This window comes from Schistocerca piceifrons, chromosome 2 (genome assembly GCF_021461385.2).
Source record: "Schistocerca piceifrons isolate TAMUIC-IGC-003096 chromosome 2, iqSchPice1.1, whole genome shotgun sequence".
NCBI lineage: Eukaryota > Metazoa > Arthropoda > Insecta > Orthoptera > Acrididae > Schistocerca > Schistocerca piceifrons.
In genome coordinates, this window is record NC_060139.1 from 318,694,520 (window position 1) to 318,766,608 (window position 72,089).

Genomic DNA, 72,089 nt, shown 5'->3' on the forward strand with positions numbered 1-72,089 from the left:
TGTCACAGTCGCCCATGCTGGATTCGGTCTCCGGACATTGCGGGTGTTTGAGCTCCCGTTCGAGGTGCCTCAAGATGTGGTCATTGCCGCTTTCCAACCATATGGCACCGTCTTGGGTCACGTCGCGGAGAAGTGGCAAACATTTAGGACTTACCCCGTATTAAATGGCGTCCGGCATATAAAAATTGAGCTGACGAAACATGTCCCATCGTACCTGCTGATTGGCGGTGTGAGGGCCATCGTCATGTACGATGGACATCCACGAACGTGCGCAGGATGTGGCCAAGAGGGACATGTACGTTCCGAATGCTTACACCGCCGTTTAATATAGACGCCGTTACGTGAAGAGACCCAGGCTTCGACGGTCACGTCCTCACCCATCACCTACGCCAAGGCTGCACAGGACCCCGTCGTACCAATCTCGATTGTGCCAGCAGCATCGTCAACGCCACCCGCCGCAGCACAACGCGCCGACGACACAAGCACGGCGTCGCCTCCAGTGCTCGCTTCAGGACCGTCCGGGTTGCAGACCGAAACCGATGTTCCTGTTGGAACCATGGACGTCGACCTCGGTGTCGTGCCGACGTCTGCCTTTGTCCAGACGGGTTCGGCGTCCGACGACGGGCGACCACATTCTGATTCAGAAAGCCACATCAGAAAACAACGGTCGCCTCGCAAACAGAGGAAACGACAACGAACGCCTTCCGATGACGCCCTTTCTCAGACGGCCCCGCGAGATGTCGACCTGATGTCTGACGGTGATCTCCCACATTGCGTCCAGTCACGCGATGTGGCAGCAACAGGCGCCCCACCTGTGACGCCTACTCTCCCAGCCAGGGACGTGCCCTCGCCGTTGTCAACGAATGATGACGGCGGTCCCCCTGCCACTCATGTTGCGGGATCCACAACACCCGTTCCGGAAGTATGTGACCGTCACTTGTCCACGTCGTCAGCTTCCTGGGCCGATGACGTTGAAGAAGAAGTGGAACAGACTGCCAGCGTGTCTGCACAGGAGTCCACCTCGACGACACTGGGGCTGGCGCCCCGCCAGTAATTATCACCACTGCGGCACCACCGGCGGGTCTTCACCTGCCGGCTACTTCTACCGCACGTTCTGCAAATACTGAGGATGGCCGTACACAGCCATATCGTATCGCCACGATGAATCTTGCCACCATTCGTGCCCCCCCTCAACTGGCCATGTTCAGAGACACTATTTACTCTGCGGATGTGGATATATCACTCTTACAAGAGGTGTTTGTGGCTGACTTCCTAGTTCCCACCGGATACAACGCCCATGTTTCCCCCGCATCCGACACCGGTAGCGGCGTCGCCATCCTGCTACGCGACGGACTCCCTGCAGAGGACGTCGTCTACCTCCCCACTGCGCGAGGTATGGCGCTCACACTGTTCGGCGTGCGTATTATTAATATCTACGCTCCGTCCGGCACCGGCCCCCGTCATGACCGACAAACTTTTTTTGCCGAAAGCGTCACACCCCTCTTCACCGGTCCGCAGGACGATTTGGTACTCGGTAGGGATTTTAACTCGACACAAGAACCCGCCGACCAACTCCAGCGACATTCCCCTTGTGCATCTCTCTCAGTGGTCATCGACCGTCTACGACTTGTTGACACATGGAAGAAGCTCCACGGAATTCATCCGGGCTATACATTCTACACCTCTCACTCGTCAAGCCGCATAGATCGCATCTACGTTACCCGCTCCCTTGCTGATGGCACACGTCATGCGGAAGTCTGGCCCTTGGCCTTTTCAGACCATGACGCGTACCTCTGTGACGTCACTCTCGCCCGACAGCAAGTGTGGCATAGTCGTGGTCTGTGGAAACTCAATGTGGCTCACCTGACCTCCTCAGACTGTCGCCGTATGGTCGAAGAAGCTTGGGCACGCTGCCACCATCGTCGCGAAGCCTATGACTCCACCTTATCATGATGGCTCTCCTGTGCAAAGCCGACCCTCAGGAAGACTCTGATGAGTTATGGGAAGGAATTAAAGGCGTGGCAAACTCATACCCTGCACTTCTACTACACCATTCTACGTGACTGTACGACGATGCCTTTCTCGCCAGCCCGGCAGTCGATGGTCCATCGCACGAAGGCGCAGATATCCTTGATCATGCGGCGTAACTTGGAAGGCACTGTAGTCCGTTCTCGAGCTTCTAATCGCATCCCTCAAGAACGTCCGTCGATGTTCCACGTCCTTCAGGAAAGACAACGACGACGACGAGCTCTGATCCAAGTCCTCACTGATGTGGAAGGGCGCAGGCACGACACCCAACAAAGCATCGGTCGTGCTCTCCATGCTCATTTTGCCGGGCTCTACGCAGCCGTACCGCATTCTGCAGCACTGGTCACAGAAGTCGCTCAGCTTACTACGAACACTCTTCCGGAGGATGCAGTGCATGACCTCCAAGACGACGTAACCACAGATGAAGTGGTAGATGCTATCAAGGCGGGTTCCGATAACAGATCTCCTGGACCTGACGGTATACCCATCGAATTTTATAAAAGTTTTCACTATTTGTTGGCTTCCACGTGGACGGCAATCGCACAAGAACTGATGTCACCGATGGCAGTGGTCCCGAGCACCTTTCTACACTCCTGGAAATGGAAAAAAGAACACATTGACACCGGTGTGTCAGACCCACCATACTTGCTCCGGACACTGCGAGAGGGCTGTACAAGCAATGATCACACGCACGGCACAGCGGACACACCAGGAACCGCGGTGTTGGCCGTCGAATGGCGCTAGCTGCGCAGCATTTGTGCACCGCCGCCGTCAGTGTCAGCCAGTTTGCCGTGGCATACGGAGCTCCATCGCAGTCTTTAACACTGGTAGCATGCCGCGACAGCGTGGACGTGAACCGTATGTGCAGTTGACGGACTTTGAGCGAGGGCGTATAGTGGGCATGCGGGAGGCCGGGTGGACGTACCGCCGAATTGCTCAACACGTGGGGCGTGAGGTCTCCACAGTACATCGATGCTGTCGCCAGTGGTCGGCGGAAGGCGCACGTGCCCGTCGACCTGGGACCGGACCGCAGCGACGCACGGATGCACGCCAAGACCGTAGGATCCTACGCAGTGCCGTAGGGGACCGCACCGCCACTTCCCAGCAAATTAGGGACACTGTTGCTCCTGGGGTATCGGCGAGGACCATTCGCAACCGTCTCCATGAAGCTGGGCTACGGTCCCGCACACCGTTAGGCCGTCTTCCGCTCACGCCCCAACATCGTGCAGCCCGCCTCCAGTGGTGTCGTGACAGGCGTGAATGGAGGGACGAATGGAGACGTGTCGTCTTCAGCGATGAGAGTCGCTTCTGCCTTGGTGCCAATGATGGTCGTATGCGTGTTTGGCGCCGTGCAGGTGAGCGCCACAATCAGGACTGCATACGACCGAGGCACACAGGGCCAACACCCGGCATCATGGTGTGGGGAGCGATCTCCTACACTGGCCGTACACCACTGGTGATCGTCGAGGGGACACTGAACAGTGCACGGTACATCCAAACCGTCATCGAACCCATCGTTCTACCATTCCTAGACCGGCAAGGGAACTTGCTGTTCCAACAGGACAATGCACGTCCGCATGTATCCCGTGCCACCCAACGTGCTCTAGAAGGTGTAAGTCAACTACCCTGGCCAGCAAGATCTCCGGATCTGTCCCCCATTGAGCATGTTTGGGACTGGATGAAGCGTCGTCTCACGCGGTCTGCACGTCCAGCACGAACGCTGGTCCAACTGAGGCGCCAGGTGGAAATGGCATGGCAAGCTGTTCCACAGGACTACATCCAGCATCTCTACGATTGTCTCCATGGGAGAATAGCATCCTGCATTGCTGCGAAAGGTGGATATACACTGTACTAGTGCCGACATTGTGCATGCTCTGTTGCCTGTGTCTATGTGCCTGTGGTTCTGTCAGTGTGATCATGTGATGTATCTGACCCCAGGAATGTGTCAATAAAGTTTCCCCTTCCTGGGACAATGAATTCACGGTGTTCTTATTTCAATTTCCAGGAGTGTAGAAGGCATTATAAATATCCGTACATAAACCGCGCGGGTTATCGAGGATCCAGGACTATCGACCAATTACTTTGCTCAACAGCGACATGAAAATATTCAGACGGCTACTGGCATCGCGACTCAAGAAGGTCGCCCGCTACGTCACATCCTGCGACCAGACTTCCCTAGGAGGCGACAACAACACCCGTACGGCCCTTTGGCGTTACAGAGACATGATAGCATTAGCGCATTATCAGCGTCTCCCTGGCGCCTTGGCTTCACTGGACTTCAGCCAGGCTTTCGACCGTGTTGACCACTTCTATTTACGGACAGTTTTTCAGCATATGGGTTTTCCTGGCGGTATTGTCACAGTGGTTATGCGCCTGTTGAGTAGTGCAACCTCTAAAATCATGTACAATGGTCGCCTTACACCGTCCCTGGTCATCGCACGATCTGTACGACAAGGCTGCCCTCTTTCCACGATTTTGTATGCTTTCGCCTTGGAACCCCTGCTCCAGGGCATGCGCCAACGTTTGGAAGGCATGGCTGTGCAATGCCACCGTTTTTGTTGTACAGCCTACGCAGACGACATAGTACTATATCTGTGCAGTGAAGATGAAGTACGAGCAGCACTGACATTGGTGGCGACTTACGGGGAGCTGCCTCAATGTGTCAAAATCCAAGGTCCTGCTCATTGGTGAGGGCTTGCCGGAGAGATGCGCTGCTCCCCTTAGTGTTGCCGCCACCATACGGTGTCTTGGACTTGATTTCACAGCAGACCTGCGCCGCTCAGCGACTATCAATGGTAGACGCTTGCTACAGACAATCAGAGCAAATCTCGCAGATCACCTGCTACGAGCTCTCGACGTTATCCAACGCGCGCAATACGTGAATATGTATCATGCTTCCCGTATACCACACGTGGCTCAAGTACTACCAGTCCCAAATCTCCTGGCGCGACGACTGTTGGTGGCTTTCGGCTCCTTCGTCAGCTCGGGGATGTTATTCAAGGTGCAGTATGAATCGCTTGCACTGCCACGAGATCGTGGCGGGGTGGGACTCATCCACGTGCCGACTCGTGTCAAGGCACTATACGTCAGCTCCCAACTAAAACTTTGGCATCGTTGCCCGCAGAGCCTTACTAGCCTCCTGCTTCACAACTTTGCACCGGCCTCCTTGTCCGCCCCAGTATTGGTATCGACCATTCCAACCCCCTTTTATTACATCCAACGATTTTTCCTGGAGTTCAGTTATATCTACCGGTCCTTACCACTTACACGTTTGTACCTCACGAAAACAGTCTCCGAATTGTTACAACAGTGCCGCCCGTCCAACCCCGTCGAACGTAAGTATCCACAGTACGTGTGGCGACACATATAGAAGGCGATCCATGCGCGTTTTCTTGAATCAGACGTTCAATCAGTGTGGTACATCACCGTGAATGGCAAACAAGTTAACCGAGATCGTCTGCACCGCATCCATCTCGCCGATTCATCCCTCTGCACCCACTGTGGAGTGGATGACACGGATGTCCACCGGTTCCACTGTGGCACAGCGTTCGACGTCTGGACACTTGCGCGGCGAATTTTGGCGTTTCTTACTCGCCAGACACCGGCTCAGATCGACGTCCACATGCTTTTGTACCCCGATAAGAATTTCTACCCCTCCGCCAAAACTCACTCTGTGACTTGGATCTGTGGCCACACGATCCGCTATCTTTTTACTTCTGGCGACAAGTCTACGCTAGGATATTGGACTTATCTCAACGGACGACACTGCGTCCTGATACGCAACCCACGCTATAAACAATATTTTTCCAATTTCTTACGGAGCACTTTCGATGACCCACCTAGTAGCTGGAACGTCCAAGCCCTGAGAAGCTGAAAACTGTATAAACCGAACCGAAATGAATAGATCTGCTACCCAGAACCTACGCCTACGCCATGACAAGACACGTTTGGACGAGCTGGCATGCTGTAGGCGGATACACTTCAGGAGCTCCTGTAAGAACTGGACTTTAACTACAAGTCGCACGACGACGTTAATTATAAAAAAAATAAAAAAATTAAAAAAAAGATGGTAGAGCACTTGCCCGCGAAAGGCAAAGGTCCCGAGTTCGAGTCTCGGTCGGGCGCACAGTTTTAATCTGCCAGGAACTTTCATACCAGCGCACACTCCGCTGCAGAGTGAAAATCTCATTCTGGAAACATCCCCCAGGCTGTGGCTAAGCCATGTCTCCGCAATATCCTTTCTTCTAGGAGTGCTAGTTCTGCAAGGTTCGCAGGAGAGCTTCTGTAAAGTTTGGAAGGTAGGAGACGAGGTACTGGCAGAAGTAAAGCGGTGAGTATCGGGCGTGAGTCGTGCTTCGGTATCTCAGATAGTAGAGCACTTGCCCGCGAAAGGCAAAGGTCCCGAGTTCGAGTCTCGGTCGAGCACACAGTTTTAATCTGCCAGGAAGTTTCATACCAGCGCACACCCCGCTGCAGAGTGAAAATCTCATTCTGGAAACATCCCCCAGGCTGTGGCTAAGCCATGTCTCCGCAATATCCTTTCTTTCAGGAGTGCTAGTTCTGCAACGTTCGCAGGAGAGCTTCTGTAAAGTTTGGAAGGTAGGAGACGAGGTACTGGCAGAAGTAAAGCTGTGAATACCGGGCGTGAGTCGTGCTTCGGTATCTCAGATGGTAGAGCACTTGCCCGCGAAAGGCAAAGGTCCCGAGTTCGAGTCTCGGTCGGGCACACAGTTTTAATCTGCCATGAAGTTTCATATCAGCGCACACTCCTCTGCAGAGTGAAAATCTCATTCTGGAAACTTCCCCCAGGCTGTGGCTAAGCCATGTGTCCGCAACATCCTTTCTTTCAGGAGTGCTAGTTCTGCAAGGTTCGCAGGAGAGCTTCCGTAAAGTTTGGAAGGTAGGAAACGAGGTACTGGCAGAAGTAAAGCTGTGGGTACCGGGCGTGAGTCGTGCTTCGGTATCTCAGATGGCAGAGCACTTGCCCGCGAAAGGCAAAGGTCCCGAGTTCGAGTCTCGGTGGGGCACGCAGTTTTAATCTGCCAGGAAGTTTCATTCCTGCCAAGTCTTTCTGCAGTGTCGCTTGAGGAACATCCAGCCTTTCGTATCGGTATTACAAGATCTCATTCTAACAGTGAGTTGTTGGTAATGACGTCTTCACGACGTAAAGGCAGTCTTGACTTACATTGACTCACTACGCCTAATCTCAAAGGTAACGACAGTTACAGCGTGTATTTAAGGCAAACCTGATTTTCATTCTCATAGAAATACACATAGCAACTTTCGTTTGCGTCGCCAAATTCCTTCTTGGTGATGCGATTCTTTTCCATCAGTGTATAAGCTTCCATAAATAACGTAGTTAACCTTTAATTACGTTTAATTGTCCTAGTAAGCTCACATGTCTCATCGTTAAATAATCTCTGGGTAAATTAACAACGAACTGACTCAGCGAGCAAATGAACGACGTAATTCAGGAAGTGAAACAAAGTCCTAGCCGTTTAACATCAGAACGGAGCACGTTCCACTTCGTGTTTTACGGCGCCCATTCCGAAAGTTGGAGAACGCGGCAATTTCTGATGAGCACACAGAATCGGTAGCTAGCGGCGGATAGAGCCATTGTTCCAGCACAAGACTGCAATCTGCGGTATCGCAAACCACCGTCTTCTCCTCAGGGCCGGTGCTTATCTCCTCCGGAACCCGCGTTCCCAGTCAGACTCGCGCTTTGACGCTACGTAATGCTGCTTGCTTCTGGTACGTGCCTCTTGTTACTTTTTATAATCCTTTGTTCGAGCACAACGTTATATTCCCCGAGGGCACCACAACTCCTGCGGAATGTAACTGGCATCGAGAGAGGAATGCGGTTGCGTGGTATATGGCAGTCAGAAGCTGACCATCTCGTGTTGCCCGAAGTTACGGATTTTTTGATGAATTGACGTCTAACGGTTTTTCAACAAACAGTCGAGGTAAGGAACAATGCAGTTCAAAGCTGTACTAGCTGTTAATCGACTCTGACTGTTAAAGTTTATAAACTGGTTTTTCAGAGACTGCTACGTTTCCCAATTCATTGTCAACTTATATAAATTATTTAACACCACCTGAAAAATCCGGCATTGGTCGTGTATTCATTTTCTCAATTTTCTATTAGAAACGGAAACAAAAAATGAACGGTGTTTGAAGTGTAACATCGAAAAAATTTTATTTCCCACGTACTCGTGAAGACACCTTTGAAATCATGAAACAGTCGTACAAAGAAATACATACAACGCGATTTTGTAAACGCTTCTATGGCAATGCCTCCTCATAGCGCTTGAGTCGCCTATTGTTTTCGCCTACAGCTGTTCGTGCTTCGCCGTTATAAGTCGTCAAAGCGCTGCCAGGCGACAAGGATTTCCTTAAGGTAGCTCTACTGTAGGAGTATCTTGGTGGTAAACGAAAAATGTATTAAAACTTCATACATGATGCGGCATTTCTTTCACGCATCTCAGTGTTTATGACGTCATACGTCTTGCACAACGTGTCGTACAACGATAGATTTCTGTAGGTACATCCAACGGCATTTGTGGATACTGTCTGCGAAATATGTTGTGAATAGAGTCAGTAACAAAGAAGACCCACCAGGATAGCCGAGAGCGCCAACGCGCTGCTTCCTGGACACGGGTAGGCGCGCTGGTTCTGGAGCGAATCCGCCCGGCGGATTAACGACGACGGCCGGTGTGCCGGCCAGCCTGGATGTGGTTTTTAGGCGGTTTTCCACATCCTACTAGGTGAATATCGGGCTGGTCCCCACGTCCCACCTCAGTTACACGACTCGCAGACATTTGAAACACGTTCACACTATTTCATGATTTACACTAGTCGCAGACAGCTGGGGTACACTGATTTCGTCCCAGGAGGGTATGGGGTGGCGGCAGGAAGGGCATCCAGCCACCCCTTCAAATTAATCTTGCCAATTTCGTTTCTTAACCCTGCCGACCCAGCGGGATAATGGCAGTAGCAAAAGAAGAAGAAGAAGAAGAAGAAGAGTCAGTAACAAAGAAGTAATAAATTTAAACGTCATGCATGATGTAGCAGTTTCCCATGAATCTCATTGTTTATGGCGTCATATCTCCTAAAGTAGGTGGTTCTTACACACACAGCGTTTGTTGCCTGACAGTAAGGGATATGTGCACTATGTTTAATGGAAATCGCTCTAGTGGTTTAGGAGGAGATGTGGAAGACACATACACACACACTCACACTAATCCATTTTTATAATATGTATGGACTGCAATATGTTTCGAGATGTAACCTTATCTTCAGGCAAAAAATATCGTTTAACGTGAATTCACTTAAAATTTTCTCTCTTGCCGCTTGTTGTCAGCTGTTCTGTCCATCTGAAATGGCTGTTTTTTCTAGATGTATTCAACTTCATCTGTTGCTATAAAACAATGGACAGCAGACTCCAGACAGTCACAGCATTGGATAAAGTGAATCCCCAACAAGAAGACAGCCATTTCAGATGAACAGAACAGACTGCAGCACATACCGAAAGAGGAAAATTCTATGCGTATTCATATCAAACGTCTTTGTTTGGTCGTTTTTTGGCTGATTGATATTGCATCCTAAAACATGTTGCAATGCTGAATAATTAAATCAAGTTAACAGAAAATGTAAGTGGCCTCTTGTTACGTGTTGGTATTTCAGAATCACAGACACTCATCTTGGTATGCTGGAGTTCCTGTAGGTACCAACACATATGGCAAGAGTATATTTTCTCGCTCCCACAAGCGGCGGCGCCACATTCTCACAGCAGACAGCGACACACCCCAGCGGGCGGAAGACACCTCCACTCCCCTCACCCGGTCCCATCCCCATCACGTCACGTGGCGTGATTTCCAGAGCGGGATAATGCTGCCCACACTTACACAGTACGCCAGTGTCGCTTTCCGTCCACATGCTTACAACATACGTGCCCGTTGCCCTCTGAGAGCTTGGAGGACTACGTTCGGTATTTGGCTCTGGCTGGATTTCTCATAGCACTACGGCAAACTTAGACTTCCTTCACAGACCTGCAGTACTCCACAGTGTTCATTCTTTGCGTAACAGCAGCAGGCCAGACAGAAGACTGCGCTACGCACCGAACTCTCAGGGTTTACCGAACTTGTAACTAGTGTTATTGTTCAAGTAAAGGGAACAGAAGCACTGTGCCTACAGGAGTGCTTCGTACATCTGTAGCTTGTCTACCAGTACCTCTACCTTCTTACCATATGTTGCAGGAACACACTCCTGCACCATGCTCTATGCTGGACGCTCCTAACATGCATCGCAACGTAGGAAAAAAGCTGGTTAACGTACACAGCAGTAGTCGAACCAAATTTAGTATAAACGTTGACTTTATTCGAAGCCGCAATGGGCTCTATAAACAGTGCAGATCTAAGAAAAAAAATTCGATGATTTTTTTTCCTTTTTTTTAATGGTGCCATTCCAGAAAGAACTAAAGCGGCCCCTAGATGGCCAGTGGGAGTGAATTGAGACGTTGTGCAATAATACTGAAAATGTCAAGAACAATGGAAATTTGTTATGCTGCCTGGAAATATTGGGCCGTCCGTGACCAGTGCTGACAATACCCTTAAAAACCTTTCGAATGCTACAACAGACCAAGGAAGTTAGGTTTGTTGTTGTTGTGATCAAAATCATTTCTAAATGAGACGGAAAAGCATTAATATTAGAGTACATCAAAATGTACGAGGGGTATTCAATAAGTGATCCAAAACATTTTTCTTCTCTGCTAATTTCGGTTGCAAGAAATGCAAAATTTGCTGTGGGACATCGTGGAATATTACCGTTTCAGCCCCTATACCGAGCGAGGTGGCGCAGTGGTTAGCACACTGGACTCGCATTCGGAAGGACGACGGTTCAATCCCGCGTCCGGCCATCCTGATTTAGGTTTTCCGTGATTTCCCTAAATCGTTCCAAACAAATGCCGGTGTGGTTCCTTTGAAAGGGCACGACCGACTTCCTTCCCCGTTCTTCCCTAATCCGATGAGACCGATGACCTCGCTGTTTGGTCTCTTCTCCCAAACAATCCAATCCAATCCAATCAGCCCCTATAGTTTCATGAAGTTCCGATAAAATTACTTTGGAATACTCAACGTTTAATTTCAATCTGTCTGAAAACTGAAGACAATCGTCATCATCTGGGCGATGGCAACACAGATGTGTTCAGGTTTGGCATGTAAGTACTGCCGTCTGTAAGTATGATTAAGGGGAATGGGACACGGTGTCTGTCTTTCAGTGTTAGCCCATTTATCGCCGAGTTCACTTGTGTGCAATGACTATTAAGTGAGACGTTTTTTGATGCCATCTTGGGGCCAGAAAAGCAAATTTGATTTCAAACTGCAAAACCACGCTGTTAGTCGAGACCAGTAACAAACTCGCCAATGTTATTATAGGCAGCCAATCATCGCAGCCGGGAATATTGCCAGCTGCATCGCAGTGCGGCACGCAACATCTAGACAAACAGGTGGCCACCAAATACGGCTCCTGTATGTGTCTCCATCCCTCTATTAATATGGCAAACCGGAATGGTGCTTGGTTCAACAACTGTTCAAATAACCCACGTTAACCAGGTTTTTGATGTCATAAAAAAATTTACTGAGCAGCCTTGTCCGTATTTCTGAGCTCCGCAATAATGGCAGAAGTATTCAAGTCACAGAACAACACTTATGTTCTCTCCAGATTCCAATTACGATTCTTCTTCAGTTTTATTTGCAAAACTGTTGGTACCTACAGCAACTAATTTGCTGAGTTGTAATTGGATTATGTGAATTGAATCATCACGCTCGCGATTAAGAGTAACAGTCCACAGTCCTAATTAATTCCTCCGCTCCAGGTACAGTTTGCTGGGGACAGGCGAGTCGGAAGCACACATGCATGCCTCCTACCAGACAAGCGATGCTATACCCTACTAAGCTTTATAAAATGAATCCTTATGTTGCATATTTATTATTACTGTCGTTTTTTCTTATATTCCTTTTTGCTGAGATTTCATAATTCAGTGTGTTACTATCCAGTTTTGATTCCTTAAAAGTTCAGGACCCTTTAATCGTGTATGCTAGGGATTTCCTTAAAAGTTCAGGACCCTTTAATCGTGTATGCTAGGGCCTAGACACATAAGTTAATTTTTTTTCCTTATTTTAAATAGTTTGCTTCAGAGCTTGTCACAGTTTAAACGAGGGCACTACTTATAACGTACCCCAGAACTTCGCAGCCCTCAGTAACATCAGACTGTCGAAATTGAGATTATTATGGTGCATCGCCTTTCGTAAATAGGATATAGTTTTCGAGTCGTAGATGATGAGTATATTCACAATCTATTTCATTTTTCTTTCTTCATCAATTTAGTTACGTTTTACAACTGACTCTAATTCGATTTCTTTCAAGGCCCCCCCCCCCCCCCACAAACACACCCTTCCCTCTGCCAAAATTTGTTAAAAGCACTAGCTTGTAAGTGTTTACCGCAAGTATTTTCTTAGTCTCAGGAACATTAAACGACTTTTTTGTCCATTAGTCCCAATTTTGCAGTGCCCTGTATATCCTTTGTTGGAGAGAATGCATTCAAGTTCTTGAGTCAACACTATACTGGGTTTGCGTTAACGAACAGCAGTGTGGCGTTACGTCATTACATATTCTTATCTAGATCATTTTATTTTAATTACTTGTATAGTTGATTGATATTATCTTTTCGATGTCTAAATATTCAATAGCACTATTGAAAATACTAACGTAAACACATGTCAGGGACCATTAAAATCTATTTGTGAATAACTAATGCAAATTAGTCCTCTCAACGTGAAGGTTAATTTGAACACTGTAATGCAGTCCTTAACTAGGCGTGTTGCTACTGAAGTTAGGATGCCTTTTTCTTCCTCTGACCTAGGAACTGATGTAACCATCGAGTTATACGGAGACCTACTTTCAACGCGCACTAAAAATCACGAAGCACATTCACATTTTTCACATTAATAAATCATTGTGACAGATGATAGAAGTGTAAAAAATCCTTGGAATGACTGGAGATTAAACCACGAACCTTTGTAGTGCGACATCCACTTTTCCATGAAACTACACGGACTCATATTATTTACTGTATAATGTGTGTGTGTGTGTGTGGTTCTTTTGTAGTTGGTACAGACTTCACAACATTACCTATTTTTCATTTATGTATCGTCTAATATTATACTTTCGTTTTTTTCCTTAAATATTTCTCCTTTGGGCCTGATACGTCTATATAAAGACTTCAGATGTTTTAATATCAGTTCACGAAGCAGTCACAAGTATAGGTACAAAAATTTTCAACAGCTTCAAATGATGTGAAGTATCTTGTTTGTTATTTTCAACACTCACCTTTTGCTGTGATGCTTCTTCCGCAACTGACCACATAGCTTTTATGTTATCTAGTTATGTAAAGAACTTCTGTTGTCTCGGTGTAACGTATGCCGTCAATGTGCTTGATGCGTTCTGCAGTGATTCTTAGTAGTGTTTATGGTGAAATTATAGAACAGGATTGTGGCTCTCTTTTCATTTAAGATGCAGCTTCGATTTCAATCCAGTTGATACTCTCATATGGTTCAAATGGCTCTGAGCACTATGGGACTTAACAGCTATGGTCATGAGTCCCCTAGAACTTAGAACTACTTAAACCTAACTAACCTAAGGACAGCACACAACACCCAGCCATCACGAGGCAGAGAAAATCCCTGACCCCGCCGGGAATCGAACCCGGGAACCCGGGCGTGGGAAGCGAGAACGCTACCGCAAGACCACGAGATGCGGGCGATACTCTCATATCTTTAACTATCCATATGGGTTGCTTATTAGTACTGATTTATGCTTGCTGTTTGTTAATGGGAAACGAGTATCAAAGAAAGTGATAAAGCTCTATAGAAACTGTCATTCATGTCTCTGTATTGAAGTCCTCCTTCCAAGTGTACCTTTTGAGAATGTCTGTAAACGTCTATATTGTAAATTGGCTTATACCTCTAAATCCTTTGTCTTTTACCTCGTAATTTGGTTCACTCTCGGTTCCTTTCGGTGAAATATAGCACATATTTTAAGAATGGATTACAGAACTGTTCTACTATCCTCTTAGACTAATTGAGAATATTTTCTAATTTGATATGCATTAAGTTTTTATGATTTTGATTATTGTACCACTTTTATATTGTTTCACAAATTAAAAGCATCCTGTTGTACTGTGTTTCAATGAGATGTACACCTCAGTTCTTTTCACATCCCAAAACCCTTCTCTGAAGATCTAAGAGACATGGTACCTACAACGTAATCACCTGCAAATGGTAAATGATGTTTATATTAATTTCATGTTACATCACTATGATCATCCCACAATTTTTCTCTCTATAGTGTAATGTGTAAATTACAATTAGTGTCTGGAAGCTGTGAATATGTTGCTGAGACTCCTGTTCACCTTTCCAAGAAGATTTGTTGAGCATTCCAAGCAGTAGAGTGGCCCTTGCCTCCGACAAATTGAAGGAGCAGTATGTAGGAAATACAGGGAAGTGAGTGAAGGTTATACTTCTAAAATTAATGCAAGGTTTGTCATTTCAAGAAGGCAGCTTTATTATTGTCTGTAGTTGGCCCGGCCAAAGACCAGGACGGCAGTACACAAAAACAGTACATAGCACCCATGCCTCCCTAACAGCATAACACGTTAACACACCGATACCAAGTGAGCCATCAGTCAACGCAACAGAACAGTGCAGCAATGACACGTCCAGCACCATACAGTACAATTCTATGGAACTACCACACACTACAACTCATATCACAGAGCTCTAAAGTGTAGATCAATGTAATAAAATTCAGGATACACAGTAACTAAATTTAGAAAGGTGTTACAGTACCGCATTGCACAGTACAATCTACTGCGTACAGAAAAAGGGAGGCAACTGAAAGATTAGCAACATAGTTTAGTCTGCACCCTGCTGTACTGCAATAGTCATTCTACAGCGTTGTGCAACAGTACTAATCCCTAATACAGCATTGCACAACGATCTGGAACAGCACCAACAAGTGATGTACAACAAATATTGGAGTGTGAAATACAATATGACACAGGACCACGGTTTCTACATTATACAGAGGGCACAGTACTCCAGGACAACCAACTGTAGGGGCAGGAGCAAATGTAAAAAGGACATCATTATTTCTCGTGAGAATTTTTCACGAATGCCTGAAAGGAAATAGCGTTTCCGGAGTAAATTACCTCGAAAGAAACCTCCGAGTTGGAATGATAGGATTGGCACGGAAATTGACTTCTGAACATGCTTCCGCTCATTATTATATTTCTATAATGAAAAACAAATTATACAATGTCTCGGACTGCCAGCCGAACCGCAACTTCAAAATAGCACAAACTCATTCCTTTTCCATCGAAATCAAGGGTGGCTTGTTTTTTCCCCGGTGTTACGATCTTCTGAACTATTCCGCTGACTGTTCGAGACGACTTCAACTTTCTGATAAAGCCTTTGCGTATCGAAAATAGCTGTCTTTTCTTTCTCTAAAAAAAAGTTGGAAATATTCTTATAATCTTAAAATTTGGCACAAATATTAGTTATAAAAAGTAATAATTTTGGCACATTTTGTAAGCGGTTGAATACTGGTATCCTTGGACTACTTAGTACACAGACTCAAATAATTTCTTTCTGATGGCGCTTTCCTGTCCGACGAATCTCATTCATCTGTGAGGAAGTACACCTTTCGCTACAGTCCTACGGAGCCGCACTGAAGCCCATCCACAAGGCACTATCACAATAAAACAACATTTAGTGAGCAATACATTGCTTACAGCGATTAGTTTAGTACACATATTTTCTCGTTTTACCTTAAATTACGTACTATTAGTGTTTTGTTATAGTTTTAGTAGATTCTAGAAACTATTAAAATTATATACAGACTCACACAACTTATCTACAAATTGCATCTTCTCAGGTACTTTTAACAATATAGCTTTCCGACTGACGTCGTTTCGACTCCATTTCATTAACGTATGTACGTCCAGCGTGGCGCTACACCAAGGAATAGTGAACACACAGCGGAGAACATTCTGTGCGTAACAGAAAATATTAGCAGTGACACTGAACTAAGATTCTATGACACCAAACTTACGGAACAACACCAACGCTACAACTTATTGATTTACAGGATAGATCTGAAGTCTATTAACACAATACACAGCTAGGAATGGATGGTAGGATATTGTCCTTGTTTGTCACAGCAGTTGCACAAACACATAAAACACATTCATAGAGACACTCTTACACAGTAATTTCAGTCGATGAGAGGGACGACTTCTTCACATCACACTTCCTTCACTGATCAGGAAAGTTCTAAACCAGGATCGTTAGGTACGACCTCACTGCAACAAAGTGCGGCGTATTCTTGTAGACAGACAGAAAAAAGTTCGTGACATCCTGTACACGAATTAAGAAAAAAAAAGCCCTGAATAGTTAGGATATCAGAAGCCTGCAGGCAATAACGGTAGTTTTCTTCAGTTGCTGTAGGACCAACAGTCTTCGCCAATATTCACCTACTTACAGACTGCAGTAAGAGGCACGTTGCCATCGCTCAAGAAATATTCTACTGAAACCATTAAAACTTGCGATTCCTCTCCACGTTGTCGAAATATATTGTAGCTTCTCCCGTAGCAATTAACGTTGGTGAAAATTTGCTTAGCCCTTTAAATAAGTCTAATCTTATTTTTCAGCTTACGAGAAGCAGTCTTGCACCAGATTTATAAAACAGTTGTCATCGCTTTTTCTGTCTTTCATTTGATTTCACAGAAGACGAGAATCGACATTTTTGGTAATGTTCACCAACTGTATTACATTCAGTTATTCCAAATGGGACAACATTCTGCTACAAGCGTTTACCAGATCCAACTCTTCCAACCCTGTATAATGGACCTCAGATCTATTGTTACGCAAGGGTTCTGCGTCGTAAGTCTTTCGACAATTAATGATAAAGTCTTTTAATTTTCTTGTAATATGACGGTATTCTCAGATCTACATGTTTCACACATTTCTACTGTTGCAGACCACTTCGTGTGATTCACTATCTGGCATCTTTTCTCTTAAGATATGTAACGCTGCATATGTTGTATCTATGGAGACGTCTGTTATTATTTGGAATAAAATCTGTAACGTGTGAATATTGCTCTCTCTTCAACGCACATATCCCTTTTTTTTATTTCCAAATAACTTTATAAAGTATTAGTCTTCACCGGCAAGTTGGTTGTAAGATACGACGACGCCGTCTCAGGCAGTCAGAATGCCAGAAGAATAACTGCACGAGTTGATCAGTGCTGATCTTGTGGACTGACCCAAGTCTTCATATGCGTAATTCAGTATTCACGTCGTTTGCGATCAAACTATCAGAAAATATATCCATATTCTTAGCTGCTTCCGATTGTCTTCATACGAAGTTAAATATATAGTATTTTCTTGCGAGACGTGAACTTGTCACTAAGGCCATCAACAGTAAAGCTGACGTCACCAGTGGACTACTCTTGCACAGCCTGTCGTAATGAGAATATGCAGAGTAACTGAGTTGTAGAGAGCAGAGACTGCGCAGTTAGGGTTCCAACAGGCTCTAATCAATTCTGTAAACAAGCTGCGTCGTCATAAACTTCCATATCTAGTATCACCGTATGGGGAAAAATTGAGGTGTTTTCTCGTAGAATTATGACTAGAAGAAGGTGTGAAGTCTTCATCAGAAAATTACGAATACACCTGGTGCATCCCATTACTAGATGATGAACGACGAAGACGGTTTCTTACAAGCTATACATACATGAAATTCAGTCATAAACTTTGATGTGGGCTAATCAGATGTTGTCTGGGAGGCTGCAGAAAAGTTTCTTGTGCGATGGCGTCTGTTGTGGCAATTGACATGTCATGACCATCTTGATAGACCCTGGTCCTCTCCTTTCTGTACTGTTGTCGCTATTATTCATATGTCGACTGCTGCCAAGCTTGTCACATATTTCTATGTGGAGCTAATGTACTGTACGCTGAGCACTGTCATCGTAGCTGCAGGTCAGTAATTAGACGTCTCTTCTTGAGGCATGTACTGGTATCGCAGTATTATTGCCAAATGGTCCTACAGCATTTGTGAAAGCACTTCTCGTGATGCGACTGTTACCACAAGGTGTTCCCTTAAGTACTAGATTGACGACGATTGCTATCTGGCGAACCAGCTTCTCTGGCGAATTCACAGCCCAGAAGAGATGGTTCGACTCTTTTTGTTAAGGAACGATTCTGCAGCAGGTGTCAAGGAAGATATTGCTGGGTGGGAGTTGCCGTCTAGGAACTGGTACTCTCGAGTCTCGTGTTGACATCCCAGTTTTGAGAGGTCCGGCGGCTAGGGCCTACGCTCGCCGGAGGAGTGCGCCGCAGCAGCGTCGTGACTAGAGGTGGGGGGAGGGGGCGGCGGGGGCGGCCGGCGTCAGTCGTCCTTCTTGCGGCGCAGACGGCCCTCGGTCTGGATGGTGCGCGACACCTGGTCCACGCACTCGGCCAGGCTGGGCCGGCTGCCGTCGCGGCTGTAGTCATAGCCGGCGACGCGCGCCAGCGTCATGATGTAGGCGGACGCGATGCGCAGCACCGACAGCTTGCTCAGCTTCTGCGCGTGCGCGTACGACGGCACGGCTCGCCGCAGCGTGTCGAACGCCGCGCTGATGGTGTGCACGCGCGTGCGCTCGCGGGCGTTCGCCTCGATGCGCCGCTCGCGCGTCATGTTCTTGTAGTTGCGCGGTGCCTGCTGCTGCTGCTGCTGCTGCTGTGAGGACTGGGGCGCCGGGTCGAGCGTGGGTGGCGGCGGTGGCACGTCTCGCGGGGGCGGCGCCGAGTCGCGCGGCGGCTCCGCCTGGTGGCGCAGCACCAGCGACAGCGGCTCGCTCTGCAACGGGTCCGGCGCCCGGCCGGCGGCGGCAGACGGGCCGGGACTGGGCGGCGCGAACCGCGGCTGCGGGGGCGGCGGGGCAGCGCCCAACGGCGGCAGCGGCAGTGGCGGCGCCGGCCGCAGCTCCAGCGCCGTGTACGGGTGGGTGGGCGGCACTCTCAGCAGCAGCTGCGGGGGCGGCGCCAGCGTGGGCGGCGGCGGCAAAGGCGGCGGTGAATGCCTCAGCGACGGGCCGTCCGCTCCGTCGGGAGGTGTCAGCGTGTGAGGTAGCCTGTGGCACATCAAGTCGGTTCTTACTCTCCTGGAAAGGCAGCACTAACTATTGTATACGAAACTGCTACAGTATTAAAGCACTTGTCACATACCCTCAAATAAAACAAATTTGTATATTTTTAATACAGAATCAGATGAGCATTTCGCAGTGCCCAAGTTTCGACCAGACAGTGATCATTTCCAAAATAAAGGCACATATTGCGAGTCTTTCAGGTTGTATTACACTACTAGCCATTAAAATTGCTACACCAAGAAGAAATGCAGATGATAAACGGATATTCATTGGGCAAATATATTATACTACAACTGACGTGTGATTACATTTTCACGCAATTTGGGTGCATAGATCCTGAGAAATCAGTACCCAGAACAACCACCTCTCGCCGTCATAACGGCCTTGATACTCCTGGGCATTGAGTCAAACAGAGCTTGGATGGCGTGTACAGGTACAGCTGCCCATGCAGCTTCAACACGATACCACAGTTCATCAAGAATAGTGACTGGCGTATTGTGACGAGACAATTGCTCGGCCACCATTGACCAGACGTTTTAAATTGATGAGAGATCTGGAGAATGTGCTGGCCAGGGCAGCAGTTGAACATTTTCTGTATCCAGAAAGACCCGTATAGGACCTGCAACATGCAGTCGTGCGTTATCGTGCTCAAATGTAGGGTTTCGCAGGCATCGAATGAAGGGTAGAGCAGCGGGTCGTAACACATCTGAAGTGTGACGTCCACTGTTCAAAGTGCCGTCAATGCGAACAAGAGGTGACCGAGACGTGTAACCAATGGCACCCCATACCATCACGCCGGGTGATACGCCAGTACGGCGATGACGAATACACGCTTCCAATGTGCGTTCACCGCGATGTCGCCAAACACGGATGCGACCATCATGATGCTGTAAACAGAACCTGGATTCATCCGAAAAAATGGCGTTTTCCCATTCGTGCACCCAGGTTCGTCGTTGAGTACACCATCGCAGGCGCTCCTGTCTGTAATGCAGTGTCAAGGGTAACCGAAGCCATGGTCTCTGAGGTGATAGTCCATGCTACTGCAAACGTAGTAGAACTTTTCGTGCAGACAGTTGTTGTCTTGCAAACGTCCTCCATCTGTTGACTCAGGGATCGAGACGTGGCTGCACGATACGTTACAGCCATGCGGATAAGATGCCTGTCATCTCGACTGCTAGTGATACGAGGCCGTTGGGATCCAGCACGGCGTTCCGTATTACCCTCCTGAACCCACCGATTCCATATTCTGCTAACAGTCATTGGATCTCGACCAACGCGAGCAGCAGTGCCGCGATACGATAAACCGCAATCGCGATAGGCTACAATCCGACCTTCATCAAAGTCGGAAACGTGATGGTACGCATTTCTCCTCCTTACACGAGGCATCACAACAAAGTTTCACCAGGCAACGCCGGTCAACTGCTGCCTGTGTATGAGAAATCGGGTGGAAACTTTCCTCATATCAGCACGTTGTAGGTGTTGCCACCGGCGCCAACCTTGTGTGAATGCTCTGAAGAGCTAATCATTTGCTTATCACAGCATCTTCTTCCTGTCGGTTAAATTTCGCGTCTGCAGCACGCCATCTTCGTGGTGTAGCAATTTTAATGGGCAGTAGTGTACAATTAATAAAATGTTCCGTGCTATTATGCAGTGGTCGAATGGATTTCACATTTATAACCAACGTTTCCTCACCGTCTACGGATGACATTTTCTAGGGGGATCGTAGCTTCTTTGAGGGTCCGACTGACACCCTGGCTCGCTGCTGACTACAGCGAAATTCCGTTTACGCACGCTTCCGCGCTGCGGCGTGACGTCACATGTTTATAGTATCAGACCGCACTTGGCTGTTGTCGAGTTCCTTCGTCCGCTGTCGCTATCGTTCTGTGGTGGAAGACTGGTACACATCCTCTGCAGCACTAGGATCCATATATTCAGTTTCACGTTCTCCTCCTTCCTGATGAAACTTCTAGGGTGTTTTACAGTCTCTGTTGCCTCTCTGTATAGAATTTCATGGTATCCACATTTGGCTGCCAGTACTTGAGACCTGCGGAACATGTTTTGCATGGAGGAGATCGCCGCATTCATTTTGATAGGATCCAAGCACTGGTACCATGAAAGGCCAAGCGTTCTTTAATCCATGCGTTTCAGCTCTCTTGTTTGTTTCGGGTCTGTCCTTGGTTGCTCTTACTGATTTGCTAAATTTCCCTTTCCTACTTCAAGGGCTGAATAGAACTATTTATTATCTTGCACATTATGTTATCTTGAAAGTTTCTTTAATGATTAAAGATCGTGCACATTGTGGTCTTCGTAATAGCGATTTCCAAGTAGCTGAAAACTATTTGAAAACCAGTAAGGACTCTGTGGCAATTCTCTAACACAGAGTTCAAAGAGATTGTTTCTTTTTAAAATTCTCCATCCTATTAGAGAAACTGTGATTTTAAATTTCATCTCAGTGGTAAGTATATAAACATATTTAAAGATTACCTGAGCAGGATGGGCGGCGCCGTGGGCGGCGTGCTCTGATGGCGGGAGTCGGCGTCCTGCAAGGAAGCGAGGGCGGCCGGCGGAGGCGACTGTGCGGCCCCCAGCCTGCGGTCACAAAAGGAGGCACGGTTGTTTAGGGAGGAGTGTGGAGAGGGGCTCCAGACTAGTGAAGCGGAAGCAGTTTACTTAGCACGTCGTACATTTCCACTAACTTAGCATTAAAGAGTCTTACAATGAAACAGTGTATACCACCAACTGGAATTTTTTTGTGAACTCACCCCATCATTAGTCTGAGCAGGTCATGGTACTCTTTTAGAGTAGCTTGCCTTTTGTGGAATTAATGGTGTTACGAACATCTGGTATCAATCACAGTTGGAAAAAGGAATGCAAAAAATGATGCTGAATAATTCTAACGATGATTCAAGATTATAAAATATTTGTGACTCTGGATAAATAACGAATGAAGTTACACAAGATTAAATTTTGCATCTGCTCCTATTCGCTACATCTATGATTACCGTCCACTTAACATGCTAAAAGCTTTTCTGTTCTATATTGTAGCATCTGAAGATGGCCATTGTGTGCCGAAACTGGTTATGACTGTGTCACAACAAAAGGTGACTGTGTCAAAAATTTTAAAAAATAATGCCTTATAATAAGTCAGTCACCGTCCCCGAAAACGGAATGTCGTTTTTCCCAAGAGTTGACACTTTTTGCAAAAGCCGCAGGTGTTATAAGTTATCAGGTTACAGAGACAGAAAGAGAAGAGGTGCTGTTTTGTGGAAACTGACATTCTGAGCCAGTGGCTGTGTACAAAATATGGGTTGACTCTTACAGAGAACACAGTTCCAACCAGCCACTCTTTACAATGCTGTTTATGTGTTTAAATAGTGCCGTTACCGGTTTCGAACCGAAAGGTTCAGACGGCTAGTTCACATTAAGATACATTTTACATTAGCTTTCACTCCTTGTTTTCCCAAATGATGAAATTTCCTTGGAGTGATGGTGTCCTACAACCAAAACAAACGTAAGTGTTCGGAGTAAAGTTCCTGAATTTACTGCCCTCCAGGAAGCGTGTGGCGCGCAAATTATTCTCGGGACTGAGACCTGGCTGAACCCTGAGATAAGAAGTTCTGAAATATTTAGTGAGGGTTGGAACGTGTATCGGAAAGACAGATTAGATACCGTAGGAGGTGGTGTCTTCATTGCAGTTGACAAAAATATTGTGTCTACTGAGGTCGAAGTAGAGTGTGATTGTGAAGTTATCTGGACGCGTGTAACAGGGCTAAGAGAAATAAAGTTAATTGTTGGGTGTTATTACCGGCCACCAGGTTCCACCGTGACAGTTCTAGAATCATTTAAAGGGAGTCTACACTCCGTATCGCAGAAGTACCCGGATCATGCTATATTACTCGGAGGCGACTTCAACCTACCTAGCATACCTTGGGATATCTATGGATTCGTTACAGGTGGTACAGACAAGCCGTCGTGTGAATTACTTTTGAACACATTATCCGAAAACTGTCTTGAGCAGCTAAATCGACAGCCAACGCGTAATGGAAATATTTTGCATCAGTGATCTTCGCATGAATGGGGTTGTGCAAGAAACAGAAGCCAGTATTGAGAGTATTTTTAATTAATTTTGTTAATCTCGTGTAAAAAACTCAAAAGATATGAGAAGGGTTTTTGTTGACTACAGTTCTTGTATTGAAACGTTGCTGCTGTATTTCTATACGTGTATTATTACGTATAAAACGTAGTGTCCCAGTATAAAGGTACTTGAAAGGAAATTTTCTTATTGGCACTTAGAACCAGTTAGTTCTGCGGTATGGCACCTAAAAAATTCTTAATAAATTATTTTTTTCTACTTTGTCTCCCACTCCCACCTTTCAGTTATGGTTGAATATTTCAGTTATGGTTGAATATATATATATATTCAACCATAACTGAAAGGTGGGAATGTTAAACGTTATATCCAGGGGAAATAGGCGATCGGTCAATTACGATCTTTAATGAATTCCAGAGATAAGCGAAGATCGGGTCGACGTAATAAGAGATGGGTAGATGAGATCACAAAAGACGCGTAAAATGGTTGAATGTGGGTAAAAAACCGCATTGCAAGCATAATTCTTTATGTAGCATTACATTTCAAATGGCTGAGGATAATAATGATGCCTAAATGTTGAACTAGGCAGAGATCGATCCAGACCTATATCGAGTGCAGACTATTGAAACAAACAGCCAGTACGAGGTGGCAGCCCAAAGGCCCGAAATTAGAATTTTGCACGCAAATGGTCACAAATTCACTGCATTACCGCGAGGTGTCTCCCCTCACATACGTCTTGAGTCACTGTAGCAAGTGGCTGTGACCTGAATGGTTTGTTAGTTGTTAATTAGCATCTTTACATTATTCGTTACGTGTCTCTGAATTTACGGGTTTGTGATGGTTGACCTCAAACAGCTGCGCGTGTGTGTAAAGTTTTGGAATACCATAGCAGAAACACCCTAAAGAATGAAGCAAGCTTTCGGGGCTAATGCTATAGTTCAGATGCAGTTACGCGACTAGTGTGAGCGTTCCAAAAACGGACGATCATCGACTGATGATGACTGTCTTTCCGGTCGATCATCAACTGGCATCTCACCAGAAAAGTTCTGAAAGTCAGGGATCTGATTGTTTGGTTGATTTGGGGGAGGGAATCAAAGAGGGAGGTAATCGGTCCCATCGGATTAGGGAAGGATGGGAAGGGAAGTCGACCGTCCCCTTTCAAAGGAAACAGCCCGGCATTTGCCTGAAGCGATTTAGGGAAATCACGGAGAACTTAATCGGGATGGCCGGACGCGGGTCTGAACCGTACTCCCGACTGCGAGTCCAGTGTACTAACCACTGCGCCACCTCGCTCGGTAGGGATCTCATTCTGTGCGTACAAAGGTGGACCGCGCAAGGTTTCTACTACACCTAGGGAATAAGTTCTGGTGCTTGTGGATGTATTCTATCTGAGATGCTGAATATGATATGTAATGCTGGATAGTTTTTTCAATGACTGCTTCAAGATAGTCATAAACAGTACAGCGTTGACGTCTGCAGGGAACTTTTCTATGCAGTATGACGCAAAAATCCATTAACATTCGAAAATTCAATACTTCACCGAATAATGTAGGTAGAAAGGTAGGAATAGATACACTTGAAATGACATGGGGTTTTATTGAAAGAAAAAAAGTGCACAAAATGACTACCAGAAGATGCTTCATACGATACAAAAGCAATAATTAGCATAACAAATGATTTTTAGCGAAGACGGTGTTCTTCACAACAAATGCTCAACATGTCGGGCGCCATTCATCAACAATGTCTGTAGTCGAGGTAGAATGTTGTGAACAGCACTGTACAGTATCAGGAAGTATGGTGGAAAATTCCCGTTGGACATCGTCTATTAGCATCCGTAATGCAACCGTATTATTGCGGTGGAGTTACGACTTCAGGTAACCCCACGACCAACAACCACAAGGACTGAGGTCTGGAGACCTGAGAGGCCAAGCGTGACGAACGTGGCAGCTCAGCTTGCGATCCTCACCAAACAATGTGAGAGAGTAGAGATCTTTCACTTTGAGCAATATGGGGTAGAGCGCCATCCTGCATAAAAGTCGTACCTTCCAACGGGTGTTTATCAGTCAGGCTAGAGATGATCTGACTCCCTCTTTCAGTAAAGCTCATTTTAAACACGATCCTCATGCGGTGTCACTGAAGTGTTGCTGTCGAGCACCATCTGTTGGACAGTTTTTGCATTCGTTTTTGGTTTCAATAAACCCCCACGTTATTTCAGGCATGTGTGTCAATTTTTACCTCTCTACCTACATTATGCCGTGTATTAGTGCATTTTCAAATGTTAACGAACTTTTGGGTCACCCTGTATATTGGTGGGATTGTTTATGGAGTTTGTGCCTCCTGGTCAGAAGGTCAGCAAAATGCTCCGTTGCAATGTTCTACGACTTTTGAGGGAGAACGTCCCCATAAGTTGCGAAAGAACGACTGGGTACTCCACCGTGACAATGCACACCGCTTATGGCCTACTTTATTCAGTAATTTTTGGCTAAAGACGAGACAACAGCCGTTCACTAACAGCTGTACTGACCAGACTTAGTTTCTCTTTTTCGCGATGAAAATGATGTTGATGGGGGCACAGATTTGATACATCTGAGGAGTAAGTGGAAGTGCATAAGGTACTAAACACTATAACAAATACAGACTCGCATTTCAAAAATGGCACAAGGACAGGGATCGGGGTTTTCATTCCCGACGGGACTGGTTTGAAGATGATGGTGCAGAATAACGTCTACACAAGACATGAAAATGTTAATATATTTCTGGGTCATCTGGATATCACCTAGTATATAGGTATAGAACAACTATAATTGGCAAAGCGTTTTAACTTAACAGTGCCTGTTTAGACGATTCTCCTACTTGGCATGTGATTCGATGTGTTCCGTCGGAGACTTGTACTATTAAGGAAACACATTTACCTGGAGCAGTGGGCGGGCGAGTCAGGCTTGGCGGGGGGCGGAGGCGGCGTGGGAGACGCGCTGGACGTGGGCGGCGTGAGGTCGCAGCGCGGTGGCGGCGACGACAGGCGGCTTTCGCCGGAGGTGGGGGGTGGCGACGGCGGCAGCCGGTCGTGCTCGTGGGCGGCGGGGGCGGCGGAGGCTGTGGCGGCGGGCTCGGAGGCGTGGTGCGGCGTGGCGCGCCAGGGCCGGAAGTGGCGGGCGCGCTTGCCGGCGGGCGACGCGTCGCCCTCGCGGGCTGCGCAGCTCTTGCGACGCCGCCCCGCTCCGGGGGCCAGCGCCGGGGGCGACGCCGACGCCGCAGACATCTGCCGGCACAACACCACAGCGTCACACGTCTCTACGCACCGACCGACTGCTTATAACTATCGCTCACGCACCGTTCCTCTCGATGTGTCACACACAGCTGTAATGGCAGCTGAACTTACATACAAGTCAGTACGGCGAGGTTTACTACTTTGGACGTGTGCCTACCACCCATTTGAAGTCTCTGTTTCGATTTAAATACAGTTTGATCTTTATTTCTTTTTAATCCAAATGCTCAATACCCTGAGAATGGTCCACATTGCATAATTCATAACGGCCAAAATTTTTAAATAAGGCACTCTTTATTCGACAAGCATTTCTCAGCCCTGTCATTTCGAACTGGTACTCGCATTCCTCACCACAACTCCATCTGACTGAAGTGATTAAATGGGTTAATTCAGCTTCCCCTACTGATAGGTTTTATGCAAGACGCAACGCCTTCGAAAACCACACGCGAGAATTTCATATTCTCTCACTTACTATGCCCGAACTATTAGTTCTGCAGAAATAAACGAACAGGTCCTTTTTGTAGCAAATTTGTGTAACTGAAATTTGGCACTGGGATACGCTTTCGCTGGAAGCCACGGTTTGCGAGAAATTCAAATGATTCAAATGGCTCTGAGCGCTATGGGACTTAACTTCTGAGGTCATCAGTCCCCTAGAACTTAGAACTACTTAAACCTAACTAACCTAAGGACATCACACACATCGATGCCCGAGGCAGGATTCGAACCTGCGACCGTAGCAGTCGTGCAGTTCGAGACTGTAGCGCCTAGAACCGCTCGGCCACCCCGGCCGGCAAATTCAAACAGGTTTGAAGGTGACAACTGTACGTTTGCGAAAACTACGGCCCCTAGTGAAAATGTGTCCCAATACAAAATTTAACTGCATTAAATTCTGACAAAAAAATTCTGTTCATTTTCTTCTGCAGGACTAAGTGGCTGCACGTACCAGGCGAAATAACATGAAAATCTCGTGCGTGCCATTTGAAGGTGTTCCGGGTTGCATAAAACGCATGGGTAGGGACAGCTGAATCACGTAAGCGTCGCTGAATGGGAGACCACGCAGTGTCAACCCACAGTTAATTAATTTGTCAGCTTACCAGAGAACTTGGTATGCCAGATATTGTGCAATTACAACGTATGTAACATGGTGTTGACTTCTAGAATGAAGACGTTGTCAAGAGGGACGTGCGCAGATGTCACTGCAAAAAAAGAAATTTATATGGAAAATTTACGTGAATCTGCACATCACTGCTAATGTGTTAACCTGAGACACAACATGCCACGTTGCATATCATAACTGGGGTACACGGGTAACTCAATCGGCAGATATAACCTGCCAGTAAGAACATTCCAAGGGAATACGGTTTATGATACTCAAGTGTGGAGGAGTTCACTGACGAACCTGTCAGAATGGCGATGCACGTGGAGCGCTGGTCAGAGTAAGGAAATCGATGCAGCATGTGTTGAAACGAGTGGAGTGCATTTCGAACAAGAACAGAGTGTAAATGAAAAAAAGGGTGAAAGTAGCACGCTTCCACAATCCACGATATATCAGGCACACGTAGAGGAGTGATAACAAAACAGAAGTTAGCGTCATTTATCCGACACTTAGTACAGTGACCGTTACTCTGACAGTCACTGTAGTTTCCCCCTCACAAGCAAAGAGCGCGGCGAACAACGATAAGCCCATTTATCAGCTTATTTACTGCACTGAATTTTCGGACAGGGCAGGATATCGTTGCAACCGCTAAATGTGGTTCTTTGTAAAGTCGTCATCGGTGTCGCATATTGCCTTGGAATTTGATCCAATGATGCCCTAAACTGACGGCCTGACTAGTTTGTACAGATTTCTTAATATTGATCTTGCCCATGCGGTCACCAGAAGTGGAAGGGTTCTTTTTGCGATCTAGACAAAATAAAGATTTATCAGCTTATCTTTGGGTTGCGTTATTTCTGCTTTCTACGGGCATGTTAGTCATTACTGGGGATATATGAGAGCGAACGAAAAGACGATATTACGTTTATTCTGAGTCGCATCAGCATTTCGGAGCAAGGAAATTTCAGAAATTTAGACAAGGGTATAGCTTACTTAAAAAGTAATGTCGATGAGCAATTATAAAAGAAGCTGTTTCTCTCTTCGTAATAACGTGTGTGAAGAAGGTAGTAAAGCAATAAACGCCTGGATATTAGTCACGTTGGCCAATTGTTGTAATCTGTTTCGATGGAATGTCTGGCTTCTGAGCACACACCATCAGAAACGCCACGGGCGTATTATCAATTGGACAGCAGTCTTATATAAGAAGGGAGACAAATCGCCGCTCTCGGACAGGGCCATGTAAGGCAACATGGCCTACGCTTCTGGAGGCATCGTTAATCGCGCGCCATGAATCAATGCTTACTCTGTAGCATCAGATATTTGTTTTTGTTTGTATGTGGAGGTGCGTCCCCCATTTCCCTTAGGGTACAATGCAAGAATAATGACTACCTGTCTGTCTCAGAATGTGTGCATATTTCTCTGCTCTATTGTTAGGGACGGTGCAGAAAAGCGTAGCAATGTGTTTCAAAATTTCTGAGGTTTGTTGAACGTCATGTGACACTTTTCTCAACAAGTTTCCTGCCTTCTACTTGAAATTGCTATTACCGAACCTTATAGGATTAAACCAAAACTGAAATGATAATTAAATCAAGACCCTAAGCTGCCGACAGGTGATGATATTTATCAACAGGGACAGTTGAAAATGTGTGCCCCGACCGGGACTCGGATCCGGGACCTCCTGCTTACCTGACAGACGCTCTATCCATCTGAACCACCGAGGCCGCGAGTAATGATTGTAATGGGCAGGAGCACTACGAATGTAGTGTATGGACATTAAGTTCGGAATGTGGGTCTACCGGGAGCGTCCAAGGGATAATAAGTCCCTGCAGTCGCACTATCATCTGCGCCCTCGGTGGTTCAGATGTTAAAAACATCCCTCGAACGGTAGTAGCTGTGAAGAATACAGCAATATTTGATTATGCTAATCGTTAAGTCCAGCTTAACACTGATAGGTCTGCGAAATATTCTCCTTTTATTAGTTAAAATTCCTAATGCTCACTCCACATATCTCCGGGCACGACTTATACGGTAGTTAAAGATCTGTTTCTTGGAGGAAGGGAAAATTACGGTGCATGGTCTCAAGACAAAACTAGACAAATTAGATTAGGTGGTATAGAAAGACTCATCGCATAGTCTCTGCTCTGATGGGTGATTGTTAACTCATCAAAGTGACGTGAACACTCGCATCAGTATCCGTGAACTATCCAGTGGGTGAGTCCAAAACCAGCCGCTGTATTTCTTAACGTACTCATACATTTAATAAGCAAACACTGACGGCTTTCTTCTATCTACGTCCGTACCCGTTGACCTCTAGTCTAGTGCTGATGCACGACTATTGCTGAGATGCCGCCATGTGGGCACTGAAACGATTTCTGACGCGCGGCTGTTATTCGCCCATGTGCATCGAGCCTACAGGTTCTGTAACCCCACTCAGAGCCATTTGAACCATTTCTGTAACCCCACTGTAAGCTGCTGCTTTGTATCGAGGGCTACGAGCAACAATAAGCGACCCTCTCATACTGCACATTCAGACGTACTGACAGCGGTTTCTACCGTCAGCGATATCAGGCATATTTACACGCTGCTATGATTTTCACAGTGTATCTCAAACGTTTTGGGTGAAACAACCGATTATATTGAGATAGACAACCACTTGTCGAAAATGCATATTTGTTATGTTATGGACATACACAGCGTATGCCGCATAACAACTTAGCTCGTAGTAACTGTTCGAAGTGACAATCGCCAGTCTGAATGCACGCATGGCAACGCCGCATGAAGTTCCGCCGCACGCTCCTTCAAAGATCCCTGATGTCTGCTGTACCAGGAGACAGGCTGCTTGGTCCCTAGCAAGCAAGTTTTCATCCGTTTCTACGCGAATTTCATACACCAGCGTCTTGAGGGAACCCCACAGGAAAAAATCCAGAGGTGTGAGTTACGGCAATCCCGCTGGCCGTGGGACAGTACCTTCCCTTCCAAACCAGCGATGAGGGTACGTGTTGTCCAGATGCTCGCGGACATTAACATCGAAGTGGGCTGCTGCACTGTAGTGTTGAAACCACAACCTTTCACGGACGACAAGGGGTACTGTCTCCAAGAACTGTGGCCCACATTTCGCAGGGACACCTAGTAACGGGGACCAGTCAAACGGGGAAGTAGTGAATGAGGTCCTATTAGGTCAGGGCTTCACAACATACGTGCTCGCGGAGCAAGGTGTGAGCAGCAAGGCGCAAGCATGGAGCAGCGCGAGGACGCTACCCCCACTACCGGGCCAGAGCGGAGAGTGGGGAGAGTCATTTGGGGTACACAACAGCTGCCGATAGTCAATGTAAATCCGCGGCTACCTGCAGGGATATCACTCACGAATTATTACTACGACAAATGAAACAAATAAAGGAGAATGTACACGTGCCACATAATTTTATTAGCTTAGTGTATGCCTCCACCATCTGTAGACACTGAAACTAAAGAATTCCACGACAATCCCATATTTTCAACACTTTCTTCAACACTACTTAAAATATCACCTCCGGTTGTAGTGTTCTTCATGGCTACTAATCGAGGAGCTCCTCCCTCACCTTAAGATCTCTATTAACACCTCTAATAAATATGGCAAGCTGCGCTGTTCCAGTGATACCAACACTTTCGTCCAGAGCTAGAGAATACGCCATAAAATCTTTACAGATATTTGCAAGCTGGCTCTGGACGTCGTCTGCCATGTCCTGTATGCGACGCATAATGCTCATGTTAGATAATGGCACAATCCGAAACTGTTCAACTTGAGATGGACACAAATTTTCCACTGCAACTACCAAACATTATTTTATTAAATCGCCATCATTGAAGGGGTGCAGGGATTTTGCTAAAAGCAAAGCAATTTTGTAACTCACTCTGAGAGCTGCCTCAGTTAACTTTTCTTCGTCGTCCAGATCTTCGGATAGCTTTCCTTTAAGTTTAATAACTTCCTGTGCACGATCTGGTCCATCACATTTTCCACGTCCGTAGTCTTTCGCGTGGTACGACATATAATGTCGCTGCAAATTAAATTTCGTAAAAGAATTCAGCGTTTTGTGACATACTAAACATTTTGCAACACCATCTTTTTCTGTTAACAGATAAAATTCCTCCCAATGAACTGCGAAAGCATGGTTGGGGTTACACAACGGCGACTTGACATGATTCTTAACCAGCGAAGTGACTGTCAGAGCTGATCGTAGTACTTTAAACGTTACACAGTCGGCGCGAATTCAATAGGCACGCAGCGGCCTTATTCAAACGTGCGCGCGCATTTCCCCTACCTCCGCACCCTCCCTACTCCGGGACCTTGCACCTGCTCGCGAGCACGTGCCTGAGCAGACGCGAGTACTCGCGCTCAAAACCGGCCAGTTGTTAAGCCCTGTATTAGGTGATCTCGGACAATTCCCGCTCATACATTGACAGAGAATCGTTGCTGGCGCCCGCCGATGAGGGTGGCGTGGGGACTGTTGCGGTTGTTGAAAGCATCATTACGGGTGAAGGTGGCCTCATCTTCAAGCTACAGTTTTATGCGATGTACACTGTGTACGTCCATAATACAATAGACATGCATTTCCGACCGTTGGCTCCTTATCTGAGTGTAATCTGTTGCGGACCCACTATCATCTGTTTCAATTTGATCTAAAAGATTTTAGACGCTCTATTTAAGAGCGACTCTCGGTGGCACAGTGGTAAACTGCCACATTTACTGGTCTGAAGGTCTTGAGTTTGATCCCCCGCCAGTCATAGGATTTTTTATCCGTCATTTGGTACGTCTTTCGTCTCTCCTAATCTTTATGCCGAAATGCATCGTGGTTCGTTGTCCACGTTAAACAGCAGGTCGTCTATAAATGGCTAAGTCAGTAGTAAGGACAGCAGGGCCTTATCCCAAGTGGGATCATGTCTAGTAAAGCACAGTGACGTTCAAACCAAAGAGCTAAAAATGTTGTACCCTTTGACAACAGACACAACTAAACTGTCGTATTATGTAAATATTTTGGTGTACCAAAAGGCAGAGACAGAATATTAAAGGAATTCGTGGATTTAGATTTAAGCAAGGAAAATGGCAAACTTTGATTTACTCTGTACTCTGGTCTTCGAAAGAGATTGCTTTGCAAAAGACTTGCACGGTCTTCATTGAAATATTGTTCAAATGTGCGTGAGCGAGGTCTGTTTCGGGACATCGATCGTTTACAGAGGGTAACAGAAATGGCAGACAGTTGGAGAGAACACTTCCAAAATTTAACTATAACGTATTTAGAAGATTCTAAACGCTGGTTTCGTGGAGACAATATGTAAACCGTCCACCCGAAGAGTTCCGGGACTGATTTTACTCCTGCGTAAAAGCTACATCAACGCAGTAACTACAGTGGAAGCTCGACCTATAAACTATCAACAATAGATGAGCGTTCGACCAGTCAGTTATGTGCAGGCAGTGTTCAGCAGCAGACATGCGTCCGGGGTCAACGTTATCGTGTTCCAAACGGCAACAGAGCAACGAAATGAACACCTGTAAATTAAATGTTATTCTCCTTAATATTGTGAAGAAGAGAACAGTGTGTGCAAAATTTGTTCCACACAACATCACCAACAAATAAAAACAGCGACGAGTTGGCCCTTGCCACGACTTGAATGAAACGCATGACGCAGATAATTCTTTTCCGAAAAGAAAGGAAGGTGACGAGACTTGTGTTATCAGAATACGACAAAACGAAAGACAAAGAGCAAAATGGACCTGTAATGGTTCGCCAGGACTGAAGAAGGTGCGGAATGCGACGTACGAGTTGAACTACTTCCAAGAGAGGGACGTTTTCGACAGTTTCACATGGGTGCATGGACATTCTTTGCGTTGTACTGAAGTGAGAAGAGACTATGTAGAACACATGAAGCATTAAAACCAGGGTCTTAACTTTTATCTATTCTTTATTAATCCAGTCTCGAAACTGGCGGACTATATTCCCCAACCCACGTACATCTGTGTCGCATAGATACCGTGAAGATAGAATTCGACCAGTAACAGCCTACACAAACATGTATTAGCAGTGATTCTTCACACGCTCTGTCTCTGAAAGGAATTGGAAAAAACTTAAAAACAAAGCAAGTAGTTTCAGCTACGCACTTTATAATGATTCTTGGAATACATATATAGTAATTAAATGAATATAATTGAAACACTCTTTCATCTTTAAACAGGGTGCTGTAAGAGATACAGTCATCGGGTCCTTGAGAGCAAACAGAAGTTGCCCAACTAACTGCGACGGAAGGCGTGCGAGAGAGAAAGAGGGGGGAACTAAGGCGAGATGGAGGTAATGTACAGTGTAAGGTGTCATCCGAGCTACTTGCGACATCCAATATTTCAAAGGCACAAATATTGGAGGAGTCTTGCTTAAAGTTACGAGCCAGGGACAAAATTTTGCTATCTGACATCACTTTTAACGAAGTTACACGCACAGCGCTCTGCCGTTCACCTCAGGGACTTGGGTCGGGAAGCAGCGATCGTGTGATCATACCGACATCTCCCAGAAAGCCTGCCTGCAGCCGTTAACCGTGTACGCTTCCGTAAAAGGCATCCCTCATATGCCGGGAGCGCCGCTGGCCACATCAGCAAACAGCGCATAAATACTGGGTAATCAGCCACCTGCGCTGCCGCCGCTCCGCTGTGACGAGGCAGGTACACGTTCGTAGCTAAGACCGTCATCATCGCGATCGTCGCTATGCTTCCTAGCTAGAAATCACTAAAGCGGTCGGTTCTCACGGTATGCCCACCACGACCCTATTAAGAAATCAAGGTAAAAAGTGTCCAGCATCTAAGAGAACGCCACAACCTGTGAGCAGCCCCTCCCAGTGTTTATGCGACCCACTCTTGTCCTGTGAAAGTCAGAAAATACTGTGTAGGTACTGGTAATTTCAAGATTACGGGTTCCCATATAAGGGAAACATCTAGTTTCAAGTCACAGTCCAGCACACAGTTTCATCTATCGGGAAATTTCATTAGGCCATAAACTTGGCTCCAGAGTGAAAGACGCTTCTTTTATATTCACCTGTTTATGTGTAGTGTACGTCGCAAAGTGTGCTTCAGTTTCCGTCCCGTCATCATTTTCGTGCACTTTTATTACATCTGCCTTTAGTTTTCTTCTATCTGTCTTGCGTTGAGAAGACAGTTTTCTATTTCACGTCCAAGTGCAGAGGTTACTGCCCAGTCTAGTTACTTCATAAATTGCGAAGTATCCAAATTTCTAAACAACGAGCACAGTGATACTGTTACAGAAGCCTACCATACTGTTCTAGATATAAACCTAAGGTTATGTTGTTCCGCGGGAGCTTTTAGTTTGCTTATTTTATGTAAAAATTTGTTGATCTTTCACATAACCACAAGCTGTAGGACGTGTTACTCATCTCAACTGAAGCTAGTAAAAACAGAACGTAACAGATTGTGTGTGAATAGTTAAGGCCATGTAGTGGACTGTAATTACGAACAGAACTTGGATCGCTGTCATTCGCGGGCAACGCGCTACCAATCAAGCAATACGCGCACGTCTCACAGACAGCTTCAGAGTTTCTACTCGTCACGGGCTCCTCCACTTTCCATCCAGAAATGGTAGCGTACTATCCTACTTCTGCACCTGTACTTTGCGAGTCACTCAAGTGGGTGGCTTGAAGTTTAAAGTTCGCTCCGCGGGTTGCGCCAATTTTCCGCTATCTTTCCTCGTGTACCTGCCAGTTAACACTTCTGAAGATTTCTGTTACAATTACTTGTCAGTAAAACAAGCCTGCGATCGTTCGAACTCCCCTTATCTGTAAACGCTCAATGTCGCCTGCTGATCTGACCTGGCATTGGTCCCCTACACTTGAGCGGTATTCAAGCACGATCCGTATGAGTGTTTTGTACGTAAACTCTTTTGTAGGTAAACTGCAAATTTCCAATATCCTGGTAAGGAACCTTGACATGCCATTTACATTACATACAACGTTTCGGTCTACCAATACTACGATTCGGTAGTAAATGGTAGGATTATCGGTAGCATTGCTAGCATTGGTAGTGAAATAAATAAATGAATGTGTAAGAGAGGAACTCTGAGCCGACGACTTCCTCTTGTGTTTTTGTTTGTTCGGTCGTTCAGAACTTAACATCATTTAGTGTTAGTCCGTTGCGTATTTTATCTCACTACGGAATACAAATTGCATTTTATAAGTAATAAAAATTAGTTGAACGCGTAACTTCTGCGCTTTTATGTAACCTTTGACGCAAGTACAGTTTATATGCAAAACATAATATATATATATATATATATATATATATATATATATATATATATATAATTATTGTAGTTTTTTGTACTCATTAGGGGGTGCTTCATCATGACCAAAGGCAAAAAAAAAGACAAGAAAGCTCTTTATGAGTAACAATACGCGTCTTATATACATTCGACGAAGTAATGAAGTGATGTTTGATATATTTTTGTTCTGTGTTTCTATATTTCGCCTGCTTTAAGCAAATTACGTTTTTTGGCGCTACATGACAAATCTCTATTGTTTTCTTTATTTTTACTACAGCATCTCTCCGTTTCACGTTACAAATCAACAATTTTCGAATAAAACTAAATTAAACACTGATATTTTCACTTTTGTTTTTAAGTAACAGAGACAGGAGGATAACTATGTAGAACAAAAATGTTCCGTATGTTACGTGGCCTTTTACATAGCCTCACTCATTTGCTAGACGGTTCACGGCTTCCGATTTTTAGGGGAATCTCGTAAGGCAATGATCGCGTACACAAATCATTCGTTATGAGGTAACGCCCGATAGGTATGCTACTCATCTAAGATACATCTAAGATACAGATACTGCGAATACGACCTCAAATAACCGAAGCTACTAAGAAAACTACCATAATCTGTGCTTACTTATAATGGTCTACGGAGTCCGCCCCGATAGCTGAGTGGTCAGCGTGACGAACTGCCGTCCTACGGGCCCGGGTTCGATTCCCGGCTGGGTCGGGGCTTTTCTCCGCTCAGGGACTGGATGTTGCGTTGTCTTCATCATCATTTCATCCCCATCCGGCGCGCAGGTCGCCCAATGTGGTGTCGAATGTAATAGACGTGCACCAAGGCAGCTGGACCTGCCCCGTAAGGGGCCTTCCGTCCAACGACGCCAAACGCTCATTTCCATTTCCATAGTCTACGGTGGCCAACCGTAGTTTTAAAACTCTACCCACAACATAGTCTATCTGGTCTTTCCACTTAGTAACACTGCTACTCCCAAATATTTTTACTTCTCGCTTCCCGACCTCGGACACAATTTTTACTTTTCGAATACAACTATAGGAGCAAATGCTGTACTTAGAGCAAAATATTTCTCAAAGTATAACGGGGTCAGTAAAGTGCTTGTCGCACGCCACCAAGTTCGGACACATTCGTACTTCCTTTCGGAAGCCTTACTGAGTACGCAACACCTGTAAAAACTGTAGATGACTGCATCTGTAATAAAATGCAGGAACGTATGTCAAGTGTGACCTGAAATATTTAGTAAAAATTTCCGAACGTCACCCACTGCGAATTCGAAAAATAACGACTGCGCTAGGACATTTCTTTTGGATATGACGGACACACAGGGAAATTCTTGCCACCTAACATCCGATACCTCTTACTGTGGTAAGTTTAAAGTTACAGATTAAGAAACGGTGTATTCCATCAATACAGTGATTAACACACTCCAAAATTTTTCCTTCGCATTTTTGCTAAGTCTGCGTTTTCCAGCTCTGCGTGTGATTCCTTGTGTACGACGTTAAATAAATCTTGTCTCGTTAGCAAATAACTCGTTTCCAGCTCAGAGTCAGTTAACGAGTTTCGCATTACTTCGAGTACACCACTAGCAAGAAATTTATCGGCAATACGAACAGAGCTGGCAGCGGCAGACGTTGTCCAGGCAAGTCTGCCGCGTCGTTTCGTAAATCATAGCTGTTCGGTTGTCCTCGGAATCGTTCGGCCCGTGTGTCGCTACCATCGGGTGTGATAGAGACGCGACCGCTGGTGGCCCGCGGCAGTCCCGTTCTGCTTACTGTCGCTGAGTCACGACGATCCACGGACAAGAAGCAGGAGCACGGGGGCCGGTGGTGGGGAGGGTGCGTTAGTGGATTGGTGGAGAGGGGGTGGCAGCAGAGGGGGGAGGGGGGGGGGGGAGGGAGCGGAGAGCCAGAGGCGCCGGCGCCGTGCTTGCGTAACGCCCTGTCGGCCGCGCAGCGCAGCAGCTGGCGCGCTCGGCGGGGCTAATCGGTGCCGCCCACGTATGTCCCCTTCAGCTTTCCGGTTGCGTCCTAACATGTCCAGGCTCAGCTTCTCTAAGGCTCCTCTCCGAACCAAAACCCAGTAATAGTTCTAGAACGAATTTTCACTCTGTAGTGGAGTGCGCACTGATAACATGTAGCAAATTAACTGTGCTCCGGGCCGGGTTTCGAAATCGGGACCTGCGCCTCTCGTGGCCAAATGCTCTGCAAAATCAGTTACGGAGGCACTCACCCACCCGCCCTAACAGCTGGACTTCCTCCTAGAGTGCGAAGTCTGGAAAGCGATGAAGCACGTCTTCCTCCGAAGCGGTGCACTGCGCTGATGCGCTGTTCTCTCCCTACTAAGCCGTCCCCCCCCCCCCCCCCCCCGCTACTACAAACGCGCGCGCGCGCGCGCGTGCGCACGCGCGCGCGCGCGCACACACACACACACACACACACACAGCTGTTCAGCGAGGTGATACGACACTCACTCTCCGCATTAAAGGGTTGGATACAACAGCGTCCACTGTGTAGCTGGCAGCAGAAGACAACCGAAACACAGGCTACTGCCAGACGCGGAACATCCGGCACGTAGTAGGAACCGCCGCAGCAACAGCGCCCAGAGCGATGGCGTCCAACAGGGAACAGAATGGTCGCCTCCCATCCACATGCAGTCACCCCGCAATACCAGCTGACCCATCGGTATCCAGCCACAACGGAAACTCGTTACGTTGGAAAAGTGCGGTTTCGATAAAGAAGACGTCACAGAGTTCAACTTAGTGTATTTTAAGGGCATTTTTTTTTTCTTTTCCCTGTCGGGGTTTGGTATACCGACTACAGTTCGCAGGTCACCCCACATTTATCCGTTGACGATGTCGCAAACGCGAGCATCCCTGTTTGTTGTGTGTGTGTGTGTGTGTGTGTGTGTGTGTGTCATGTTTTCAGACATGCGTTACCTGGATACTGGATGATGGATAAACAAACGTATGTGCACTGTTCAGTCACATTAATGTGACCACCTGCTGAAAGCCTGTATAAACAAGCACCTTCGCAATGCGGACCAGTGCAAGACGTGCAGGCAGAGCATCAGCACGGTTATGGAAGGTACCGACAGAGATGTGGATCCATGCTGACTCCATTCCCGTGGCGCTACAGTCTGGAACCGCGCGACCGCTGTGGTCGCAGGTTCGAATCCTGCCTCGGGCATGGATGTGTGCGATGTCCTTAGGTTAGCTAGGTTTAAGCAGTTGTAAGTTCTGGGGGCTGATGACCTCAGAAGTTAAGTCCCATAATGCTCAGAGCCATTGCCGCGGCCAACTGCTGTAGGTTTCTCGTTAGATGTTCTATGGCGCGAAGAGTTCGATCTAGGTGGTCCCGTAGATTCTCCATTCGGTTTAAATCCGGGGCTGGTGCCAGGGGAGTCGGTAAAGTCATATTGGTGCTCTTCGAACCACGCACGTGCACTACGAGCTGTGTGTCACGTTACATTGTCCTGCTGGTAAACGCCATCGCGCTGACGGAAAACAACCTTTCTGTAGGGATGGTGCACGTGGTCCCCAAGGATAGATGCAAACTTCTCTTGACCATTGTGCCTTGGAGAACGCCGAGATCACTCCAGGAAACATTCCGCACACTATTACGCTCCCTTCTTCGGCAGGGTGTTTGCGTGTCATCTATGGTCCGTTGTGCACCACAATTGCCTCGGCGCCGGTTTTGCATAGCGACATTTTCCATGCACAGTATACTTTAACCACGGCGACACGACAACAGTTTACAGACTTAGACATTTTGGAAATATTTCCATATTTGACAACAAAACCTCTGGTCATGCCCTTTCGGGTATGAGATACATTGGTATGTTTCCGCATCACGACAACGACTGTATTATTATGCGCCCCTCTCCCCCCCCCCCCCCCCCCACCCTGACACGCTTTATGTAAGCTCCATAGCTAGCACTGTCACCTGTCGGCTGTGGGTGGTTATTGCACGTTGACGTTGAACATAGGCGGTGATCACATTAACGTGACCGAGCAGTGTAATTTAGTACGTGCTTTGCAGTGTTAATTACAAAGAGAATCTCTTAGTTGTACCTGGTTGCAAGTAAGAGAGGAGGCCTTAATCTTGCTAGATGAAGTGCATCGAGTGGCCAGAAGTCATAGGAAGCCAACGGGACACGACTCGATCGTCGGTTGGTGAAGCCTAAGCGGTGTTTTTGCCTTGGTACAGTCCTGGTAGAAACGAGCACCACATTCAAATTGATGGCGACTCTCACGCCTGTTCGACACTACAGAGAGGCAACTTCCCTGCCATTCGTCAAACACCTGTTGTCGTCCTTCGGAGCTTCTTACGCTGTTGGAAATGTTTCCGCGATACTGTAGATTCGCCCTAGACACGGTTGACCTCAGAAACCCAAAATCTTGCGTAATCTCCGAGATGCTGTAACGCATGCTTCTTGGACCAATTACCACAGCAGGTTAACTCGCGACGAGCTGCCATGTTCACTATAAATCTGTCTATAAGAAATTTTCGTGTCGAGACTTGCGCTATACCCTGCATCTAGTGACAACATTCGAGTGTCATCGATATGATGGTTAACTGTGGTCCTGAAAAGGACCAAGATGATGTTTCTGGTGTGAAAGGATCAGCCGCCAGAGAAACCTGACGCCCAGGGTACGCCCGATTGCAAGTCTTATCTTGGTCGGAAATCATTACAATCTTCGTGGGGCTTCATAACAGAAGATACGTCCTGTGGCTGTGGACAAGAGCAAACCACAAGCCACATGCTCCAGTGGCTTTTGTGCCCTACATCCTGCAGGAAGATTGATCTCCTGCAAGCCACTCCAAGTGCCTTGGAGGTTGCAAAGTACTGGGCACACGTAATATAAATATAATTTGTGTATATATATGTACATATTTATTGATGTGTATGGCTACTGTAAATTTGTAAGTTTCTGATTCGAGAATAATAAAAAATTCGCGTGCCACACGCAGCACACCTTCAAACGGGACGATCCATCCTCTGATTTTTGGTCTCTCAGTTTTAAGTGCATACATAAAAGCAATATTATCTTACCTCAGACGGACGCGACGATAGAAGGAAGATTTTAACGTACCGCCGACATCGAGCTAAATCAAAATGAGGAGCTAGCTCAGTTGGGCGCAGATAGGGAACAAAATGGGCTTTTGGCGTGAACCACTTTACTGCATCCATCGGAGGTGATACAGGCAAGCCTAAACCAGGATTGGTGGACCAGGATTCGAATCTCACTGCACCTCCATACTGGCGCGGTACGTTCAAGGCAGACACGCCACGCTATGGACAATATGTCGCTGCGCTTGAACGCGCAACGTAGTGTCCCAGCGTTGTCGTTGTACCCCTTGTGGATATATTAAGTTTGGGCGAGCAGTCATACAACTCTACCTCCAAAAACGGTCACAAACAGTCTCGACCGCAAAAACATTAATTTCGATGGTAAGCCGTTTGGGTCAGATTTTGATCATCCTCCGACCCTGATGCCATGATAGTAGGCGGTGGCGGTAAATGGAGCAGAGTTTATAACTCCACGAACGTCAGCTGACATTCGTGGAGTTGAACAACCTCCACCACCTACCATCATGGTATCAGGGTAAAAAACTGACCGAAAGCAGTTACCATTGAAATAAATATTTTTGCGGTTGACTCCGATTAGGTCAACTGACAGACCACATTTCCAACCGGCATGCCGAGTCACTGGGCATACAGCCACATATTTAGTAGATCAGTCTCGTTAGCTGGGCGGTAAAGAAGTTCAGTACACAAAGCCTCTAACTTGACGTATAACTGATCCTGCCGTTAGAAACTCGAACCACACTGAGAATTAAAATCTTCTATTGAGGCGTCGCCATCGCAATCTCTTTCAGAGTCATTCGAGTGAAGTGTCTCATCAAAACATTTATTCTGGCGAATACCACCATTTCAGCAGAATAAATTATTCCAGGGCCTATTAAACAACATGATCCAGAAAGAAAGAGGTCGTCAATATTGTTTCATTATCGTTGTGTATGGAGTGCCCAATATAGATATGATGATCCAACATAGCTGTAAATGATGGGTGTACCGTGGATATTGGGCACATATCACACAAATAGTTCGCGTTGTCTGACCATCATACTACTGGTCACACCTGCACGGAGTACTGCAGCAACCTGAGTTATCTAGTTTGAGATAATCCTTGACAGAACCACGAAAAGCTTAAGTGTTAAGTGGGAGTCGAAAGATAGCCGAGATATGTACCCACGAAATATCAATGGGAGTGGTGGAGTGCGTAAGACTGCACCATATAAACCTAAAGGGTCATTTATGTGATAAGTACGTGTAGAGTGTACTGTTGTATTTGAGTTGTTAATGGCAATGATAAAGAGAAGAGATAGGACGAACTCTTGAGCCGGCGCGTCGCCTTCACAGTACGACCAGAAAGTCCCGAAACTGACTTTATTCCTGTCTCACAGGCGACGTCAGCGCAGTGACTATGGTAGTAGCTTGAACTATCAACTGTAAACAGTAGGTGTGCAACCGATCAGCCAGTTGAGAGGAGGCACTGTCAAGCAGTGGACGCGCGGCCGTAGGTTGTCAACGTTGTATTCTACAGAATGTTATGAAGAAGAGAAAAGCATGAGCAAAGTTTGTTCCGCACACCTTGACTCTCGAGCGAAAACGACGCGTGGACGCCTGCCACGACTTAATTGGATGCAAAACGCAGGTAATTATTTTCTGAGAAATTTGTTATCAATACGAAACTACCACAAAACGATAAAGTGCAGAGTGGCTCTCTGATGGTTCGCCAAGACAGAAGAATGTGCGAATGTAAAGTGCATGTTGCACAACATCCGAACGAAAGACGTTTCTGAAAGTTTCTCATGATTGTATGAACGTCCTGTGCTTTGTACTCGAGTGGGGGACACTAGTAGAAAACCTGAAGCATTAAAACCACTGTCTTAAGTTTTCTCTATTTTTTACTAACCAGCCTCGAAAATTTTTGAAGTACGAGTACATCGAAAAAGTTCAGAGAAGGGCAGCTCGATTTGTATTATCGCGAAATAGGAGAAAGAGAGCCAAGGATATTATACACGAATTGGGGCGGCAGTCATTAAAACAAGGGCGTTTCTTGCTGTGGCAGTATCTTCTTATGTTTCAATCAGCAACTTTCTCCGCAGAGTGTGAAAACATGTAGTTGGCGCCCACCTACATAGGCAGAAATGACCATCATAATAAAATAAGAGAAATCAGAGTTTTAAGTGCAACGTTTTTGCCGCGCTGCTCGAGACTGGAACGGTAGAGAAGTAGCTTAAAGGCGATTCGACGAACCCCCTGCCAGGCACTTAATTGTGAATGTCAGACTAATCATGTAGATGTAGACGGGGGTACTCTCGAAACTCATCATAGTTGCCCACTTTGTTGAACATTTCCATCCGCATGGCATCATGCTGGATAAATTTTGAGTGTAACCCAGGATTTTCGGATAGAGTTAGATGATCAAGACCGAATGAGGCCCAGTGGTAAGACATCGGATTTGTATCCGAAAGACCTGCGTTCTCAAGAACGGCTGTCCTAATTCTCGTATGGTCATTCAGACGTAGGTTCTCCGTGATTTCCCTAAATCGGGTAAGGCGCAAGCCGCGATAGTTCCTTTAAAAGAGAACGGCAGATTTCTTCCCCCATTCTAGCGAACAGAGAGACTGCGCTGCGTCTATAGTGATCTCGTTGTAGACGGAACTTTAAAAACTAGTCTCTCTTCGTGATGATCAGGAAAGTCACCTAGAGTCGAGCATGCTAGTGTGGGTTAGTAACATCTTTTGTTATTGTGGGGAGGGGGGTGGGGTTATGGGGGAAATTCCCGGTCCACTTCGATGTAATAACATATGGGCAGTAGCTCGGATGGTATTCCAAATGTAGGCAAGCGCACGTGACAATGGTAAAGGAACTGTCCTACCATTTAGGAGAAGTGATCAGTTTTTCCACAGTAAATTTGTGGCCATCTTGCTTCTTCTCATCATGAATAGAAAGGAAGAAAGGTAGAAGCAACAAAGAAGGATTCGACATTCCGTCAAGAACGAGATAATTAGAAACTGTAGCGAACAAATCTCCGAACCGAATAAGTGGTCAATTTCTACTCGTCACTGCGCCCATTGGGTGTCGAGTCCCAAAATAAAAGCGTGGAAAAGGAATTCAAAGAGGAGAGATGCTTACCATTCTTCGAGATCGAAGAGCTCGGACCCGCTACAAGCCGCGCTGAACGCCGTCGGAAAATTTCGCAACAGCCCGGGTTTGGATTGTCGGGTATTCCGATCGCAGCCACTCGACGCCTCGGTGCCATCTATTATTGTCGCACGGTGCGGCTGGCTCAGTACCGATTGGCACGAAGTCTGGATGCGATCGGCAGCGCGACAAGGTGATGGCACGGCGGTGCGCGCCAGAAATAAAAGGCAGCGAGGAGAGCTGGGCGAGGCGATACGGCAGGGCAAATATAAACAGCGGCGGCGTGTCGTCGCCACCTGCCGCCAGACACGCACATCTGGACGCCGGCTGCGCGCCCGCTTATCGCCGATAACGCCGATCGACTCACCGCGCCACACGGCCACAGCGCAGGGAGCACCGCTCGGCCTTTAAAATGAGCCAGAAGTTACAATTTGACGTTTCATCAACTTCAGAATGACAATGAAACTGTGTGCCTTTCGTGGGCATGTGCCCTACCGACTAAGCTATCCAAGCACGAGTCACGAAAGGTCGTCACAGCTTCGCTTCCGTCAGTACCTCATCTCCTACCTTCCAAACCTCACAAAAGCTCGTGCGAAACTTCCGGCACTAGCACTCCTGAGCGAAGTTTGGAAGGTAGGATGTGAGAACGTTTCATATCAGCAGATATACCGCTGCATAGTGAAAATTTCAGTCTAAATCACAAAACAAGTTACAGTTCACTGAAACCTCAATGAGTTTGGACGGCGTGTGTGTGGTTCAAAATGGTTCAAATGGCTCTGAGCACTATGCGACTTAACTTCTGAGGTCATCAGTCGCCTAGAACTTAGAACTACTTAAACCTAACTGACCTAAGGACATCACACACATCCATGCCCGAGGCAGGATTCGAACCTGCGACCGTAGCGGGGGCTCGGCTCCAGACTGTAGCGCCAAGAACCGCACGGCCACTCCGGCCGGCTGCGTGTGTGTGAAAATTTAATTGTGGAAGAATGATACCAAAAAGTCCGTAAGTCCTCGCTAAATCGTTGTCAGCTGTTGTGACTTGGCAAGACAGCCAAGTCACAATGAGAGGAAGCCGAAAGGCACGCGTTAAGCTCACGCAGATTGGCGTGAGGTCTGGAACAGTTAAAGGAATTAATAGTAGCAAATAAAATACGTAGTTGATGTAATACTTAACTTTAATCCACAATTGTAGAACATCTCTCTTGACGGTACATGTTATAACCACAATATAAAATAATATCAAATGCTATGGCGCCTTGCTAGGTCGTAGCAAATGACGTAGCTGAAGGCTATGCTAACTATCGTCTCGGCAAATGAGAGCGTATTTGTCAGTGTAGCTTCGCTAACAAAGTCGGCTGTACGACTGGGGCGAGTCTCTCTAGACCTGCCGTGTGGCGGTGCTCGGTCTGCAATCACTGACAGTGGCGACACGCGGGTCCGGCGTATACTAATGGACCGCGGCCGATTTAAAGGCTACCACCTAGCAAGTGTGGTGTCTGGCGGTGACACCACATCAGCCTAGCGACAAATAGACCGTACAGGAATCTATCATGCAGCCAGGTTCTAATGGCGTGTAACCAGGTGACATTTATAGTTTTCACTCAGGCCCACGGGAAACTTGTGACGTCACATTAGTCGCCTTGCCCGATATACAGTACATCCCTACGTCTGGGGCCACATGGGAAATTTGAATGTCAATGAACATGTACCCAAGAAAGTACTTAACTTTCTCACATGTTGTGGAAAGCGTGAGTCAATTTAAACGCGCAGCTATGAAGTATTACAGTGGTCACAAACAGTAAGTCGCTCCACGGTGGACACAGCCGCTGCAACTCAGAGACCTGTGTTGTCATGTGCTGTGGCGTACGCCGCAATCCCATATATCTCGTTGGTCCAATTTTCACTCGACGAACGTTATCTCCGTGGAGCTTCTGGCCGCTGCTTACAAGGGCATCGTGGCCTGTAGGTGGCAGTACCAGGTGATCCACCGGGAGCGCCGCCTATTGTGAGCTGCCGTTCCCTACAGCCTCTGACTTGACGACTTCGGTATCTTCCACGGCGGAATTGATGTCGTTATCTGAGCGAGATACAAGATTTTGCTATGCAATTCCTCTAGTAAGGCATCGTTGGATGGCAGTATGAAACAATATCGGCTTAGAACACTGGTCTTCAGGTTGTTAATGTTGCTTTCCGAACAGGAAGTGCTATTTCTTATTCAGTAACTCACCATCTGCCTTCAGGAGTTCGAATGGACCCCTCTTCAGTCTTCTCCCCAATGACAAATTCTTCACACAAGTGTCTGAATTATTCTGATGTCTTGCTTCCATTATCATGCACATTAGAATTGCCACTCTCTGACTATTGCACACGATTAGCAACTCTACCTGAGCAATCTGGACGAGTGTGGGTAAGCGTGCAGGGAAAATGTGCAGGTAGCTATGAGCGCGCCGGTTCGCGTGCCGGCGAGGCATGCTCTGAGACGGCGGTATCGCTGGTGCCATTGAGAATTTGCGCAGGGCGCGTTATCTGGCGTGGCGTGACGCAAGCGGCGGCCGTGAGCAGATAGGCAGCCGACTCGCCGCCAGATGTGCGGCGGGCCACACACAAACAGCGCAGCACGCGCTTACTTCAGCTGCTGGCCGCTCTCTGCAGGGAAGCACTTTGCGGGTCTCGAGCCGGTGTTGAGGCTGGCGAACAGTACATCATATCGTCCCTTGCTGTTCGTAAACGGAGCGTTAACTTCGTTCAGATCTCTTTGTAAAGGAAGTAAGGACTACTTGCGGCAAGGCAGTTTGGTTTTCCCGAAGATAGGTTCAGCCGCCAAATCGGAAGCGGTCCCTTTCTCTGCCCCGTTCAAATGGTTCAAATGGCTCTGAGCACTATGGGACTTAACTTCTGAGGTCATCAGTCCCATAGAACTTAGAACAACTTAAACCTAACTAACCTAAGGACATCACACACACCCATGCCTGAGGCAGGATTCGAACCTGCGACCGTAGCGGTCGCGCGGTTCCAAACTGTAGCGCCTAGAACCGCTCGGCTACCCCGGCGGGCTCTCTGTGGTGTGTGAGACTTGTGTTGTAAGTACTGGGTGATTATAATTAAAATGCAGCTACTCACAGAGTTCGAATGTGGGCTATAATTATCGTATGGCAGCGAAATTCGCTGGATATCGTAATATGCTTGTCCAGAACCGATTTACTCTGGAAAAAAAAATTTAGGTCCGATTTTCACCACCAGGTGCAAAAGTAGCTCTGTGAATGCAAGGAAGACGTATACAAATGTTTGCATATGTAATGGATTAGAAACGAAAGGTATAACGTTGATTTTATTATTAACCCCTACTTACACAATTTGTTCAACATGAGCACCGGAGTCGTCGACGAGATGCTACATAGCGCTAGATTTGCACCTGGTGGCCAAAATTGGAACCAATATGTTTCCCGGAGTAAATCGGTTCTGCATTAACGCATTAGCGTATCTATCAAGCTTCGCTGCTATACAATAATTATACCCCACACAGGGCCTCCATGGGTAACAGCACTTCAATTATAACCTCCCGGCGTATCTGATGAATGTGGGTGACTAATGGGTATGTATGTAGTGCAGAGTCTTGTTTGCGCCTTACGATGATGAGAGAAGGAAGAGGACGAATACCACGGCCGGCACACCAAGGGCAGAGCTTAAGCGGTCGGCACACGGGCCGTGCATACGAACGTTAACACGCCGAGTTTCTGAAGTCATACAGTGGAAAAAGAGCATTTGGAAGACTTTCCGGACGTGGAGAGTAACATCTAACATGTAAGATATTCTGAATGTGCGTCTGAACGTAGACCAATGGGATGGAAGAACGCCACCAACATGACGCCGTCTCTTTGCAGACCAAAGATGCGCGAAACCATATTGGCTTTCAGCTGAAGCCCAAACGTATATATGCCGTTACTAAGCACCAGCAAGTCGAAGATCTCTCGAAAAACCTTCGTTAATTGAACAATTTGTTTTAATAAAATGACAGGAAACGTCATATTGGTGATTAAAGAATTATTGCTATTTCGTTATTACGAAAATATGCCGTTTCATGTCAACGGCACATTGAGATCCATCAAAAACGCATTGTTCTTGGTATATTTTGTTATAATTAAATGTCTGTTAATGACATACCTGGATTAATGTTTTCAGTAGATGGTATTATGCAACGTATGGTCGGTGTAGCGTAATCAGTAGAAACGCAAAATTGTAAGGTGAGAGGTAACTTGTTGCTGGTTTGCGTCTCACTGAGTCCAGATATTTATTTACTAACCTTCGTGTTTTCGAATACGTTCTGGTAGCTTCTTACTAGTTTAATAGAAGTATATTCCATAATATTCGATGCTACGCAAATATAAGCGCTCTCTGTCTCTCTCTCTGTCTCTGAAGAGTGAGCCTGTTCGATTGGCTTTACCTACAAGACAGCTTGCACCACTTGTAGTAAGATATTTTCAACCGTCTTGTTTTAACATGACTAGCATATGGGCAAGGGCGGAAATGTGCGGTTTAATAGAGACAAGGTAGGAAGTTTAAGCTCGTTCATTTTGTAGACATTGTGATTTTCTAACTGACGACTGCCGCTGGAGCGCGCTGCGTTCGCACATTCGAGGTACATCCAGAAAGTAAGTTTCCCGATCTTGTTTCCTTTAAGGCAGACGTATTTAGCAGGGAAAATGGCGCATGCGCAACATATCTATGACGTGACAACAAATGCAGGCCGGAGTGGTCCAGCGTGGTGCCAATATCGCGGCAGCAGTGCTCCGAAACGGCGTCTTTTAATCGTTCTCCCGCCGCCTGCGAGGTTCGGTCAGCGACAAGGTTTCTTAATGCGACCATCAAAATTCATCGTCAGCTCTGTGATATCTACAGGCAGAACATTATGAGTAAACAGATGGGGCGTCGCTGGTGTAGGCTTTTCTCCCGAAAGTCGGCAAAGTGTCCATGATGAAGGGCGCAATGGGCGACCGTTCCTCATCGGTGATCACCTGGTTGAGCTGGTGCGGCAGCGCACTCTGGAGAACCGTCCCTTCATGATTACGGAGCTTGGCAGCCATTTCCCGCAGACATCCCGATCCTTGTTGCATGAAATTGTCACTAAGCATCTCCTGTTCAAGAAATTGCGTGCCGGGTGGGTGCCAAGAAACCTGACACCCGAGCACCAAACGAAACGCTTTGGAGCGGCACTGACATTTCCGCAGTGGTATCACGATGACGGCAACGAATTCCTCGGCAGGATCGTCACAGGCGATGAGACGTGCGTTTCTCATTTGACCCCGGAAACCGAGCAGTAGTCAATGCATTGGCGTCACAGTCGATCTCCGGTCAACACGAAATTCAGACAGACTGTGTCGATGCAGAAAGTGATGTGCATGGTGTTCTGGAACAGGAAGAGCATTCTGCTCATTGACTTCCTGCCCAGAAGGTGAAAGGGTGAACGCCGATTGTTACTGTGAATCAATGTGGAAACTGCGATGTACCATTCAGAACAAGAGGCGTGGAGTACTTACTGCAGTTGATTTGCTGCTCCATGACAGTGCTTGTCGGCATACGGCTCGGAGCACAGCGACTGTTTTGCGCAAGTCCGGCTGGGAACTGTTTGATCATCCAGCATACTGTCCTGATCTTGCTCCCAGCGATTTTGTCTTTCCTTGCACATCAAGAAACTCCTGTTCTCCCGCCAGCGCTTTTGACAACGACGAAGAGCTGAAGACGACTATCAAAAAATGGTTCAAATGGCTCTGAGCACTATGGGACTTAACATCTGAGGTCATCAGTCCCCTAGAACTAGTTAAACCTAACTAACCTAAGGACATCACACACATCCATGCCCGAGGCAGGATTCGAACCTGCGACCGTAGCAGCAGCGTGGTTCCAGACTAAAGCGCCTAGAACCGCTCGGTACGAACATTCCACAAATTGCTATTTGTACAGCAGAATCTTCAAAATGCAGCGCACTGAAAAATTTGAGACTATCAATTTATGCCCTCTTAATATAAGTGACAACTACACCCTGAACGTCACTTATCAAAGTGGTTCGTGCTCCATGAATAACGATAAATTCTAACTTAAAATCCTTGCTAGTTCTAGACAAAGGGGAACGAAATAAACCAACACAACCACGTGCAGCTATATTGGCACACATCACATGTGATTCGTCAGATTTCTTGCTTATTCTGAATAGTCAGTGCGGTCTGATATTAGCCCACACACGCGCGATCTACCAACACACAGCGCGGTATGGCAACGGACTGCTACAATAGGCCGCTCGTGTGTGCGATCCTTTATGTCATTAGGCATGGAGCATTCGAATTGGTCAAGGATGCGGAGAAAATCGGCTCTACCAATGCATTCACTGACGAAATGAAGAACATTAAACTTGGACAAAAATGAGCACTCCTGACAAGTGAAATCTTTGTGCGGGGCCGATGTTCGTTCTCGACCAAAGGCATCAGACGTTCGCCGGCCACACTCTTGTCGGCTTAGCCATCTGTGCACGCTACACGGACAGATTCAAAGGTACAACCTGTCAGAAGTTGCTCCAGACATCTTTCGAACTGCACAATATGCCCTCCGACCACCTTGTTGACTACAGTCGTTGAAAGGCATGAGGGAGGAAGAGGGGGGGGGGGGGGAGTCACAGTGATGATATTATGTTAAGAGTGGCGTCTGCTAGGACAAGGAATGAAACATTTCATCTCACAAACATTCCTGAGGATGTAATTGTCGAAATCAGTGATATTTACTTTCTTCCAGGGACGCTAGTAGCACTGACAGAAGACGTCGAAAAACTTCAAAATAGGTGTTTCTTGTGTTATCACGAAATAGGTGAGAATTTCACGATTATGGGTAGCGACATGCGATGGTAAACGTTAAACCAAAGACCTTTTTTTATTGTTACGAAATTAATTTCAATCGGTTTCTCCTGTTCGCCTAAAGTGAAGTGGGGAATCAGTGGAAAAACTGCAGCAGGGATGCCCGGAAGGGGATTGGAGCGGCGATGCTCCCGAGTACGCGTCTATTGTGGGAGTAAGGACGGAGCCTTGAGGGACGCCAGGTGCGCCGCAGCCAGTGCAGTAGGTGGACGAGGACGAGCTGGCTTCAACGCGCTCGCGCGCACCCCCGCGCTGGCGCCAGTAAAGGCGGCGGCGCCGTGAGTCAGCTCCAGGCGGGCTCTGGTTACGTGGGCAGATTTAGCCGCGCGCTGCGGCGCCTGGCCGACCGCCAGCGCTGCCAGGTGTTCCGCGCCGCACCTGCACACACTGCCGCCGCTGCTACTGGCGCCAAGCCGCGCACAGCGGGACTGCGCCACGCCAGCCGCAGTCAACCCGAGTTGCGCACGGCACGCGCCGGACCGTAGCTCTTATTCGAGCTTTTCCTCCGTCCAGAAACCTTCGAGAATGGCACGTGCTGTACACGTAAAAGAACTCAGTGCCGGGACGGTAGCAAATCTGTACAGTCCCTGCCTACTGTCGTCAGGAGTGTCCCCTGTGTTGCGGGTTTCACACACGCAGCTTAGTAAACATACGTGGAAGGAAGGATAGCATTTACTGCCACTTAACAGAAGAATGGAAAAACTGGTAGAAGGTGACCTTGGGGGAAGATCAGTTTGGATTCCGGAGAAATGTAGGAAGACGCGAGGCAATACTGACCCCACGACTTACCTTAGAAGACAGGTTATGGAAAGACAAACCTACCTTTACGCAGAGGTGACAAAAGTCATGGGATAACGACATATGCCGCGTGGGATTAGCCGAGCGGTCTCAGGCGCTGCAGTCATGGACTGTGCGGCTGCTCCCGACGGAGGTTCGAGTCCTCCCTCGGGCATGGGTGTGTGTGTTTGTCCTTAGGATAATTTAGATTAAGTAGTGTGTAAGCTTAGGGACTGATGGCCTTAGCAGTTAAGTCCCATAAGATTTCACACACATTTGAACATTTTTTGATAACGACATGCACATATACAGATGGCGGAGGTAGCGAATACACAAAGTGTAAAAGAGCATCGGCGTTGCTATCATTTATACTCAGGTGATTCATATGAAAATGTTTCCGACGTGACTATGGCCGCACGGTGGGAAATAGCAAACTTTGAACGCGGAATGGTAGTTGGAGCTAGACGCATGGGAAATTCCGTTTCGGAAATCCTTATAGAATTCGATATCCCGAGACACACAGTGTCAAGAGTGTGAGGAGTATATCACATTTCAGGCAAGGCAGTAGCCGACGGAGTTCACCTAACGCCCGTGGGTAGCGGCGTTTGCGTAGAATTGTCAGTGCTAACAGACAAACAATACTGAATGAAATAACCGCAGAAATCAATGTGGGACGTACGACGAACGCATCCGTTACGACAGTGCGGTGAAATGTGGCGTTAATGGGCCATGGCAGCAGACGACCGACTCGAATGTCTTTGCTAACAGCGCGACATCGCTTACAGCGCCTATCCTGGGCTCGTGACCATATCGGGCCTGGTCACATGACTCCCGATTTCAAAGGTGATGGTAGGGTTCGAGTGTGGCGTAGACCCCACGAAGCTATGGCCCCAGACCGTCAACAAGGCATTGTGCAAGCTGCTGGTGGCCCCATAATGGTACGGGTTGCGTTTACATGCAATGCACTGGGTTCCCTGGATGTTCGGCTACTTGGAGAGCTTTTGCAGCCATTCATGGACTTCATGTTCCGAAACAACGATGGATATTTTAACAGTTTCTTGCTTCTTCTGAGGACTGCTCATTGTGAGACTGGTTGCACATGTGCGAATGAGTAAACAGACAAAGTAAAATCAGTGTATCTATTGGCGCGGAACTTTTCTGCATCATAAAATTCTGAGTCAAGATGAAGTGAAACTGGAATAAATTTCTACCGCACAGTACGGTAACGATACGCTGGTAAGCGCAAGAGAGTATTAACTGCGTTAACTATTTCGTGAATGACTATGACAACTGCGTGATCACGTTTGTGCAACTACTTTATCGAACGTGCTGAACTCTTAGTCTATGCGAATCGTCGAGGAACAGTGCTTTACACTACAAAGGGGATGAATAGCAGTGTTAGTAGCAATGCAACAATCATTCACGACGATCCACTCTTCTGCAAATTATCTCTATGCCTCCATTACGGGTGCATCACCTGTGTTCACTTCGAGTTGAAGGTGATGTTTTGCAGCAAACTGCTGTCACGCCTCATGAAATTGCTTCGAAATAGTATTCACGGGCGCCATATAGCGTCTCTCTCACACGAAACCAAAGTTAAATTAAAAGAAGGACCATATATTTGCAATGCTTTGCGAGTAGTCTTCTTAAAAGTGTTGTATATGGATCTCTTAAACAAAAGTGCACGATCGGTACGAAATATGTTATAGTTTATTCATTTCATATAAGGTACTGGTCTCAAGCGGTAGTGAGAAATCGTATTTCCGGGAAGAACGAGCGGGATATCTACAAAACATTTCTGGAAATCGATTTCTTTTGGAATATGTGCCATCCATAATTCGAAAATTTGCATTGTTTCAACATTTCAAAGCACACGATTTTAAAGAAGTCTGAGTTATATTTCTGGCTACAACTGGCTGGACCCTTTTCAGCTTGTTTACCACGCACAGAACACTTCTTCTAGCTTCGTTTAAAGACCGTAGTTAACGAATTCCAGCCGACAGTGATAGGAACCCAGTTGCTAGCACTGCCGCGACCATTAAGGTTCGTTACTTCGTTCCGATGCGAGAATGTGAGTAACAGTCGATAGATAGTTTGGCACGCAGTAGTGGTTCTAGTTAAGGTGGTCGATGGTATTTAGGTCAGAACTTTGAGCAGACCATTACAGCAAACCCGTCAGATTTTCTTCCTGTCATTGTGCAATGGTTGTGTTGCGTTAGTAGGAGGACAATCCTTTTTTAACGAAAAGGTCTGACAGCAAATAGTTGGCGCCGTATGAGAAGCATGATGTTGAATGTTTTCATAAACATCATCTATTATTTTGCCCCCAACCAGTCACGAGACCTAGGAATACCCATCCGCTCACCAATCCATCTCCACTAAGCCTCGGCTCGTATTCAAACATATCCCGCCATGAATGCTACTGATGTAAGGTGACTTACCATAAAAAAATGACAATATGAAAAACTTTATTCTAGTACACAGAGCAATGAAACGCTATCTGAACACTATCAAGCGAAGTTGTCCTTTCATTTTAGTGATTAGCTGCTCATGGGTCGAAACACGGCCGTGGGACCAAAGTTTTATTACCTTTCTATCAGTCGTTGTCTTGTCGACATAGACATCTAATATGGAACGTAAGTCCTGTTTTACAGCGTTCAAGATATAGGAAGTTCGCTGTATGCGGATAAAATGTTCTTGGCCTTCCTGTCGCATCAAGTGGTTAAAATCACATGAGCTTTCCCTTGTTGCTCCTTGGCCATTATCAAGCGGAATGAGAATGGTCCAGAAATACTTGATCGAAAGCTAGTGGCATATTAACCATTTGACGCGGGTGGAAGCCCGAAAATATTTTACTCAGTGTTACCGCGGCGATACTCCAAATACTTACATTACTATACAGGGTGTTTGAAAGTCTTTGTATCAAGGGGTGATATATCGAGTGTTGGGGAATGTCTTTTATCGGAGACAAATATTTCACCGAAGCTTCCTGGCAACAGTAAGCGTCCTTTAATGTTCGGTGGCCGTGGGGCGACGAGGTTTCACCGAACCAGCAGGGTTTACTAATGATGTGTGCTGTGTACTACCCGCAGCAGTAAATTTACAAAGTGATTTTCAACAAGAAAACCTTAAGAATGAATGTCTCTACGATAAGGAAGAGATTTTGGAAGCGAATCAAGTGCTTAAATTTTACTGGGCCTGTCCCCTTTTATACGGAGCAGATGACAGGAGTATAGGCAACACACAACGCATTCTTACACCGCAGAGTGCCTACGACCCGCCGCAGCTGAAAGACATAAGCAATACAGGACACCTAGAGTCATTGGGAATCGTCAGCGAGCATTTTGTCTCTAACAAGTGTTTTTCCCCATGGCGTGACCTATCACCCCTAGACGTTTGGTGGAAAGGCTTTGGAACACCCTATACGCGAAGACTGCTTTCGTGTGCGGCAGTCGCTTCAAGATGATATCTCAGAGTTGCCATGCAGTTTATTGAGCTTAGTGCTTCATCGATAATAATGTACAATAAATAATGCGACAGATTTTTTTCGGCCAATTTCGATTGGAAAATGCAGAATTTGTTGTGGAACATCGTGGAATGTTCCCGTTTCAGCACCTATAATTTCATGAAGTTACGATAGGTGGCGGCGCTATACCCAGCGTTCAGAATGGCGCCTGTAACGGAGTTGCGTTCCAAGCAGGAAACTGTCACTGAGTTTCTTTTTGCGGAGAACCAGAGCATCGCAGATATTCGTAGGCGCTTGCAGAATGTCTACGGAGACCTGGCAGTGAACAAAAGCACGGCTAGTCGTTGGACGAGGCGCCTGTCATCATCGTAAAAAGGTCGCGCAAACCTGTCCAACCTCCCGCCTGCCGGCCGGCTGCACACAGCTGAGACTCTTGCAGTGTTGGAACGTGCGGACACTCTCATTAGAGGTGATCGACGGATCACAGTCAAACATTTCACTGTTCAACTGGACATATCTGCTGGTAGCGCTGACGCACTCGTTCACCAGTTGGGGTACTCAAAGATGTGTGCCCGCTTGGTTCCTCACCACGTAACAGAAAACCATAAAGAGCAATCAAGGAGCATCTGTACGGAACTGCTTAAGTGGTACGAGGCTGATCCTGATAATTTTTTGTCGAGCATCGTCACAGGCGAGGAAAGATGGATTCATCACTTTGAAACGGAAACAAAACGGCAATCCATGGAATGGCGTCACGCCAACTTTCCTCTGGAGAAAAACTTCGAAGATGCACCCTCAGCCAGTACAGACAAGCCTACAGTCTTCTGGGACGCTGAAGGGGTTATTCTGTTTGATGTCCTCCCTCATGGTGCAACGATCAACTCCTCCGTGACAACGCAAGGCCTCACACAGGTCTCCGCACTCGAGAGGAGCTCACAAAACTTCATTGGACTGTTGTTCCTCGTCTACCCCGCAGCCCGGATCTCGCACATTCCTACTTCCATCTGTTAGTCACAGTGAAGGATCTCCGCGGCAAGCAGTACGTAGACGATGAGGAAGTGATTGATGCAACTAGGCGTTGGTTCCGACGTCGAGCAATAGAATGATACCATGCGGGCATACAGGCCCTCCCAGGAAAGTGACGTAAGGCGGTCGCATTGGACGGAGTTTACATTGAAAAATAAGGTTTTGTAGCCAAAAGATTGGGGAATAATGTGGGATACTTGAATCCCGAATAAAATCAACATGCTTTCAGAAAAAAATGTGCTACATTAGTTAGTGAACGCCCCTCATATTTGATACATACCACCACCATCAAATCCACAACCATCACCACCACTACTGTCATCCACTGCTGCGTGAAGAACTTTTTCCTATCATTACGGTCTCCACTTAATATCCATGTTCTTCCTGCGTGTCTTCTTGTGTCATCTACATACGTTCCATTACGCCAACATGACTTTTCCTAACTCGTGGAATCCAGCACTCGGACAATTCGCCTGGCTAGATGCCCTTCCTCCCACAAACCCCTCAACTAGCAGACGCAACGGAGAGCGCAGGGGTCGATTTGGAGGCCACAGCTGAAGATGTTGATCCCTGCCACGCCTGCCTCTGACCAGCTATCGGCGAGCCGCCGCACTCGTTCGCTGATAATGGCGGGCCGCCCCACTCCTCTCCTCTTTTTGTCATTACTCTTACAAATATGCGCCGGCGCCGCCTCAAACATAAACAGCGGCTATTTTTAGGGTCGCTACGGGATGTCCGCGGCAGGCGGCCGATGGCTCTTATCGGCCGCGGCCAGAGGCCAACACCGGGCCAGCTACGAGACCTCACCACGCCGGAACCAGCTGGTCTACGTCGGGCTCTTGAACAGAGCTGCACTGCTGTTGTTTACGTGGCTTTTTCCGGCAAATGTGACATAAATGCTTGTATTTTCGATCAGCTTAGCAAGTGTGTGACCTCCTGTTCGTTTGCAGTCACATCTGATAACGGTACAGAGTGTTAGACTTCTGAACTGTGGCAACAAGGATACTGTGTCAAGCAGATGAATCTTTACAGAATCTCAGTGTTCTGCCTTGATTTGCCAGACTTGGTATAGGACCCTCGGATGTCCTGCATTTCCAGTACAAATAGCAACAGTTACATGTGATCTGTAGTAACAAAGAGATAGGAATAAATGGGTGAGAGTGGAGGACACGTGTTGCACTGAATTGCATTTACCACATTCAGCTGTTAATTCCGTTTTTGTCACTCTAGTTGCAGCCCATTTTCATTCCTTGTGTATCACCGCATCTGGAAGTCTACGTTCTCGGAGTGGAAACAGAAATGAAGTAAATGAACACTCGCTACATGTAGGCTACGTCGTACAATACCAAGTAATGTAGTTAAACTATTATGCGAGAGGAAAGAATTAAACTGACACAATAAGACAAGTTAGTGCGAGTGACGTATAAGTATTGAAATACCTGGAAGAACATGATTTCTTTGAGGGGCGGTCGCCTAAGAAATATCCTTAACTCATTCAAGGCTGTAATGTACAAAAGGCTGAAATTAACAAAAAACTAAGAAAAAATGAGTACGGCTTGATAATTGCAAGTAACTTAAAAATTCAAACTTCTCTACTAAACGATACATTTATTCAGATTACATGCAAAATAAACAATTGCAAATCTGATGGCAACAACTGAAATATGGATTCGCATTTTGCAAATATGCATTGACGTCCGCTGTTTGCGACACGTGAAAATTTGTGCCGGATCGGGACTCGAAACCGGATTTTCCGATTATTGCAAGCGGTCGTGTTAATCACTTCGCCTATCTAAGCACCGCTCAAAGATCCATCCGCCGGCCGGGGTTGCCGAGCGGTTCTAGGTGCTTCAGTCTGGAACCGCGCGACCGCTGCCGTCGCAGGTTCGAATCCTGCCTCAGGCACGGATGTGCGTGATGTCCTTAGGTTAGTTAGGTTTAAGTAGTTCTAAGTTCTAGGGGACTGATGACCTCATAAGTTAAGTCCCATAGTGCTCAAAGCCATTTTCCAAGATCGCTCCAAACTTCCACGGAGACCACAACGATTACGCTCGCATATTTCGTGATTACCGCACAGGGAGATACAAATATTTAATCATTTTTTAGCCCGTCGAGGCATGGATATATCATTTATCTTTGCAATGTCTGTGTTTATACATTATCTATACCTACTTATCACAATGTCCAGACGTGCTCAACTGCTTCAGTCTCGAATAGTACGTGGGAAAAATTTGCAACTAGATGATATTGTTTGTTATAAACAATTTTTTCTGCTGTCAGGTAGGATTTTCTTTTATTTATTTTTTGCATGGCGCTTTTGGGGAAATAATTCGCGCTCTCAAGTACGTTTCTCGATTATTATGGATTTTATGCGCGATATGTGAGCTGTGTTGCCGTTACTGTAATATATAAACACAGGCAATTTTATAATTAATGCTAAGATTTCCGATGTTGTCCGTCAGCCGGCCGCTGTGGCCGAGCGGTTTTAGACGCTTCAGTCTGGAACCACGCGACCGCTACGTTCGCTGGTTCGAATCCTGCCTCAGGCATGGATGTGTGATGTCCTTAGGTTAGTTGGGTTTAAGTAGTTCTGAGTTCTAGCGGACTGATGACCTCGGATGTTAAGTCCCATAGCGCTCAGAGCCATTTGAACTTTTTTTTTTTTTTTAATATCCGTTAAGTATGCCACACGGCGCAGCATTACTCCAGAAGAGGACAGACGGAGAGGATAGGATTGTGGCACCTTCGAAGTGTCCTGCTAATAAAACGCAGTCTGGTGACTGAGTACATATTATAGATACGATGCTGTGTTTCCACGGTTAAACTCTCGCTGCATGGTTCAAATGGCTCTGAGCACTATGGGACTCAACTGCTGTGGTCATCAGTCCCCTAGAACTTAGAACTACTTAAACCTAACTAACCTAAGGACATCACACACATCCATGCCCGAGGCAGGATTCGAACCTGCGACCGTAGCAGTCGCACGGTTCCGGACTGCGCGCCTAGAACCGCGAGACCACCGCGGCCAGCAACTCTCGCTGACATCGTGGTCAGTAGAGCCGGAGCAGCCGGTCGGGGTGGCCGAGCGGTTCTAGGCGTTACAGTCTGGAACCGCGCGACCGCTACGGTCGCAGGTTCGAATTCTGCCTCGAGCATGGATGTGTGTGATGCCCTTAGGTTAGTTAGGTTTAAGTAGTTCTGAGTTCTAGGGGACTGATGACCTCAGAAGTTAAGTCCCATAGTGCTCAGAGCCATTTGAACCATTTTTGAGCCGGAGCACCAAGCACAGCTGTAATAGGATAAGGGAAAGAACCTGAGCTGTTCTCCTTCAGTATGCGAGTTCAGTGTCTTAAACATTGCGCCACTGCGCTCAGCCGCCTGTCAAAGGTCGAGACATTAAAAATTAGTAGCGGCATACTTTTCCTGCATTTGCTGCACAACGGTGTTAGCGGGAGTGAGAGCCGATAGTGACTCTCAGATGTACGAAGCCCGAATCGCGTACACGCTGGCACCAGCCACCTGGTGCTACGAACGGCCCAGTTCGCTGGCGCACTGGAAGCCCGTCTGCTGCGCTGTGTCTGGTGTGATGTGATGGATGGCGCGGCCCGCTGACGTCACCCGGTTCCGGCTGCTCTGTCGCCAGAGGGGGGCAACCGCAGCCCACGAGTCTGCATCTGCGTCCCCACGTCACGTCGCAGAGATTCAGTGTCCTTTACAATCATGCTACATATTCTGTGCGCCGAGCCAGGTGGCGCAGTGGTTAGTACACTGGACTCGCATTCGGGAGGACGACGTTCATATCCACGTCCGGCCATCCTGATTTAGGTTTTCCGTGACTTACCTGACGGTCGCAGGTTCGAATCCTCGGGCATGGATGTGTGTGATGTCCTTAGGTTAGTTAGGTTTAAGTAGTTCTAAGGTCTAGGGGACTGATGACCACAGCAGTTGAGTCCCATAGTGCTCAGAGCCATCTGAACCATTTTTGACTTACCTGATTCAGGCAAATGCCGGGATGGTCCCTTTGAAAGGGCACGGCCGACTTCCTTTCCTAATCCCAATGGCCTGATGACATCGATGTTTGGTTCCCTTCCCCAGATCAACCAACCAACCATGTTTTGCACTTTCATGTACTTCTCATGTGCGGAAATGAACTTGAATTTCTCTAAGACACTGAGCTTGGTAAACCTAGCTTGCAATTTTCTTCCTTAAACCAGGAGGGCAGTGGTTGGTGGAGCCAAAAGTTATCCCGTAATTCTTGAGTGCAACAGAAATATTCGGACGAATTCACCGCTTTGCAACATACACCAAGTAAGTTTTGCCAAATTTTATGTTCAAAAATGTTCAAATGTATGTGAAATCTTATGGGACTTAACTGCTGCCAGCCGAAGTGGCCGTGCCGTTAAAGGCGCTGCAGTCTGGAACCGCAAGACCGCTACGGTCGCAGGTTCGAATCCTGCCTCGGGCATGGATGTTTGTGATGTCCTTAGGTTAGTTAGGTTTAATTAGTTCTAAGTTCTAGGGGACTAATGACCTCAGCAGTTGAGTCCCATAGTGCTCAGAGCCATTTGAACCATTTTGAACTTAACTGCTAAGGTCATCAGTCCCTAAGCTTACACACTACTTAACCTAAATTATCCTAAGGAGAAACACACACAACCATGCCCGAGGGAGGACTCGAGCCTCCGCCGGGACCAGCCGCGCAGTCCATGACCGCAGCGCCTTGGACAAATTTTATGTTAATCAACTGTAAGGCCATTTCCCATATGGTTCCTTATATTATCAATCTTTTCTGTGCGTCTACTTAATTTTGACAAAGAATTATTTAGCTTAGTAGTAAAGCACTCATCAATCCGAAGATTGTTTTGAACACTACGGTGCTTTATTAGGCATGGTCCTGTTGGACGTGATAAACTATTGCCTTCCTCTAACCTTTGAACATTTCTAGCAGGTTGTATGGCGACCTACAGTTATTTTGACTCCAAACGACGGCGCAGCTAGGCATTTCTCGTATCAACAAACATTGCCAGAAGTGAAAGGAGTCTTAAGCTACAGATAAAAATCCTAAGATTGAGCGGGTATCGAATCCGAGACATTTGGATTTGTGGCCTGGCACTTAACCACTTTTATCGATCTGTTTATTCGTCGTTTTTTCGTCAAATTCTATGTGCCGATATCGGATAACATCTTTCAAATTCAATCGATGAAACACTTGCACAGTTGTTTTATTTTTCTTATTACAGAGGATGGCCAGTCCCCTGACCGAACACGCTGAGCTGCAGCGCCGACACGTCTGAGCCACGAAATCATTCAGCACCCAATAATTAACAAGGATAAGACTCAGCATGAAACCTTGTAAGAACGATCTGTCGATGGATTTTAAAAGATCTGTACTAATGGCAAGTAAATAAACATTGTATGCCAAATTTGGGGCTGCTCCCTGTCTTCCAATTATAATATTTATAATTGTAGTACCGTCACGTTTCTCAAAATGCCAGTTTTCGACAAGGCAGCGGTAAACCTTCGTCGTATCGTTATACTTTACTGTACTATACTTAACATTAATTAAAGAAATTCAATTTAGACAAGAAAGTGGATGGACATAGGCGTTGCCCTCTTCGAAGTATGCACCATGGCAATAAACAAGTGATGTTACAAAAACCCTCAATTTCGATTACTAAGATTCGACTCCAATGTCTTAACTATTACAGGACTTTGCTGGGTCCTGAAATGCGATGAGAAGGTGATTGAAGGACGCTGAGAAACTGCTGCGCGGGATTAGCCGAGCGGTCTAAGACGTTGTAGTTTGGAACCGCGTGACCGCTACGGTCGCAGGTTCGAATGCTGCCTCGGGCATGGATGTGTGTGATGTCCTTAGGTTAGTTAGGTTTAAGTAGTTCTAAGTTCTAGGGGACTGATGACATCAGATGGTAAGTCCCATACTGCTCAGAGCCATTTGAACCATTTCTAGCACAGCTGGCCACGCCACTCGAGTAGGCATGGTTCTACGTCCCTGCCGGTGCAGTCCAGAACCTCACTGACTCTCTTCTCGCACGTCTCGCAGCGGTCCGCCCTGCGAAAGGTGGGTATTCAGGGTTTTCAGAGGTGGTCGCAGTAACGTGACTAGATAGTATATTACAAACACCTACGTATCGCTCTCGTAGTGACAGCAAGGTCAAAGTTAGGCACACTACAACGTGTGCGCCGGGGCATATAAGCAATAACTCTTGCTGTGTTCTGTACGTGAAAGGAGCGGGAAGAAGACTCAACGCCTGGCACGCACTTGACAGCGGTTTGCACAGTGTGTGTGAAGACGCAGGACAGGGGACGGGCGTGTGCTGGAGGCGGCCCGGAGGAGAAAGCCGCGCTGTGCCTTGCTGCAGTGTAAGGCGACTCTGGCCATGTGGCGGCGCGGCGGTAGTTTTTGCGGCCGCGCCTTCTGGCGACAGGTGCGGCGATAGCACGACACGGCCGCAGCCGCAGCGCAGCGCAGCAGCCGGTCCCGCCCACGCCCGCGACCTCGGCCGGCCCGGCGCATCTGGCCGCCACAGCCTGCCTCGCCAGCGCTGGCAAAGCCGCCTGTCTCCAACTCTCTCTCTCTCTCTCTCTCTCCCTATCTCACTCTCACTTTTTTTTTTCCAACTGAGCGGCACTGGCAAATTTTAACTTCTGTATCAGCCTCCGAAATCTACGTAATGGTTCATATGGGTAAGTGTACGCGCTTGTGCAGGACACTGTAAAATGCAAGACTGAGCATATTTGGTATTGCGCTTTACATCAAATTTCCCCCACTAAAAGGGACGAATACGTCATACAAGAATTAAAAATTTAAAACTTTGTAGACTGTTACGTGAATTTCGCAAAAATTGCGGAATATCGCTAGCTTGTTGCCACGATAGGTCGACACACAGTTCTCTGGTCACCTTTACGTGTATATCGTCGAATATACACTAAGATCTTCTGCAGAGCAAGTTATCGACACCCTGCTCTTCTCCTTAAATTTCAAAGAAAAATAATTAAACCTAGAGAAAGATATCGAAGAGGATTTCCACTCATGCATTTACCTTACGACCAAACCTCCAATTAACAATGGTCGAGACTGAACGGCAAGAAAAAATTTTAATTTGTTTCTGGAAAAATATGCCCCAGCTAAAAATAAGAAGACTTATTGTCTGTTGCTGCTCGTGTATGTAACAGGAGTAAGGCCTAAGGGTGCTCCAGTATGAACAGAACACTGAAAATCAAATCTGTATTACTGCGAAATATTTTTATTCTTTAACTCTGTGCACGGTGTGCTGAATATTTGTAACAGGGTAAAATTTCATACGGGCACTGAACTCAATCTACAACGCGGGCCTTTAGAGGGCTGCAATGCTGTCTGTTGTAGGAGAGAAGATGCGTGTTTAACGGGCATCCACTCCTAGGTCATCAGACAGCTCTGACTGAACGACGATGCAACAGAAATTCAGTCATGTTATTCTAATCAAAGGATACATAAGAATTCGGCTTAGTCCATTCAGGGAAAGCATGGAAAACATAATCTTCATGGCCGAACGGAAGTTTAAACCCACCTTCTCCCGAAAATGTGCCAGCTGTCTTAGCCACTGTGGCATCCCTATTGATGTTGTTGTCCGTTGAGTCCTCTGAGCACCCCACATGAGTCAGCTGAAACGTTCAATTTGTTACTAATTCCTCACAAGACGGGGTAACAGTCGAATGCAAAGACCTAGAGAAGAACTGTGCCGGAGCATGAGAACAGCATCAGAAGGAATCAAAGTGAAAAGAGTATGATTTGCCGGACATGTGACTAGGACGAACACCGATAGAGTGACGAAAAGAGTGTAGGGTACAATAGGCAGAACAAGTCGAAAGACAGCAACCAGGTGGAACGTTGAAGTTGCGAAGGATTGGTTGGAATTGGGAATCAAGTTCGAGGCTCAAATGGCTCTGAGCACTATGGGACTTAACATCTATGGTCATCAGTCCCCTAGAACTTAGAACTACTTAAACCTACCTAACCTAAGGACAGCACACAACACCCAGCCATCACGAGGCAGAGAAAATCCCTGACCCCGCCGGGAATCGAACCTGGGAACCCGGGCGTGGGAAGCGAGAACGCTACCGCACGATCAAGTTCGAAGGGAAAGGAAATTGGATAAGCTAGTACACGTCGACCTATATGCCAGAGATTGTTGGCAGAAGGATAGAGCGTCGCCAGTGCAGCAGACGAGAGAAGAGTATACTGATGGTCTCTGCAGAAGAGAGGGAGAGATGAAGAAAAAGAATGAAGAGGTTTCGAGAGAAGAAAAGAAAATGCAACCCATGAATAGGCTGCCCGCGGTCCTACAGACGCCGTAACGGAAGCAGCGTCAGCAGAAGAAGAAGCTTCTCGCTAGGTATTTGCTCAATTCCAAATCGAAATGAAAAAACGAAATTATCCTGTCGTATTACTGGCCGCAAAAAGACTGAACAACTTGACGTTTGCGGATGATATGGTCCTATTTCCAAATGACATAGAAGAACTTCAAGTTTTAGTTAACGAACTTGCATTAGTGTGCTCTGAAGTTGGACTAAAAATAAACATTGACAAAACAAAAATTATGATCAATGAATGGACACCTCAGGGAAGTACATCAGTTGGATGTACACAACTCCAAAGAGTCACAGAATATACCTATCTGGGTCAACTGATAAACATGAAAGGAGATTTAAAATCAGAAATATTACGACGAATTAAATTTGGCTGGCAAGCTTATAGGAGGCACGCTTCAATTTTGAAATCTAAGATGTCGGTTGAGTTGAAGAAATCTATTTTTGACCAATGTATATGGCCAGTAATAATTTATGGGACATTAAATGAGTTCATTGTTAGGAAGCTAATAGTTGCCCAAAGAGGAATGGAAAGATCAGTGTAGGGTTATACAAAAAAAGACAGTAAGAGATCAGTTGAAATAAGACGAACAACGAAGGTTAACGACATAATGGAAAGAGTGAATGCATTGAAATGGCAGTGGGCTGGTCATGTTTCTCGAACAAAAGATGGTAGATGGTCTAAACAAGTCCTAGACTGGAGCCCAGTTTATCAAAAAACACCTAGAGGAAGACCACCAGACAGATGGGACAGAGGTATAAGGAAGACAGTGGGATTCAATTGGCAACGGGAAGCTCAGGATGGGAAGAAATGGAAGATATTACTGGGATGCTTTGTTACACGCCGACTCAAAAGAGGTCACATCATTAAGTGATAGAACTGGCTGATGATGATGATTACTGGCAGGGAGTTGGGGTGGTTCGTCCACCTGGTGCAACGTCTTCTACCTGACGCCACTTCAGCAACTTGCTCATCGATGAAGATGAAATGAAACGATGAAGACAGCACAAATATACAGTCTTCTAGCCGGTCGAGACTCTAGCCTAGGACTCCGCGATCTAGAGGCAAAGCCACTAGACCACCGACTGCGGACACTCCACATCTCCATACACATATGCATTACACTGCAATTAACACTCACGTTTTTGACAGAGAATGCAAGACTCCACTTTAAAACTCTAATCTGTACTGTTCCGCTCTCGAATAGGTCGAGGGAAAAATTAACACCTAAATATCCCGGTAAGAGCTCTGATTTCTCCTACTTTATCGCTGTGTATGTATGTAAAATATTTTGCCATTCGGAGGAGAAAGCATTTCATCGAAATTTCGTCAAAGATCTCGTCACAATGAAAAATGCCTTTTTCTCAATATCTGCCATACGGAGCAACTGTGTCACCTACTTCGTGATAACACAAAACAAGCCACCTTTCTTTGAATTTTCTCGATGTCTTCTTTCAGTGCGACTAGCATCCGCGGGAGAAAAGGTGGAGCAGAGAGACTGACGAACAGCAACCTCATGAATGTTAGTGAGATATAGTGTGATTATCTCAGCAGACACCTCATTGAGTACAGTTGGGGCCGCCCGGGGTGGCCGAGCGGTTCTAGGCGCTACAGTCTGGAATCGCCCGACCACTACGGTCGCAGGTTCGAATCCTGCCTCGGGCATGGATGTGTATAATGTCCTTAGGTTAGTTAGGTTTAAGTAGTTCTAAGTTCTAAGGTACTGGCGACCTCAGAAGTTAAGTCCCATAGTGCTCAGAGCCATTTGAACCATTTGAACCAAGTACAGTTGGGAAGATATCTGGAGGAACTTGTGACAGGTTGTCCCTTTGCATCCGTCAGTGATGCGTGCACAGATGGCTAAGTCGGTAAGAGAGTGGCCGGCGAAAGTTTGATGTCCTGGGTTGAGAACGAGCATCCGCCCCATAATACACGGATTTCACTTGTCGGGAGTGCTGATTTTTTGTCACAGTTTGACGTGTTTTATTTCGTCATTAAATGTATTTGTAGGGCACAGTTGCTGGCAGGTACCGTGTGAATGAAGGTGGATGGCTGTAGCAGGCTGCAGCAGGTGCAGTGGGTCGCCGCCGGGAATGGAAGGCGGTCCACGACGCCGCGCCGGGTCGGCTGGCGCCGTTCACACGCGCCACTTGCTCGGCCGCGGGGTGGGGAGGGGGACAGCCGGTTCCCACAGCCCGCAAACATCTCTGCCGGTGCACGCTGCAAGGCAGCGCCACCACCTGGCCGCGCCTCGCGTGCCCACAGCGGCGGAGCGACTAGGCTCGTGGGGAGTACTGCACGTCTGTTCATCCTTCATCGCGCCCGCTATTATTAGAGATACCGCACCGCTGACCCTCTGCTCGACGTAGAAGAAGAATTTGCTCATGCGACAGAAAGCGTTTACCAGCCAAGTACTCTAGAAGGAGACATACATGTACAATGAAGAGCCAAAGAAACTGGTACACCTGCCTAATATCGTGTAGGTCCACCGCGAGCACGCAGAAGCGCCGCAACACGACGTGGCATCGACTCGACTAATGTCTTAACTACTGCAGGGCTGTCTATAAATCCATTACAGTACGAAGGTTAGAGATCTCTTCTGAACAGAACGTTGCGAGACATCCCAGATAGGCTCAGTAATGTTCATGTCTGGGGAGTTTGGTGGCCAGCGGAAGTTTTTAAACTCAGAAAAGTGTTGCTGGAGCCACTCTGAAGCTTTTCTGGATGTGTGGAGTGTCGCATTGTCCTGCTAGAATTGCCCAAGTCCGTCGGAATGCACAATGGACATGAATGGATGCAGGTGATCAGACAGGATGCTGACGTATCATCTCTCACAACCGTATCTAGACGTATGACGGGTCCCATATCGCTCCAACTGCACGCGCCCCACACCATTACAGAACCTCCACCAGCTTGAACACTCCCCTGCTGACATGCAGGGACCATGGATTCATGAGGTTTTCTCCATACCCGTACACGTCCATCCGCTCGCCACAATTTGAAACCAGACTCCTACAATCACGCAACACCAGAATAAAAGTAGCCATCCACGCTTTTACCCCCGAAACAGGGTTAAACTATTCGCAATACCAAGGTGAATAATTAACGCCCTTTAGACTTAAAGTAGTAAAGCAGTTTTGCTATTTGGGGAGCAAAATAACTGATGATGGTCGAAGTAGAGAGGATATAAAATGTAGACTGGCAATGGCAAGGAAAGCGTTTCTGAAGAAGAGAAATTTTTTAACATCCAGTATAGATTTAAGTGTCAGGAAGTCGTTTCTGAAAGTATTTGTATGGAGTGTAGCCATGTATGGAAGTGAAACGTGGACAATAAATAGTTTGGACAAGAAGAGAATAGAAGCTTTCGAAATGTGGTGCTACAGAAGAATGTTGAAGATTAGGTGGGTAGATCACGTAACTAATGAGGAGGTATTGAATAGGGTTGGGGAGAAGAGAAGTTTATGGCACTACTTGACTAGAAGAAGGGATCGGTTGGTAGGACATGTCCTGAGGCATCAAGGGATCACAAATTTAGCATTGGAGGGCAGTGTGGAGGGTAAAAGTCGTAGAGGGAGACCAAGAGATGAATACACTAAGCAGATTCAGAAGGATGTAGGTTGCAGTAGGAACTGGGAGATGAGGGAGCTTGCACAGGATAGATTAGCATGGAGAGCTGCATCAAACCAGTCTCAGGACTGAAGACAACAACAACAATATAATTAAAGTGCAGCTATGCGCGAAGGTCCAGTGTGGGCTGTATTACCGCATGTCATCGATACTTGGTAGATATTCTGATTCGTTAACCGGAACTGATTTACAAAATTAGTTCCGATTTAGCGCACCAGGTGTAAATGTGAGGCTGTACAGCATGTCATGAGCATCTCCAGTGCTCATGTTGAACAAATTGTGTAAGCAGTGGTGAATAACAAAATCAGCATTATGCCTTTCTCACTTGTTTCACCTTTTCTGCCCACGTCCCGTTCCTAATCCATTACATATGGAAATACGTCCATGCGTTTTTGTTGCGTTCACAGCGCAATTTGCATCTGTTGACCAAAATTGGAACTATTTTTTTCCAGTGAAAATCAGTTCCACAATAGCGCATCAGAATATCTACCAAGTATAGATGCCATACGATAATGCAGCCTACATTGAACTGGTGGCCAAAATTGGAACTCATTTTCTTCCTGCATTAATCAGTTCTGCATGACTACATCAGAATATGTACGAAGTATCCTTGCTGTACAGTAATTACAGCCCATACTTGACTTGTGGGACCAGCTGTACTTCAATTATAAACATCCAGTATTTCGCTGCAAAGCGTGTTGAAAAACACCGGCCCTAATAGGGAAATCAATCGACCTTGAGCCGGTCTCTTATACCCAGACTGCTATTAATTTAGAGGAATTAAGGAAATCCGTTCCAAGGAAAACCATTTCTGACGTAAACAAAAGCCACTGGAAGAGCACCCGAAGGAGGCAAGGTTGGTTCAAATGGCTATGAGCACTATGGGACTTAACATCAGTGGTCATCAATCCCCTAGAACTTAGACCTACTTAAACCTAACTAAGGACATCACACACATCCATGCCCGAGGCAGGATTCGAACCTGCGACCGTAGCAGTCGCGCAGCTCCAGACTGAGCGCCTAGAACCGCGAGTCCACCGCGGCCGGCGGAGGCAAGGTTGAAATGGTTGAAATGGCTCTGAGCACTATGGGATTTAACTTCTGAGGTCATCAGTCCCGCCGGTCGGTGTGGCCGTGCGGTTCTAGGCGCTTCACTTTGGAACCGCGTGACCGCTACGGTTGCAGGTTCGAATCCTGCCTCGGGCATGGATGTGTGTGATGTCTTTAGGTTAGTTAAGTTTAAGGAGTTCTAAGTTCTAGGGGACTGATGACCACAGCTGTTAAGTCCCACAGTGCTCAGAGCCATTTGAACCATTTCATCAGTCCCCTAGAACTTAGAACTACTTTAATATAACTAGCCTAAGGACACCACACACATCCATGACCGAGGCAGGATTCGAACCTGCGACCGTAGCGGTCGCGCGGTTCCAGACTGTAGCGCCTAGAACCGCTCGGCCACATCGGCCGGCCGGAGGCAAGGTAACGGTACGTTCCACACAGTGACGTTGTCCTTCTGTTGTTGGTTACCAGTGTTGAGACGAGAATGAGATTTTCACTCTGTAGCGGAGTGTGCATTGCTGTGAAACTTCCTGGCAGATTAAAACTGTGTGCCGGTCCGGGACTCGAACTGAGGACCTTTCCCGTTCGCGGGCAAGTGCCCTACCGACTGAGCTACCTAAGCACGACTCACGACCGTCATCTCAACTTCAGTTCTGTCAGTACTTTGTCTCCTACTTTCCGAAGTTCACAGAAGCTCTTCTGCGAACCTAGCAGAACTACGCTGCAGACTGAAAATATCATTCTGGAAACATCCCCCAGGCTGTGGCTGAGCCATGTCTCCGCAATATACTTTCTACCAGAAGTGCTAGTTCTGCTAGGTTCGCAGAAGAACTTTTACGATGTTAGGAAGGTAGGAGACGAGGTAGTGGCAGAAGTGAAGCTGTGAGGAGTGGTCGTGAGTCGTGCTTGGGTAGCTGATTCGGTAGAGCACTTTAGAGCGAAAGGCAAAGATCCCGAGTTCGAGTGACAGCCCGGCACACAGTTTTAATCTCTGCCAGGAAGTTTCAGTCTTGAGACTGGTCTCATGCAGCTCTCCACGCCAGTCTATAGTTGTCAACTCTTTCTATAAGATTAAAAGTTTGCGAGTCGCTGAAGTGTGTACAGTAATGGGAGGAGACGGCCCTGTGAGGCAGTAGGGGTCGAGCGAGTGGCAGTGAGCCGTGGCCGCCGGCGTCATTAGCGGCCGTGGGCGTGCGGAGGTCAGAGCGGCGCGGCGCGGCGTTCACACAGAGACGGCGGAGCCACGTGTGTGGGGCCAGATGCCCGGCCGGCGCCGGCTGGCTCCTTCCGCGTGGGCCCGCCCCGTCCCGCCAGATGTGCCCTGGCGCCAGGGGCCGCGTTGCCAAGTCGCGGCGGCCGCCGCCGTCGCCGCTCCACTCGTGGGCGGCCGCCGGACCTGCCAGCTCCCCGTCCTCGTCACCTGTCCCGTCTGCCAGCCGCGCACCTGTTCGTCCCGCGGCAACTCTACCAGAAACCCATCCCACCTCGCTATTCATTCTGATCGTTAATCGTCAGCTCGTAACTAGTGTGCCCTAGTGACCCAAATCATAATTACTACTTCACAAAACCATCATAACTACCCACTTTTCGTCCGTCACTAAACCAGCGGAAAAATACATCTATCGGAGCACAAAAAGGCGAATATTTTCCTGTTTATTACACTCTGTGACTAAAATGTGGCCGGCCTGTGTGACCGAGCGGTTCTAGGTACTTCAGTCTGGAACCGCGCGACCGCTGCGGTCTCAGGTTCGATTCCTGCCTCGGGCATAGATGTGTGTGATGTCCTTAGGTTAGTTAGGCTTAAGTAGTTCGAAGTTCTAGGGGACTGATGACCTCAGATGTTAAGTCTCATTGTGCTCAGAGCCATTTGAACCATTTGCACTAAAAGGTGGGGTACCAGTTGCCTCATTCTGCCTTCCTCAGCACCTATAAAAACTTTCCCAAAAATTTTGCCATGCGCTCTTTTTAAAATGCAACTCACATCTCGTTCCCAAAAGCTCCCCTAACTGTAACTCACTCGCACCCATTAGTCCATCCTCGTAAGCCACTCACACTCATTCACTAGCACTTCCCCGTCCTCACTCACTGATTCAGCCCACCTCATTGTCATTATCTTTTTGTGTCTCTCTATCACTGTCCCCTGTCTCACACCCATAGTCTCCTTCGTTCTGTCCTACTAATACTGTCTCTTCTCGCTGCCATTGTCTCCCTCTTGTTCTCTCTTACTGCTACTGTCTCTGTCAATCCTTCCCACAGCTACTGGTGGGTGTTCTCGCGTCAAGGGCTTCACTGCTTTTTCACACCCACGCTTTTGATAGATAGGTGGTTCTTACCCCACAGTGATCCTTTCCAGACAGTAAGTGATAAGTATATCAAGTCTGGATGAAATCGCTCTAGTGGTATATGAGGAGAAGTGTGGCATACTTACATACATACGTACATTCATTTTTTAATTTCTATGGATATCGTGGAACCCATTAGGTATTGCTAGTGATATGAAGCGAAAATATGAACATACCAAACAAATTTAATTACGCGGTAAACCTCACGTGAGGGGAGGAGGGAGGTCCAAATTTAAAAAAAGCACCCTCACTCAATTAATGGACGTATTGTAATGCTCCTTTTTCA

The 72,089-nt window shown here is 46.8% G+C and overlaps 1 protein-coding gene across 1 annotated transcript; it reads right to left on the bottom strand.

Moving 5' to 3' along the window:
- Nucleotides 1-14,625: 14,625 nt before the first annotated feature.
- LOC124775356 (transcription factor ATOH8-like) lies at nucleotides 14,626-57,070 on the bottom strand. Its single transcript, XM_047250187.1, has 5 exons — nucleotides 56,925-57,070; nucleotides 51,306-51,516; nucleotides 26,276-26,622; nucleotides 21,758-21,862; nucleotides 14,626-19,258 (listed from the first exon to the last, which is right to left on the bottom strand). Exons 1-5 carry the CDS (start codon nucleotides 57,068-57,070, stop codon nucleotides 18,532-18,534), a joined length of 1,536 nt encoding a protein of 511 aa, XP_047106143.1. The 3' UTR covers nucleotides 14,626-18,531.
- Between the last annotated feature and the right edge of the window lie 15,019 nt (nucleotides 57,071-72,089).

Coding starts and splice junctions, on each gene's coding strand:
- LOC124775356 (XM_047250187.1), bottom strand. CDS start 57,070: ATGACAAAAAGAGGAGAGGAGTGGGGCGGCCCGCCATTATCAGCGAAC. Junction 51,517..56,924: donor ACCCCTGCGCTCTCCGTTGC/GTCTGCTAGTTG, acceptor CAGTGTGTGCAG/GTGCGGCGCGGAACACCTGG. Junction 21,863..26,275: donor TCGCCCGCCCACTGCTCCAG/GTAAATGTGTTT, acceptor TTGTGACCGCAG/GCTGGGGGCCGCACAGTCGC.